Below are 72,089 nucleotides of genomic sequence, written 5' to 3'. Positions count from 1 at the left end.
CAAAGCTTATGTAAATTGTGTATCCTGTATTATTTCAAGGTGATTTGTTTCAACATCATAGATACAGGTAATAGACCGTTACCATTAACAAGAATTCTTATCGCAATTACGTCCTGAACAGTGCCATTTATATTCCAAGACATGGACAAATGTAGTTGAACTCTAGTTATTGTCTTTACTATATAATATTATCATTGAAAACTACAAAAAATACGTCATTAAACGAAAAGATATTTTTCCAAGGATTGTCACATGTTTCAAACATTTACTTTACTTTACGTAACATGAATGAGATGATTTTTTCCTTTCAGTTTCCAGTGAGTTCACTAGCATTTATCTTAGCAGAGTGCATTATCTTAAGTTTTTCATTTTTAAGTTGAGTTCTTATAATATAAAACGCAAAAAAAAAAAACACAATAAAAAACTTAAGCTTAGGAAAACTGTTCCAACTTCGAGATATGCATTCCATTCTAATGCATTTTGTTTGTGACAATTTTTTTCATTGGCTAAAAGTAACCGTCAATTCCACAGTTGACAAGGCGTAACTAAGGTGGTAGCCGCCAATTTGATTTGAGTGGATGAACAATAATTCGATTCTTACAATATTATCGAAAATAAAAGATCACCTATCTTGAATTCGCCGTTTTAATGTGATTTTATCCAAATTTGAATCGTAGAGGTAACGTACATGTAATAACCTCCAGTTAATTAATTAACATTTGTATGACGTCACGTTTAGCCATGACGTATATCATGAAGTTTCGCGGATTTTTTTTGTATGTCAAATTTATACATTTTATCAAGCTATAGCGTATTATTTCTTTTTGTACAGCATTAATAACAGTACTGCAGTTGAAGAGTTGCCACCGTCAGTTTTGATTTGACGGTCGCAAATTTCAGTTTTACTGTCTCCGCTACGCGCCGTCAGTAAAACTGCATTTGCGACTGTCAAATCGACAATTGATGGTGGCAACTCTTCAACTACAGTACTGTTATTCCTTAATTTACAGACGCAGCTTGAAAGTTGCTGTATAAACATGAAAAGTTTACAATTTTGAGGCTGACATTATCTCTTAGGCTTTGTTCTGAACAGATTTAAAAAACTTAAAAAAATAGTAAAATAGTATAACTCTTATTATTATTGTTGCATTTCGTCATAGATAGAGGGCATTTTATCGTCAGTTTTATAGCGTCACTGATGAATCTTATGTAGACGAAACGCGCGTCTGTCGTACTAAATTAGAATCCTGGTACCTTTATAAAACAGTCATTATAATACACTTGTACTTTATGAAGCCTTAGTTCGTTTTGAAACATCGCTATATGTATTTGTCTATTATGTCCTAAAGGCTGCTGATACATAGATTTAATGAAATGTGATATTATTGCCAATGAGACAAATATCTACTAACGTTCAAATGAAGTGGCTGCAAGCAATTTGTTTGCATTGGAGTGTTTTCGTCTTTTATTGAATTTGATGTTAATGTAGGATCTATCGTAATCACTGCTTAATCATTTCTTGAATTTTCATAAAGGATGTATAGCTTGGCATTAGTTAGAAAGCACATTAATATATTCAAAACGGTATACAAACCTAAAATTATATTGGTATTGAAATACAATTGTTGAGCTGTTCTGTATTAATTGGTTGTGTTGGTGTTATGGATATTACCTGTATTCCTATTTACGAACTTTATCATTTAAAAACTTGAACATGATAAAATGTGTTGACAAGCTCAAGCCATTACCAAACTTATATAAATTGTGTATCCTGTATTATTTCAAGTTGATTTGTTCCAACATCAAATGATACAGATATACATTGCTATAATTGGCTTGGTAAGGACCGTTATCATTAACAAGAATTCTTATCGGACAGTACCATTTATATTCCAAGACATGAAGAAATGTAGTTGAACTCTAGTTATTGCCTTTACTATATGATATCATCATTGAAAACGACAAAAGATACGTCATTAAACGAAAAGATATTTTGTCCAATGGTAGTCACATGTTTCAAACATTAACTTTACTTTTTCCTTTCAGTTTCCATTGAGTTAATTTGCATTTACCTTAAAGGAGTGCATTAACTCAAGTTTTTGCGTTATTGTACCATGTTATTCCTCTGTTGTCGCTTGTGATAGAAAACACAGAAGAGAGGAGCTTTGACCAGTGTAATAATCGTGGGGTTTGAGCTATTGTACCATCTTATCCCTCCGAGTCACTTGTGATAGGAAAAACAAAGATGAAAGGAACTTAGATCGTGCAGTTACCCCTATATTGTTGTTGAATTGTCTGACACTGCCTCCTATGAAAAGTGCACGATTTGTTTCCTTTATCTATTTTTATCACAATTCAAATAATTAAGCCTAACCCTCAATTACTTTACACTAACTAAAACTCGAAGCGAATCAATGTTCGGAGGAAGCTTAACAAAACGGGGTGTATAAAGGAAGAGGCAGTATTGATGAATTTCCTTCTCTCATAATTTATATAGATTAGACAGTTGGATTTTCCTTTTGAATGGTTTTACACTCTTCATTTTTAGAGTCCTTAATAACTGGCTGTTCGATATGAGCCAAGGCTCCGTGTTGAAGACCACACTTTGACTCATTGTCACTCAAACAACATCTTCTTATATCTATAACACGAGGTACTCAACTCGCATTATTGTGAAAAACAAATACCCTGTCGCAAACTGTCGTTACATTTCATCCCGCAGATGACCAATTAAATGAAATGAACCATTCATATTACTTATCCACAAAATGATGTACGGCCAGCTTATTTCTGTTGTCGCAAGAAATTATTCGAAATATGCCTTCTAATTTCTCAACGGTCAGTTGTATCGTCCTCGCACAGCGAAATGGCAACATTGAATTCGCCTGAATAAAATACCTTAGAAATTAATGTACAAGAGCCATAAGCATTCTTTCTGACAATTGTTTTGTTTTTGAACATACATTTTGTTTTTCTGGTATAGAATGCAAAGGCCATTGCTTACAAAATTGAAGCTTCAACGAAATTCTGTATTTGAAATTTCCAACTACAAAATGCGTTTTGCTACGGTTTAATGGCCAAGTCCTATGTTTTCAAGAACGAAAATAATCCCGCACAAAATGTCACTTTATTTTTCATTACCTCAAAAAATTAATACGTATGTCTGAATCATATTATAAATATTTTGTAATAAAACTAAAGTATCTTTTACAAAAATTTTATAAAAGAGGCTTTCTAGAATTGAATTTACCTTATGAAACAACCTCCCAACTGAATTTGGACTTTCTTTTTCTTCTATATGAAAGGTTAACTTAACAAAGATGGCCTATAAATCTCTATTTGAAACATTGATTCCATTATGTCAAACAATTAAACTGCTGCACAAAATTTGAAAGCATATCCCCATAAAGACAAAATAAAGGTCATGTATGTATGCAGTGCAAAGTTCTGTGCAAAACAAGACACACAGAGATATTTGTGGTCATATATTAGACCTTTTTAAAACAAAGACTAGATTTTCTACAAATTCTGGATACACCATAACTTAAATATAAGATTTGTAAATTGATTATTGGTATTTAGGTTGTGGACAACTAACAATCCGTGTTTATCGCAGAGAGATATTGGAAAAGAAATGTATTTACTTTGCAATCATGAGAACGATTAAATGCATAAACAACGACCCGGTCAGATCTTTAAACGTCGTTTATATCAATAATAATGTAAACCGACCGGAGCTGATTATTCCCAATAGTTTAGACTTGTTAAACCATTAAAGCCAGGAAAGTGCAATTAAACCGAATACTCTCTGTCTTGAAAAAACACGTTTATGTATGATTTCACATTTTAATAGATAAACCTTGCTCGTCTTGAGACTCGAAAATAAACCATCACTGTCAAAAGAAACAATTGACAGAAAGGCAAACAACAGTCCGAAATAACAATATGAAAATAAGAGATTGAGCAACTCGAACCTTATCGTAGTGATAAGTTGTGTTAGGGGATATAACATTCAAAATAAAAGGGGGTGACATGTATCTACGATAAATGCCTTATTTTACAATCACCTAATTCATGGTAAGCAACAATCGTCTTATTGGAAAATGATGTTATCAAACATAATCTGTAGCATTTATTATCAACTTGGAAATATAGTTTCCATATATCTCAATGCTTCTGGACTGCTGCTTAATAAATAAGGAAAGGTCAAGATCAAAAGATTTAAGTCGTGTCTTCTGTGATAAAGTTTGATTCTAAACCTTTTGGTTAACATGTCAAGGTATATTTATAAATCAGTTATTCATGATTGTGATCATCGATTTAATGTTTTAATAAATATATCAGCTCAACTCAACTGCTTTCCCATTGGCCCTTGACCATTCTTAGTGCAGTAGCATACCCAATGCCCTATCGTTTGGCGTTCACATACTTAAATTGAATCGATAATCGGGTGTATGTTTATATCATATGGACTTTGGTGACAAGGGGATGTATCTGTGACTTAACAATGTACAGATATAAAAAAAGGGACAAAATATACCAAAGGAACAGTCTAACTCACAGATTGAAAATAAATTGACAACATATGGCTTAAAAATAAAAAGACAAACAGTCAAATAATAGTACAGAACACACAACATAGAAAACTAAAGACTAAGCAACACGAACCCCATTAAAAACTAGGGGTGATCTCAGGTGCCCCGGAAGGGTAAGCAGATACTGCTGCACATATGGTACCCATCGTGTTGATTATGTTGTTACAAATCTGGTAAATAGTCTAATGCGGTAGGTCACATTCGTGAAAGTGGAAACGGTTATTCAATAACGGTCAACCAACTCGTGATGGCGTCCGTAAAAGTTACGAAAGGATGATTTCAACTGCACCATTTGGAACTCTGGGTTCAGTTGCTTCGTTGTGAGAAGCAATCCTCTATTAAGGAATCATGATACGAAATGCAAGCCCGGGAATATCGTATCAATTGGGAGATATATAATCCGTATGCAGGCGCTGCTTGAATGTTGCTATATAAAAATGAAAAGTTCGCAATTGGGAAGCTGAAATCATCTCTTTTGTCGTAAAGTTTTGTTTTCAACCGACCCTCATTGTCAATTTCTAGATGTAAGTCAAGATATGAGGCAGACTAAACTGTATCTGTAGTATCATTTATCTCTAGTTCGATGGGATAGATTCGTTCAACATGTTCACCAAATTTTGTATTATTTAGGGAGAGAACATCATCTATATAGCTGAACTTAAAGTTAAAGGATATTGCTAACTTCTTATCTTTCTTCCTAAGAAGTTCCTGTATAAAGTCAGCCTCGTAATAGTAAAGAAACAAGTCGGCAAGAAGAGAGGCACAATTAGTTCCCATTGGAATTCCGACAGTCTATTGAAAAAACACGTCCTCCAAACGTAATAATATATGTTGTCAATCAAAAAATCAAGCATCTTGATAATGTCACTTTGAGAAACGTCGTTTGAACTAAAAATTTACCAATTGTTTCATTTTCATTATTGTGACGTGTGACTGATCAAGCGCCGTTTTCAGTCCATGCGGTTCTTATTTTTCCCACCTTGATTTTATATCATAAATGAATTTACGAGTTTAGAAAATCGTCGTACTACTGTTTGCCTTTCTTTTTCTCTCTCTCCTTTTTGTGTCTCTTATTTGCAATAAAAGTCGAATCAACGGATCAATTTATTTACTGAGTATACATTGAGTGTACACGGTTTGATCATTAAAGCATTTCGACTTACGTATGTCAAAACTTCGATTTTAATTATTTTTGCATATCTGGATGAAATAAAATTAACTCATAACTTATTTTTTCTATGTTATTATAAAGGCTTGCATACTGACACTGAATGATCGAATTGTCTGAAATTTTAGGTTTTGGCAATATTTCTGAATTACCGGAACTAAAATCTATTCATACGGCATTCTGCCAAATATCAGTGTTGATAGTATCGTGTTTTCATTTAAGCTTGCAAGATTTAAACATCAAAACATAAGTGCAAACTCGAAAAACTGCCTCATTTTTAGATACAGCATTAATATTTCGATTTAAACTATAGCTTTATACAATTTCAAACACTTAATTTGTTGCAAAACTCATTTAATTAATAATTCAAAGTCTGTTAAAGAGCATTTCGGGTAAAGCCTTGACTCAATTCTATTTTGTTAAAAACATATGCACACAATTCCAAATTTTTTAACATTTTTTAAATTCAGCATGTATATATGTCATGATAACATCCAAGGTGACCTTTTTGCACTTTAGTTTCCAGATTATTATGTTACTATTATTGCATTTATTATTGGCCAATCAATGGCTCTTATTATACTCCAACCGTTTTAATTTTAACAGTCAGCTGACAATTATTTGTAGGGTATCGTTCATTGTAAATAACTTTTATGTTTTATGTCACTGCTACTGCAAAATAAAAATCGGTGGAAAATGGCGCAAAGGTACCCAGTTTCTCGGAAACGTAAGAAGTAAAATATTTTGCACTTGCGCTCTCTAAAGACCGATTATCACTCGAATGGATACAATATACAGGAAATGGTATGATTGTTCACATGATCAGATGTTAAGAACACATTAGTTTGTCATATTTAAGCACATTATTAATATCTTTGTTTTATGTGTTAATATGAGTAAGAGCCTTATCCTAATTAGTTAAGACTCACCAGTGACCAGTGTATGTAAAGTGCGGATCCTAAAATATCATTTTTACTGTATATGCCATAAATGTCTAATGTAGAATGATAAATAAACAGACGAACTTTTTTTTACTTTCGAAGAAAATGAAGAAAATTAGTTAAAATGTATATGTTCAGAAATACATAATACTAATAAAACAAAGTAAGAGATGCGAGGGGGGTTTTATCGCGCCTAAAGCCATCCAGCTTTGAAATATATACCAAAATAGGTGAATATTTATGACATTTCACGAACAGATCGTGCAGGTGCTTTATAACTAACAGGTAAGATGTTGTTGCAGTACAAAATATTCATTTTAATACAATTAATAAAGTTGTATAACGTAGAATATGTTTTGTGATTCAGTTTCTTCATATTTAACTAAATTCCACTATGATGATTTCGTAATGCTAGTCATGTTTACTGTCGAATAATAATACTATTCTTTCATTTTTACTGTGGAGCGAATCATTAGTACTGTATATGCGGTGCATTTTCACTGTATAATTTTTTATTTATTTTTTTATCTATTACAGCTCATTTCTTTAAGCATGTAGAGCAAGACTTTAGTTGACTTGCTTGTTTTTCTTTTATTGGATAATCGTTATGATAACACCCAATTTAATTCAAATATTAAAAATACAGGTTAAACTATCATATGCCTAATCATATTGTTTAAAAATGTCAATCTTATTTACAAAGTTTGTATAAACAATTAAACAAACAAAGCAAGCAAGCCAACCAAAGTTTTGCTTTGCATGCATTATGAAATTAGCTGTAAGGCCTTAATTTAGCCGACTTGCTCAAACAATAGATAAAGTAAGAGAAAGATTTGATAAAATTTAACTTACGGAGGAAAGTTTGGTTTTAAAACACTCTAATAAATTCAATAGAAATAACATTTATTTCAAATGTATTCCATTTAGTTTCTTATAAAGCGTATAGGGATCTTTATCCTTATTCTTTTTTATCCATTTCCATGACACTTCACCACTAATTACGTACATCTTGATATAGATTGAATCTTTGTTTTCCCGTTTAAAAGGTTTTACACTGGAGACATTTATAACTTGCTGTTCGGTGTGAGCCAAGACTCCATGTTGAAGACCGTATGTTTACGTATAATGGTCTACTTTTATAAATTGTGACTCGGATGGAGAGTTGTCTCATTGTCACATACGACATCTATATATGGCTCAAAAACGAAACGAGACGGGATAAAAAGGTATAAAAAAATCCACACTACTTTTTTAATATATGTATAATGGGCTTAATATGATTCAGAATAGAGTAAAATAGTGGGTCGCATTTGGGTATAAGCGTGACGTCGGATTGCCGATTTTTTGCAAGCGTGACAGGTGAAAGTCAAATGATTGTGTCGTGAAAAACGAGAAATGAAGTCTAGCGGGACACAGGAATCTGACAAAACAATAAGCGGAATACGGGAATCTGCCAAAACAGTAAGCGGGATCCGGGATCAGAACCCCCCCCCCCCCAATGAGACCCCCAGAATAAGATATTTGTGTATATCAATCCTATTGTTACAGTCATGCCTTCAATAACAAATGTATCCGATGCATGCATTTTTTTTTATATTTTTGGTCCCTTTTTCAATTTTGAGGGGTCCAAATTTAAAGACAAAAGTCCTTTAATATAGATATTTGGGATTCGTTGACATGCTGAATCTAACCGTGTATCTAGTTTGGGGATTTTTTGTCTAGTTGCTGAAACAGCCCACATAGAGTTCCAAAGGGTCTAAAATCAACAAAAATGAATTGTAGCAATCATTTCGTGTACAATAACCCAAATGTGTATGGTTTTACCTCTGCGGTAGTATCCATTCGCGGATCTAGAATTTTTCATTTTGAGAATCGCTTTTGTTACAAGTTTGAAAAGCTATATATTTGATGAAGAATGAATGAGGAGTTTGTATTTCAATTTGAAAATACATGTATCATAAATCCTAAAGTCATCAACTAAGTTTTTTCGTTTGTTGCAAGTGCATTTATCACATAATTCTACAATAAAAATTCCTCGCATCTTTGAAAATTCTACATTAATAATGACTGCACTAACAGTGATAATTCATCGCATCTATAGCTAAAATGGATCGCTTTCAATAATCGATATGCTATATTATGATGCTTTTATAACACTTATTTGAACTTTAATGATATGTTTGTATATTATAAAGACATATCACAATGAAAATATGTTAAAACTTATCTTCAAATCACTTAACTTGATATTTTCAAAACATAAACAAATACAGTTTTCCCATGATCCTTTATTCTACAATAGACATACCCGCATATAACAGTAAAAATGAACTAGCTGGATTCGCACTTTATATACACTGAGTGACGCCCAGATCAAAATAGTTATAAAGTCAAACAAGTACAAAGCTGAAGAGCATTGAAGACCCAAAATTCCAAAATGTTGTGCCAAATACGGCTTAGGTAATCTATTCCTGGGGTAAGAAAATCCTTAGTTTTTTCGAAAATTCAAGGTTTGGTAACAGGAAATTCATAAAAATTACCATATAATTGATATTCATGTCAACATTGTTTACCGTAAGATGTATTCAATTTCTGGAATGATCTAACACTGAAACAATGCATGTGTTAAATAAGTCACCGAAATGATACATGATTTTTAAGCAACACAGTTGATTTGTTTTAATTCAAAAATCAAAACTATCATTGATAAATTGTCATTTTAGTAGAATATGACATTTATCACATGTTTAGTACGTCAAAGATTTAACAAATTACATTTTTGCACCTTGAATACACTGAATAATGTTCACCTGTTGAGTTTTACTCTGCGGATCCATATAACTTCCTCCTGTAGGAACAGTTCACTGAGTATGATTATCATATAACTCAATGTTCTATTTTTTCAGTGCATCAAGGAAGAAATATACAAAACTTCTTTTGTACAAATGTTATACTTCATTTTGATAAATAATGTTACGCAAGACTTGGCATACGAAACATTTAGGCACATATCAATTAATATGAAATTATATTTCCAGTATGTAATTTCAGGAGAAAATAAATTAATAGTAGTCTTATGAGTGCATTAATATGTGCCGTACAACTGTCATGTGATTTTTAATAAATTAAGTGTTTTGTAAAGGTAATAAATTGAGTTCAAAAGAAGAAATACGCCTAAATTCATGTCATATTTCAATTTTTACTACTTTTGTTATCGATTTTAAGAAAATTGTTAACGCTACAGTTTATAAAACCAAAATCAACTAATTAATTTTTCAGTGAACACACAATCGTATAATTAACGGTGTACAACGTTTTTGTTATTGAGCACGATTGTTGGTATGTTAGCAATTATATATTTAGAATAAAAGCTACCACAAATATTTTTACACATTTACTCGAGGGTATAAAAACTTCAGAAAAAAATAAACATTTGTTTTTCATTTCAAATTTTTATTTGTTACCTTTTGTAGTTGCTACTTATCATATGGTACAAAAATCATTCAAAACAAACAATTCGTGTCTGCCCCAGATGACTTTTAAAATGTATACATCATTGAAAAAGTTCCAAATTATCTCCCTTTGGTGGAAAAATGCCATTTTTTGGCTTTAAAATTGAAATATCTTTTTTTAACTCATCGGTGACCTATATTTTTTAATATAATTTCCATATAAGATGTACTTAAACTAAATTATTGTAAAATTTGAGCGATTTCTGTAATAAATGTCTTTCTTTTTTTTCGATATTACCTTTATTTCTCCTATTACTTCAACAGAAAAAAAAACACCTTTACAAAAATGTATGCTTCTTTCGAAAGCAGATTGTGAGCGCAAATGAACGGTGACCCCACTTTTTATTTTATTTTTCTGTTAACTATAAGATAAAGTTCATTTATAGAAAAATATAGAGAAATCCTATATAAATGATTTAGACCCGCGAACCCCCTTAAGTGGAGAGGGCTTACATAGGCTATCCCTGTTGCTTAATCCAATTCAATTTATTTTAATAAAATATTGTTTAAACTAATTAAACTTAAGTATCCTAGCAGTGTTTCTCATTTCAGTTATTTCTGACAATTTTAAAGCATCAGATATGAGTGCAGTAAAACAGTTTTCTTAATACCTATTTAAATTACTAAATGGAAAATTATATTAAACGTTTGACCTTTTTAAATGGATAACGCTGAGTTTTACCGTCATTTTAAAATGAAGGTTTAGAATGATTCCATGGCAACACATAATCAACTAGACTGGTGCCACATGTGGAGCAGTATCTGCTTACCCTTCCGGGGCACCTGAGATCACCCGTAGATTTCGGTGGGGTTCGGGTTGTTTATTCTTTAGTTTTTATGTTGTGTCATGTACTTTTGTTTGTCTGTTTGTCTTTTTCATTTTTAGATATGGCGTTGTCAGTTTATTTTCGATTTATGAGTTTGACTGTCCCTCTGGTATCTTTCATCCCTTTTTTAGCAATGATTTTGAATAATTCATCTATACTTACTTAGAGAAAATGTTGAAAATAAATTTACAGTTACATAAACGAAAAAAATGCTACATTGATAAAAAGCCGATATTATCAAACGGTACCGCCTCTACTTTTGACATTCGTTTTTCTAAATCGTTGGTGAAGAGGAGCTGTTCACATTTAGATAAAACAATCCTTTGTTTCATATTTTGTATGCAAGAATGTACTCTCATCTAGAATCATAAATGCGTTAAGTCGTTATTAATGATTTTACATCTTAATTCGCTAAAGCGCTAAGATCGAGAAACTAGATACATAATTAGTGTCTATATTAGAAGCTGACAGGCCTGTCCTGAATAAAATTACCCTTATTATCATGGTCTTTAGCTTAATTTGCTTCCATATATAGATTAGATGATTAGACGATAATTGGACTGTCATGAGTGCAGAAACTTACAATAAAAAGCCGACATTATTTACAAGGTAATAACTTCCAAACGACATTTTTATCATAAAACTGATCCAATATCCGAGACAGTAAAAATATACGGTGTAATTATAACATGTATTTCACTTTCCAATTTACGCATGTCAATACATTAGCATCAATATTACAAGCTGTATCATGTCAATCAAACTCTTATTAATACATAATGACGACTTTATTACCGCGAAAAGAAGACAAAACATAGTTTAAATGTATAGTATTCGTTCTAAGAAATACACTGATATTCCCATAATTCGTTAACTCTCATTCTGATAATGTTTAATGCCGAACTCATTTCATAGTTATTGGAAGATTACCGATGAGAAAGTGTTCGAGTTTCAATTGTGAGTTATTCCGACACAGTTGTTTAAGTATCGCTTATATAACATTTTGAATTTAGTTAATCTAATTCGTTAAGTCACATTTTAGAGAAAGAGGACGGAATAATGTTTACGACAATTAGAACACATCTTTTGTCATCCGTGGAACAAATAATCCACAGCCTTCAAACAACTCAGTATAACGTTCGTATAATTTTCGAAGGAATTATTTCAACTTCAGCATACTTCCCTGTGTATATAGCTTAAAAACGTATAATAAACTACAAAGGGATATGTAACTTGTTCCTTACGGTTGAGACAATACGTAATGATCGATAAAGGTTTAAAAAAAGACCATGAAAATATGTAAACCTAATAACAGGCTTCATTATGTGTTAAAAAATGACATATATGTGTTGAATGTATGGTCAAGTAAAAATAATCAAAATCCACTTAGTCATAAGCAAAAGTACCCCGCAAGCCTTTTTTATTTAAGTATTGATAATTTTTCAACATAAAACTTAGCATTATCCTTAGAAAATGCATTACAAAAAATCTTCTTGAAAATGACAATTTTCCGCAAGGTCGTTCCTTTAAAAGAAATGATCATTGTAAAATTAATTCTGTTTACAATATAGAATAGTCGGCTCGGTTTACTTAAATATATTCTAAGAACACTCCTGATCCAATCTTTTCCTTGATTTAATGGTTAATGTAATAAACTAAAGAAGAAAAAAACAGAAATAAGCCGTCTTCAATTTACAGCTCTCATCTTCTTTTTTTTACGGAAAATCCAAGAGAGAGCCAACATAATCCTTCGTAAAACGCTTTATTTGTCAATTAATATTGCTCAGGATTCAGAGCTATCGATTTCTACATCAAAGTTATATCATATAAACATAACCTTTATGTTGTTGTTATGTGAAAGAAAATCCCCTATAGCATTGCAGGAAATTGAAAATCACAAAAAGACTACTTCAGTGTATAATTTGCGAACCTATTAGTGCTAAAAGCTTTGACGTGAAATTACAGATTTTCCAACAACATATAGCTTACATGATGAGATGTGATAGTAATCACAAATATAACATATGTTGCTAAACTTTATGTGGATTAAATCTTATTAACCTAAAAGTGTATTTTCTGTATGTCGGCACGCTTGGTTTGTAATTAACCTTTTTTTCACAAAAAAAGTCTAGAGGATTTACCTCAGGTCTTGTATCCTTATCTTCGATATGTAAAATCTACAAAAATCGAGAAAACAGACAAAAGTCGATTTTGATTTTTGTGACCGAGTGACAACTCTTTGTTACTGAAGAAATCTTAATTACGAACCATAAACTGTATGGAGCTATCAAACAATTTCAGTGCAATACATACACATATATATGAATACATCAGTGCATTACAAATAAACACATATATATGAATAGATATTGCACAGCTAAATTTTTTCTAGGGCCAACTACAATAGGGAATTATTGGGATGACCTTTCAAAATGCAAGAAACAGGAAAATTGTTTAAAAGGTTTTACACTATATTGTTTGTTCAATGTAAAGAACTTGAAAAATCCGAATTGAAAAACTCCCGAGATATATATAAAACCCCCAAAAATATATATAAAACCCCCAAGATATATATAAAACCCCCGAGATATATATATAAAACCCTCGAGATATATATAAAACCCCCGAGATATATATAAAACCCCCGAGATGTATATAACCCCTAGATCTATATAAACCCCCGAGATATATATGTTAGACTCAAATCGACGTCCAGCCTCTAATCGACGTCCGTTCCTCAAATCGACGTCCAAATCTGACGTTACATTTTCAAACCGACGTCCAATCTAACGTTACATTTTCAAATCGACGTCGAATATTTTGATTCTCTAATCGACGTCCGAAGTGACGTTGTGTATTGCCAAAAAGGTTCATTAATTGTAGTCGTCTTGAATTGATGTTCAAAATCAATAAATAATAAAGTACTGGACGTCTTATACCCGTACATGTTTAATAGGGTTCTAGTTGACAACTACATTTTCAAATATTCATACATACTTTCCATAAAGTCAACCAGAAAGCAACCCAACGACCGAAAAAACGACAACTATTACCATAATCCAATCTTCAACAATAGACAAAATAGTACAGTACAGCAAATGGTTTTCAGAGTATCATAATTCGGAATCTGTAAGATATTTTCAGCAAATTTCTGAGTTTTACACCTGGAGTAAAAACATATACACAAGAAATAGGCATTATGTGTTTATGTTATGCTGTAACACCTCTGTTCTAGGTTAAGTGCTAACACACATGTTTAACTCCGACAAATTCTTTATTTTGTGTATGTGCATGTAGTCCTGTGGCTGTCGTTGGTTTATATGTTTGTCATATTGGTCTTTCATAATTGTTTGTTTAAATATGATTCTAATTTGTATTTGTTTACACTATTCATGCTGTTGCCTTTAATATTATCGCCTTTGTGGTATGTTTTTTTTTTCATTATTGAAAGCTAAACAGTTGCCTACAATTATAATTGCTCATATTCACTTAATTTGAACTCTTGTGGGTAGTTGTCTGATTGGAAATCATACCACATCTCCTTATGTTATGTCTAAATCTCTAATATTTAAAAAATGATATCTGAACCTGTTTACACACTAGTATGTTATAAATTTTTGAAAATAGTGTTTCTTTAATTATTTCTAATTTGTCACGTGTAATATGATTAAAGTTTAAAGGTTTCAGCTGCATGCTATCTATTCAATTCAATTGTGTACTGTGTGTCCGAAACAAACCTTGAATAGAAAGCTAAAAATTGGACGTCGATTAGATAACGCATAAAATTGGCTGTCGATTTGGAATGTTATTTTATTTGTGACGTCAGATGTGGACGTCGATTTGAGGAACGGACGTCGATTAGAGACCAGACGTCGATCTGAGTCTTACATATAAACCCCGAGATATGTATAAAACCCCCGAGATATATATAAAAAACCCCGAGGTATATATAAAACCACCGAGATATATATTAAAACCCCAGCTATATATAAGCCCAGAGATATATATAAACCCCGAGATATATATAAATCCCCCAAGATATATATAAACCTCGAGATATATATATAAACCCCCGAGATATTTATAAAACCCCCAGAGATATATATAAAACCCCCGAAATATATATAAAACCCCCGAGATATATATTAAACCCCCGAGATAAATATAAACCCCCCGAGATATATATAAAAACACAAAGATATATATAAAACCCCCGAGATATATATAAAACCCCGAGATATATATAAAAACCCGAGGCATATATAAAAGTCGTTTCTTCGTCTTCGTCTTCATTTGAGTCTTCGATTTACAAACATCATAACGACTTTTATCGGAATATGTGTGTCAAAGCTTAATTGAATAATATGTACATATGCTCCACTTATCATGGCTACAATTTCGTTGTCCTATATCTTTATTTATGAAATCTCAACAATTATTTGTATGTGCCTAAAGTAAATCAACCCGACCTTTTGGTGAATATAAAAAAGTTGGTATGATTGCAAATCCACCAAATCTCCACCAGACACCAAATTACGTAATATATTTCTTGTGTACTTTAATTTCATTATAGTTTTTCTTTTCCATTTTATTCTAATTTTCTATAGTATTCATTTATAACATGAAAATAGAGAAATACTGACATAAGCTGAAAATTTATCACTAAGTTGTGCCAATATACATCAAGCTTAGTTTCAAACATAAGGAAGTATATACAAGGTTAAAGCATCTTAATCATTCAAATGTCATGATTTGTTTCAAGTACGCATATAATATAAAAGAAGCCTATACATCAGGTTAATTGTTTAATGTTTTGGTATCGATTTTACAATGAAAGTCATGAAACCCAGTAAAACATGTCGTTTAGAAAAGAAGAGAATATAAATTCAGTTCTAATAAACAAATAAATTCTAATTCCGACATGAAAAAAGGTATAACATGTTTACATTTACGATTTAAAGCTTAGTTATATAAGTCTTTTTCCAAACGACTCGAAACTTCATGAAGACGTCTACAAAGAGGACATAAAAATATAGCAGCACAGTCATCATCTGATAATACTAGATGGAAACCAACAATATATAGTGCAGTTGTAGCGATCAACAAAACCGACTACATTGAAGAAGGGAATCGTCAGCTTTCAAATACAAAATTTTACAAACATTTAGAAAGTGATTCTACAAAAAAAAATAAGTAAACAAATTAATGAGGTCCTTTCAGACATGAACAGCAAAAAACACATAGATGGCGACACGTACGACTATCTACGTCCTGATGAAACCTGCACAGCTGGTCGATTTTACTTGCTACCAAAACTTCATAAAGGAGGGATTCCGGGAAGACCGATAGTATCTGCAAATGGCCATCCAACCGAAAAAATATCTGAATTCGTGGATTACCATCTTAGACCACATGTTAGAACAATGCCATCTTACATTCAAGATACTACAAGTTATTTGAAGAAAATGGATTCATTAAATCCCTTACCAAACAACACTATTTTGGTATCGATGGATGTGTCTTCTTTATACACAAATATTCCCAAAAATGAAGGAATAGTCGCTTGTGAACAAGTATGAAATAATCGGAAGGATAAACATCCCCCAACAGACTGTCTGGTTCAGCTGCTGAGACTAGTGCTTGAAAACAACAATTTTGTATTCAACGACCAGCACTACTTGCAGATTGACGGTACCAGTATGGGAACCAAAATGGCACCTTCTTTTGCCAACATTTTCATGGGGAGTCTCGAAGAACGTATCCTTTCGAATGTACCATACAAACCCTTGTCTTGGCTCCGTTACATTGATGACATCGACATCAAATGGAACGAAACTGCAGAACGTCTGCAAGAATTTCTCGATTTCTGTAACAACTTTCATCAATCGATAAAGTTCACATCTGAAGTTTCAAATGAGAAAATTGCGTTTTTCGACACCACCATAACTTTAGAAAACGGAGTCATGACAACCGACCTTCACACCAAAAAAACTGATAAACACCAAGTTCTCTCTCCAAAGGGTTGTCACCCAAAACACTGCTCCCGGAGCATTCCGTACAGCCAAGCCATCAGGTTAAAACGGATTTGTTCATCAGAATCAAAATTAAACCATCGTTTGGGGCAACTCAGACAGCAACTCAAATCAAGAGGTTATAAGAACAAAAATATTTCAGAAGCTTTCGGTAAAGCAAAAGAAAAAGACCGAACAAACCTATTTGAATACAAAGAAAAGACGGCCCAGACAAATAAAATCCCGTTTGTTGTTAGTTTTCATCCTCACCTGACAAATCTTTCATCAATTGTCCACAAACACTGGCGTCTTATTGAAAATGATCCTTCCTTAAAAGAGATTTTTCCATCACCTCCCGTTATGGCTTACCGCAGACCTAAAAACCTCAAAGATATTCTAGTAACATCCAAAGTATCTAAACAGGAGATATCAACAATCTGAGGTTATAAACCATGCGGAAGGGGCAATTGTAAGTGCTGCAAAGTCGCCAACATCGAAACCCAATTCGTCAGCACAGTCACAAAGAAAAAATACAACATATTTATAACATCAAATTGCAAAACGCAAAATTGCATTTATATTCTAACGTGTGGAACTTGCAAATTACAATATGTTGGTGAAACTGAAACACCATTTAACATCCGACTAAATAACCATCGGTCATTTTATACAAAAGAAAGGAACTGCCCAATTACAAGACACCTTTTAAGAGCAGGACATGATTTTGAAAACGTCACATTTCAAATCATTGAGAAAAATCAAAATTGGGATACACAAGGAAGACAAAAAAGAGAGAGATTTTGGATGCACCAGTTACGAACTTTTGAACCTGATGGACTCAATAAAAGAGACGAAAAAAGATTTAAAAGCAAATAAAAACAATAATTATCTTGAAATCATACAAATTAATTTATAGAAATTCATACAATTAATCGAACATCTATAAATGTGTTAAACTTTTATTCCTACTTCATGTAGTTGTAGCTACAAACTTATTTTCTGCAACATCAATCAATATGTTACACTTTTCCTCAAATCTGGTATAGATTAAGCTACAAAAATATTTTTTTGTCATGCATCCGATTTAACCTTGAGAGATGCACACGCCTGATGAAGCTAATTTGTTTAGCGAAATATTGCGTATTTCTATTTAAAATCTAATAGACCTTTTAATGTATTAATTAGCGTGTTTAAGTAATATTCTTAGACATTTATATAATTTTAATTCAGTAACTGTATCAGTTTATTTCCCCAAACTGATCCACGCTTAAATAGATTGAATGTTGATTGTGGCTATTTTTAGACATTATATATATATATATATATATATATATATATATATACATATATACGAGTCTAAATTGAAAACTACGTTCAAACCTATGATTGCGTTGGATAAAAACCGCAATTTTTATACGTGTGCATGTAAAACAAATTTCGTTGTAGAAGGGTCTAAACACAGCACAAACAACATTTTTCAAAAGACCAAAAAAGTGAAAAAGTATATTTAAACAAAACGCATTTGACTAACAGGTCGAACAATATATATATAAAGGTGTAGTATGAGTGCCAATGAGACAACTCTTCAAAAGAGACCAACCGACACAAAGGAATTAACAAATATAGTTCACCGTACGGCTTTCAACACTAAGCAAAGTCTATTTACGATTAACGAGTATACCATGAGCTTAATTGTACATTTTTTGAATAGTCATAGGACCCGATCACTGAAAAAAGTGAAAAAAAAAAAAATTTAAACCACGTGTAAAATGACTACCCATTGTAACGGCTTTTAAAATAGTCAACCCTTTTTGAGTGGATGTAAAATAAAAATAATTTGGAAGACTAATATCTTTAGGCATTGTTATGGCATAAATTAAAGGTATACATCACAAATCCGACATTAATTTTGTATTTAGGGTAAATTGACGTTTCCCAACATCTCCTTCCACTCGCAATTCTACTTTATACGAGTTCTGTGAATGATCGTTTCAAAAAACGTGTTTTTATTTTGTTTTATTTGCTACACAATATCTTTGATATAAGGCTGCCGCTCATATATGTAACCATATTCTTTTATAAATATAAAGCAAGAAATCAATGTTTGTTTGATTATCTGAAAGTAATATAAAGTAGTACTGATTTAACACGCAATTGATGACTATCGAGATCATTTTTTTAAAGATTTGATAAGGGTTACAATTACATCAGGTCATTTTAATTTCGATTAGAGATAAATAATTTTCAGGATTTCCTTTATCTCAGTGTGTGTTACAATTGTCATTCAAATCATTAAACGAATTGTTAATACTGTAATGGATATCATTGATAGGGAAAAAAAACCTTTCATCTGATCAATTGAAAAAAATGAAGAGGAAATTACATATACACATGTTACTTAATAACAGAATGTTTATAAACCGAATGAACAATGTAAAGTTGGTTATACGTAAAGGCTTTGTAATAAATGTAAAACAAAAATATGCACAAAGGACCTGGTATATGTTTTATTGGAATAGAATACCTTAGTCGTATTCGGCATAATGTTTTTTGAATTTTTGGTCCCCAATGCTCTTCAACTTTGTACTTGTTTGGCTTTACAATTATTTTGATCTGAGCATCACTGATAAGTCTTATGTCTTATTATAATCCTGGCACCTTTGATAACTTTTTACAAAGAAAACCATATGAAAACCTTAATATTTCCAGAGATCGGCGAATGCTTACTTCGTGCTTTTCATGATTGAAATATCAGAACCAAATGAAAAGTTACATACTGAAATGAACTTATAATAGTTATCAAAGGTACCAGGATTATAATTTATTACGCCAGACGCGCGTTTCGTCTACATAAGACTCATCAGTGACGCTCAAATCAAAAATATTTATAAACCCAAACTAGTACAAAGTTGAAGAGCATTGAGGATCCAAAATTCCAAAAAGTTGTGCCAAATACGGCACAAAAAATTATAAGCCTTTTACACGGAGGAGCTGAAACTGCTTACTTCCAATTGTTTGGATTAGTTTTAATATTGCTGTTTTTTCTCAAATATTTTGTAGAGTCATGAAAAAAAAAACGTTTTTGGATGATGATGATAGGCCTTTTGGTGATTTTAAAAGATGTGGTATGATTGCCAATCCTACACCTCTCCAAATCTATATCAACCTTAGTTTCAAACATAAAAAGGCATATATAAAATATAAAAATCTTAATCATTTGAATGTCATGATGTTTTCAAGTACGTACGTCCTTAACTGTTTGATTATTTTTATAAATAATTATTATTATAAATAATCAGACAGTGTATCAGGTGATTCATTTTTGTTTTTTTATCTATTTCTCAATGAAAGTAATTAACACCCTAGTAATGTCAATCTTGAAAAACACAGATAATACATATTTAGTTTCATTTCCGACGTTTAAAGGGACAATAGCTGTCAAATTTAAGTCCAACGATTTAACTCAAATTCTCATATTTGATTTATAACCATGTAAAACATTTATCCAAATCGTAAAAAGTATAAAATAAATAATTTACAGGTCATGGACTCAATAATATGTAATTACGTTTTGTGTGTATTTTAGTTTTGACGAGATCTCATTATTATCAAGTTTACCTCCGAATACCTCCAATGGCCATATCATCGATATAGATATAAACATAGATATAAATACAAAGCAACCAACTGGATTTTGTAAGGACTGCTTAATCATATATGATAGATTAAGATTATGTGTTAATCATCGTGTTTACCTGTTTAACTACGATTTTTTTGTGGATGGAATCAGTCAATCAAATGATTTACCTTTGTTTCACTTTTAATGTTAATTCATCATCAATGTTTTTTTTTAGCTTAATTTGACAAACTATACTGGCCGCTAAAATTAAAGTATTCCGTTGTGTCGTTTGTTTTCTCCTATATTTGAGTGTACTATAAGACGTGTCACGGTACTTTTCTATCCCAAATTCATGTATTTGGTTTTGATGTAATATTGGTTATTCTCATCGGATTTTGTGTAATGCTTAGTCCGTTGCTGTGTGTGTTACATTTTAATGTTGTGTCGTTGTTCCCCTCTAATATTTAATGCGTTTCCCTCAGTTTTAGTTTGTTACCCCGATTTATAAGTTTTGAACAGCGGTATACTACTGTTGCCTTTATTTTGCATTAATGATTGAACAAAAAAAAAATACTTTAGATTTTTTTATATATCTTTTAGCTAGTGCCTCTTTAAAGAATAAAGATTTTATCTTCAAATCCTTGAATGTGTGATAAATACTTGTATATAGCTTGTTTCATAAGTCTTTTTTAGTTGACCAAACATTGCTTGGAGTTGACTACGAGGAGGTTACAGACACAAACAATTTATGACTGATCATTCGTAACGGTAGTAAGGGAGCAGGGACATATGTGTAAATTTATAAGGGGAGGCCCAGTTATGAACCACGTACAAATAATCTTAAAACAATGCTTCATTCGTCTAGTAATATACACAGTTACACAAATATGGTTGAACATCAAATTGACAAGAAGGAAACCACAAAGAACAAGATTTGGTATTATTGCCTATGAAATAACTATTCAAAAGAGCACAAATGAAAAAGAAATTAACAACTATAAGTCACAATACAACCATCAACAATGGGCAAAGCACATACCGCATAGTCATCTATAATAGGCACAGAAATGACAAATGTAAAACAATTCAAACGAGAAAACAAATGATATACATGTATTGCATATCTGGCAATTGTAATGCCCGCGTCACACTGTCCCGATTTTTACGCCGATGGCAACACGATAATGGAAATTTTCAAAATCGGGACTGATCGTATCCAGATCGGGCTATTCGTAGTGCCATCTTTAACCATCGTAGAACCATCGGCCACTTTTTCTAGCCTTCGGGGACAACTTCGGGAAGGGTTCAAAATTTTTTAACATGTTAAAAAATCCCCGAAGGTGCGTCCGATGTTGAGGGTTCGTATTGAGTTCGTATCACCATCCTCACTATCGTAATGTCACCGGGAATGCATCTTTGCACATCGTATTGCATTCGTGTTTCCATCGTTTCCATCGGGCAGTTTTGACATTACGATGTCTACACGAATGAATCACGAAGATACCCGTAGGTCTTACGATGGCAACACGACTTCGTGAAGACCTCGTAATCCCGTCGTGTTGCCATCGAATAAAAGTACGAAGGCGACAAGATGGAATTACGACGGCAATAAATCCAGCTAAATGTAAGTTAATTTTCGCGTTAAAATACATTTAAAGTGCCATGCGCGATATGCACTGGTCAGTCTAATATGACAGTTAAGAAAGACGTTCACAAAACATGGAGCTCATATCATATGATTCTATGAGAAAGGCGACAGCGTTGTTTCTATTAATTCAAATGGAACAAGAAGAGCAGCTATTACAGGCTCAGGATTTACTTTTACAAATAAAATATTATTTTTTGTCAATTTTCCATATCAAGTAACATAATGAAAATCATAAACGCGCCTCGTACACCAACTCTGCAGGTACACGTATATAGGGAAACCAACTTTTTCTTCATTATTCTGATTTTTTTATGTATCGTCTGAGTTGTTGTCACACGAATGTTTACTCCATAACCATTTTGTTTTCGATATGTCATATTTTGCCGCATTTGTTGCTTTCACCACATCCTTCCTTTTGTCTATATTATTATGATATTCTCCTGGAAAGAGCTCTTTTTGAATAAAAGGGATCAACGAACCCATTACCTTACCTTTAAGATAGATCAGTAAACATGGGCATAATTATGGGTGATTATTCAGACTAGTGCACACATTTTACAGTTCAAACAAGGCAATGCCGAGCGTGGCATCCCCTCGTATGTAACATATTGGGGACAAATATGGACACTATATTTGTATATACACATGCAGAAAATGGTAAATTGAATATGCATATTTGATACATAAACTATTTTTCTATAAATCAACCAAAACATTCAGTAACTGGAAATACCTTTAATATTGTCTTTAGAACCAGCAGGTAAAAAAATGAGCAACCAATTCCTGTGTATTATGCTATTTCAAGGAGAAAAAACAAGTCCATCTGCATGACCTTGACCTTTGGCCTTGAACGTAAAAAATGTCAGATCGTTACAAGGAGGAACAATATACCAAATGTGGTTAAAATCTTTAGAAGCATATTGGTTTTAGAGTGTCCACAAGGGTGATATTGCCTTGTATTACAACTGCCACTGTGACCTCGACCTTTGAACCTTTAAGTAAATAGCGCTTAAGATATTCTTAACGAGTAACACCATACCAAGTTTTGAGCATTTTGGGTATAGAGTGTCAATAACAATTTTATATACACGCAACTTACATGTAGTAGGCGAGGGGATAATAAACTAAGTTTTATAAGAATTAGACAAAAAGATCGATTTCCCGCCATGCATGGCAGACTTGTACAAAAACGATTTGTTGTCGAAATTCTGTTCGTATCTTTTAGACATCGTATGACCATCGCGCCATCATCGTAATCCATCGTGTAGCCTTCGTAATCCATCGTGTAGCCTTCGTAATCCATCGTGTAGCCTTCGTGATCCATCGTGTAGGCTTCAGCTGAGATATGAAGTTTAAATACCCTTCTTCGGTTAACCTTCGTATGTCCATCTTTTGCTATCGTATATAATTTCGGCACCATCGTATAGACTTCGTTATTCATCGTACTTTCTTCGGTCACTTTTTGGTATTTTAACGAGATCGGGACCAACTTCGTACGAACTTACAATTTTCGCATTCGGGTGTCCATCGTATATAAAAATCGGGACAGTGTGACACGGGCATTATGGAAAACACAGAAAAAATAGATTTTTTTTTATTCAGATTGCATTAATCTAAACAACGCGAATTCTTAAAATTCATACATTATATAAGAACTAATCTTTAAAACACGCATTGTATACCGATGTAAATTTAGATATAATCAAACTCCCAATTTTTTTTTTTTGAGTTTAAATACACATTTTATTGTAGATCAGAGAAGAAATAATTTCCAGGATTTTTTATCCAAGTGTCTTTTGTAATTGTCGTTCGAATCATCAAATGAATCGCTTATCCTGTAATTGTTTCGAAACTAATACCTTTTTATTTGATTTATTGCAAAACATAATAATGGAGAGGACATCTAAAAAGTAAAATATCATAGCCTTTTTATTCTTGCTTTAATTTCTTACTAATGGACACATTACGATCTTGAATTTTCCCTAGTGTAATAGTTCAGACAACATTGTCTCATTATAACTGCAAAGTCAATATTTGATCTGTTATATTTTCACAAAAATGATACCAAACAGCTCTAGATGTAAATTTATCAATATGTAATTTGTTTAACTATAAACGCACAATACAACTTTAATTTTAGTTGTTTGAATAATTGGGTCAAAAACCCAATAAACTACATGTTTATGGTGTATAATTGTATTTGCTCGAAAAGTATTCCTGACAAGTAACCCAATAACCGTAAATTCCCAGCAGAAATAATATTTCATAAGGACAACAACAACAATCACACATTTTATAGTCTATCTTTAAGTATTTGTAGTGCATTTATAATGTATTGAAATTACATGGTAGTAAACTCGTATAGAAGAATAGTAGTTTGCAACACACGCAATCCCTGCTGTTCGTAGTCACTAAAGTTTTATTAATCCCTTTCACCGAACACAAAGGTAAGATCCAATTTTCTTTCTTTAAATGATGAGTTAATAACAGCATGATATCAATTTTATGCTGTTATATGGGTTATGTAACATGCAATAGATGATAGGATTTACTGATTTACTTGATTAAATATGAAATTATAATTTCACACTTTAAAGTCAATGATGTAATCAGTCTTTGGAAACATGTTAGAATTGCCACAGATGAGTTTTCAGACACCTCTTAATCAATAGTACAGATTGCATTGGAGAGTATCTTTATTGCAATTGAAGTCGTAGCAAGGCTTTATTTCTAATAGGTATGCTTTCAAAAACAGCATAGATATGTTTACCTTGTTTTGAAGAAAATAAACACATACGCCAATTAATGACAATATAATCGATCAAATACCACTTATCGTATTAATATAAAAAAAGGTAAAGTAACAAACAGTGATACATTGAACAGTGTCATGTCTCCAGATTCAATGGTGCATGACTAGGAAGTAGTACCTGTGGCTTTTTCTTAAAAAATTAAATCAAGCAAATGCTGAACACAGAATCACTCCACACAATAAAGGTTCGGATGTGTTATCCCATCTGCGTTACGCAATCAGATCCATTCCTCTCCTCCTTTGGCAGAAAAATCCAACATTTGTGATATCAATACTGCATCATCATTCGGTAGATAAAAGTTATAATGGTAGCAACTGAACTCTCTACAGTGTGGAGGAGTAAAACGGTTATTAACAAGCTTCAAGAAGCTTGAGTCGAAACTTTACGTATAATTATTTGTGACAGAAACGCAACCAAGAACTTTCATTTGCGGATTAAGAACTTTAAAATAGTCTTTAAATATCGTCGTATGCTTTTTTTATTTAAGAAATAATTGATGTAAGCTATACTTTATTGTAGTTTTAACATGAGTAGGCGTTATATTCGAAATTCATTTTGCTCGAGCGATAGTGAGGGCTAAAATAATACGAATATGATATAATTCCTACTCATGTTAAAACTACTATAAAGTATAGCTTGCATCAATTATTTCGATTCTGATTAAGACCATTAAGGTAATTTCTATTACCGATGTGTATAAGTATAGAGGGCTTGTGTAGGCTCTTCCAAGAACCTCCCTTTTTTGTTTGCAAACAAGCAAACGATTGGTAATGTGATCCAAATCGAGAGGGAGGAGTTTTGAACAGCCAACATGAACGGTTGTCGTACACATAACAGCCATAATAAATAAATTAGTAACAACATGTGCATCATTTAAGAGTTTGGAAGTATTTTAAGTTCATGAAATATATTAGATGCATGCCAATTTGATAAAATTTATTACAATATACGGATATGCAAACAAATTTTATTGGATGTAGAGCATGGGTTTATTCACAAAGCGAAAGAAGCACGTCATATTAGAATTATATGTTCTATGTAACACAGAATCATCTTAAACGCGCTTATTGATAAGATGCAGCCAGTTACAACTGCTACCAATGCAAATTATTACCTCTTGGATCCTAAATTCTATCTTAATCCTCAAAGTGTGGAGAGAATGAGACTGTATAGTACCTATTGGCTAGTGAAGATGGTTTAATCCGTCAATCTGCATGTTATATGAAAACAGAAATAGAAAAAAAATGTATCTCATAATTTTAGGAGGGTGCTACTTTCAGTTATATATAGATTTACATGGATGGTTATGCAACGTCCTACATATACAAATAAAAATATAGCCTTTATTTCAAAAATGTGACGTTTTAATGATGACAAAATTATATTATCGTAAATCTATCATTTAAACAATGCAACTACAGCATTTTCAAAATTAAGAAGTATTAAAAACTTTAGAATATAATAAAATTGTTCTGAATCAGACCAATTTTTTCTGTTATGATTTACTTTTCTTATGAACCCTTTTATTGTCCCGTTTTGAAAAAAAGAAAATATTTTTAAGGAATTTCAGCGTTGTGAACTTTAGTGATGGCACAATTAAGAACCACGTATATAAAATCAAATACGTTTGCCTTTTTCATCTAGTAAATGTGAAACAACAAATTTCAAATGAGGGAACTAGTTTACCTAGCAAACCTTTATAGAAACAGTAGATAGTTTAACACACATCTAAGTTATGAAAGAAATGAGGTTTTTTATGATTGTTTGTTATTTCAATATTCAAACACGTGAGAATTCACATGATTTGCTAAAAATACAATAAATAGCACTGATTGAAAATGGAATTTATACTGATCTAGATTTTTATAGATAAGATAAGCTTACAATTACAAAAAGCTATTTTATATTTGATTAAAGATGAAATGAATGTTTAGATTTCTGTTATCCCAGTGTGTGTCGTATTTGTCGATCGAATCATCAAAGGAATCGGTAATCCTGTAATAGTTGTAATTGAATGAGATTATATCTTTTATTTTATTAATTGAAAAAGTAAGGGAAAGGACACCACGTGACAATATGTCCCTTGACTACCGAATATCTATTTACAAAATGTGACGACCAGCTGTTTAATGTTCAGTGGAAAAAATATCATTGTCCATACGGGCATATGTTAATGTTAAATGAATATGAACCCTGCTATGTACTAGATACAACTGATTTTTGTCGTGCTCGTTCACAAATCATCCTACCCGGACACAATGGTTTGAATTTGAATTTTTGAAAAACTAAGGCTTTTACTACATCAGGAATAGATTACCTTAGCTGTATTTTGCAAAACTTTTAGGAATTTTTGGTCCTCAATGCTCTTCAACCTCGTACCCTATTTGGCCTTTTAAACATTTTTCTATTCGAGCGTCACTGATGAGTCTTTTATAGACAAAACGCGCGTCTGGCGTTAATATAAATTTTTAAATCATGGTATCTATGATGAGTTTATTTGACTCCAAGTAGACTGATATTTACTCTTACTTCGAAATGCAGAGTGTTTAATGGAGAAGGAACACGTATCTATTTTAAAGTCTATAACTCGAACCTACGAACTATCGCATACGAGACATTCGCATACTAAGATATCGCCAATGCAGTTGCTAAAACAAATGAGAAAAGGGTAGATGTGTTCATGGATTGCGTTGTTTTTTGTATCTTTGGAAAAAAATATTTCAAATTGTTTATAAAATAAGAGAAAAATAGTTAATACAGGTTTAATGAGTTACTGATGGGTTCACACAAGATAAAAAATTCACACTGAAATTTGTACAATGGTAACTGTAAAATAGGAATTCTAATAGAACAACACGTTTAAAATAAAAATTCACGTAATAAAACAAATATCAAAGCACTTGTCATTCTTGTCTTAATTTGTCACTAATGCACACAATATTTTCTTTTATCATCCCTTGTGTAATAGTTTAGGCTACATTGGCTTATAATAATACTCAATAATTGACCTGGTATTTGTTCATGTAAATGAAAGTAAAAAATCCCTGATGTAAATTTATCAATATGCAATTGTGTAACTATAAAACGCATTATAACTTTAAAGTTATTTGTTTGATACATTGGGTCAGTTCTCAATGAACTATGTAGGTATAATTGTTTTAATCTAGTTGTCCATATTTGGCAAATAATCAGCCTCAATTCCCAGCAGACATCTATATTGTAGATTCCGATTAAACAAACCGATAAAGTCACTTCAAAAATTACACGACACCTTTAGTTACCAATTTGACATCACAAGTGCAAACAGAAACCGTGACGAATAAGGCAAACGTAGAAGAAGATGCTTAAAGTGCTCAGAGTATTTAGTTAGTATACATTGCATGCTTTTGTTAAATAATTATGACTTAAATTAGAGTTGTACAATTTTTCTAGATTATCGAATAATGTTAATACTAACTGGTCAAATGAAATATACATTGCGAGTCGTCCAACAACTAAATGGTTTTGCTGAGGGACAGCTTTTCAGGGCCATTAATTACGAGACATGAATACAAAATTAAATATCATTTGTTTTTTCACTCATTAATGAAATTGAAAAATAGAAACATAATTCGCTTTTAGCACTCAGTATGATTCAATTTTGTCACCAAAAAAAACAAGAAATATCGATGATGAATTATTCATTTGCAAGTGAATAATTGGACCTTATTGAATCCGTATTCATATGACCTTCAATTTTATTCTTTAGCAAGAGATTGATTACGCATTAATTATGCGTGTTAAGTTATTAAAAGGAAGAGAATTTAAACATTGAAAGTGAATCAAAGGTAGAAATCATTTGATTGACTGATTCGATCCACAACAACTCATTCTTATACAAGAAAAAAAATCATGATTAATATATATTTTAACCTATAATTGGAAATCAAACAGACCTAGAAAAATCAAATTCCATAAGTTCGGTATCTATTTATTATATCTATATTTATATTAATATCTCGTTATATTACTGTCTGCAGTCTTCGAATGTCATGTCGATAGGTAATTAGATTGCATCTTGACTAAAATACCGACGTAACGAAGATACATATTATCGAGTCCATTGGTAGGGGGCTGTATATACCAAATCACAATAGGAAAACCTTTTCGGTTTTCTGAGTTAAAAATACTCTTTAAGTAGATATATGAATTTTAAATTGTCCATTACATTTCTATAGTACCCTCAGTAAGTGAATAGGAAGTAAGTAGCAGGTCGTCCCATTCTACAAGAACACAACACCGTTATTAGAAGCTGATCAACAGTTGTACATACACAGAATATCCTTTTTCACAACTTGAAATCCAATAACAACTACCGCTCATAGTCACTTATATCTATTCATGCATTTTATCCAACGCTTACATGACATAGATAAGATTCCATTTTCTTTCTTTAAATGCTGACTTAATGACAGCATGCTATCAGCTTTATGCTGTTACTTGAATTATATAACATAGGATAGATAATGGGCTTTACTGGTTTACTTAATCAAATATGAAATTATAATCTCTCACTTTTAGAGTCAGTAATGGAATCACTCCTTGGAAAATGTTTATCATTGTCACACATCTGTTTTTTAGACACTTGGAAATCAACATTTCGATTTGAAATGGAAAGTATTTTTGATGTTGTAGCCAATCCCTCTTTCTAACTGATTATTTAAGAAAACAAAGCTATTTCCTTCTGTTTTGAAGGAAACATGAATATCAATCAATGACAATACATTCGATCTAGTACATATGACACGTAACTATTCAATATTAAAAAGTGAAACCATCTATAAGTAATAGAAAAGAGATTACATTGAACATTATCGTATCTCCAGATTCAGTGGTGCATAATTAGCTAGTACTTGAGGCTTTTCTTAAAAATTAGTAATTTAAATACTTAATGCAATATCCCACAATGAACGAATCGTGCACATTGTGATATCAGTCGCTCTGCTTTGTTTACAAGCACACACATATAAAGCTTATCTAAGAATGTAGATGTTGACAATAATTGACAGTTAAATACTTACGTGTATAGATGGTGTTGTCGCATCATACCACTTACACAAAATAAAAACAAAAATGTTGAATTTAAGTAGTGATATTTTTTGTACGTGCTATTGTTATTTGCCTACAATGATTTGACATCACAAAGGTTCCCATAACAGTTTGACGTCAGAATAAAATTGTTGAAACCATAAAAGGAACAGTGATTAAGGTATGAAGTTAATAGCACAAGTGCTAAGAATTATCAGGTAAATTTTCGCAGCATTCAAAATAGCGATAAGGTACATTAATGTATAGACATGTTATCGTTCATGTATTATTTGAATATGAAGAAATAATAAAACAACCCACAACCCCATGTAAGCTATGGAAAAATGTGCACGAGTATGAAAACAAAACAAATTGCCTGAAACAGTTTAAGGTATTCACATACACAGTTTAATGTGTTCAAAATGCTTTCTCTCTCCAATTCAATTCTTCAATCCAACAGAGAAAGGGTTTCTTTTGTACATTTCAATAGAAATATCAATTTTCTTCAAAATAAGCAAAGATTGATGAGTGGTTAATAAGTATGTGCATAAGGGGCAGCAAAATCATGTTTACTCGGTTGGAACACTTAATTGATGAATCGACTAAGAATGTATGGCCAAAAAAAGTTGACTTTTTGGTTAACTTCTTCTAGAGATTATGTTTTTTTTTATCATTTCATAAAAATGGATAACGTAAATATACCAAGCCCAAATTAAACTTTGATACATACCAATCATGCTTTGAGGTTAATATCACTGATTTGAATGTCAAAGAATATTGACGATAGACAAACTGACTGTATTTGTAATTTTGTTAAGATTAATTAAAGTTTCTTTCTGGGGAAATAATTCAGTTTTACAGCATTCACAAGTACCTTTAATCTAACATGGTAGGCGTTGAAAACTTATTTTTAAAACGAGGCATGTAATCCAATACTCATTACATGAGCTTGCTTCTTTCAAATATGTCTCAGTAGGCAGTAAACAAATGACTGTGTCAGAAATTTATAACCCGAATAAAGATTAATTGTAAGGCTTATTAGGTCAAACAGTCAGACATAACTGAATCGAGGAGAAAGATTGATTATAATGACACTATTTTTTCTGGTGTTGAGTCATTAGGCATTTAGTTATAATGTTTTAAAGTTTGTGTTTGAGTTGCTTTCGTATTGACAAATTCAAAATAACTCCTTTCATTCATTTTTCGAAGCAATGTATGTCAAGTATTTAAACTGATATTTTGGGGCTGAATTGACTTTTTAAAATTTAAATATAAAATCCATAATCGTAATTAAATAGTATTTGTTATTTTTTTCATAATCATCAGACATTGTTCCGATAAAATTGAGAATGAAAATGGGGAATGTGTCAAAGAGACAACAACCCGACCATAGAGCAGACAACAGCAGAAGGTCACCAACAGGTCTTCAATGCAACGAGAAATTCTCGCACCAGGAGGCGTCCTTTAGCTTGCCCCTAAACAAATATATATGCCTTAATGACTTAATAACTTAATGCATAATATTAGTATTACGACAGGTACTAGTTAATAAATAAAAGAACTCGAAACAAATTTAAAATTATTTTTGTTTAATGTATGATATTTACATATTTGAAAACTGAATTTAAAAAAAAAAGAAATATATCAAAATCAACAAATATTTTTATGAGTACTGTAAATGACATGCATACTATAGTTACAAAAAATAGAAAGCCACCACCGTCAGTTTATAACTTTATTTAAATGCAAAGGCAAATTTTTTTATTAAGTTTATGTTGAAATTAATTGCAAAATGAAATATAGCTGTTGGTTTGCCAACAGGGTAATCCAATGTTATTCCAAGAGATCTGTCCAAATTTGTCACATTATAACATTTATATTATTCAAATAAAATTGAGAATGGAAATGGGGAACGTGTCAAAGGTCAGACCTACTGACTTGAGGCAGGCGCAAAAAGGTGGCGAGGTAAATAAGAATAAAAATTATATTGAGAATGGAAATGTGGAATATTACAAAGAGGCAACAACCTGATCATAGAGCAGACAACAGCCAAAGGTCACCAATAGGTCAACACTTGTTTAGTTAGAGCTTAACACTTCCCTGTACCTCAATCCGATGTAGAAAAAAACCAACAACACTGTAACACCCACAGTAAAACTCAATATTGCCAATATGTTTGTGTCCTTTGTATTGGTTCAGCGTGCAACCCATCGGTAATATTCCCTAAATCAACATGATGGTGTGGATCATTGTTTGAATTGTTTACAACTGGTGCAAGACAAATAATTATAAAAAGTAAGATCACAAAAATACTGGCTAGAGGTATAGGGGGAGGGTTGAGATCTCACAAACATGTTTAACCCCGCCGCATTTTTGCGCCTGTCCCAAGTCAGGAGCCTCTGGCCTTTGGTTAGTCTTGTATTATTTTAATTTTAGTTTCTTGTGTACAATTTGGAAATTAGTATGGCTTTCATTATCACTGAACTAGTATATATTTGTTTAGGGGCCAGCTGAAGGACGCCTCCGGGTGCGGGAATTTCTCGCTACATTGAAGACCTGTTGGTGACCTTCTGCTGTTGTTTTTTTCTATGGTCGGGTTGTTGTCTCTTTGGCACATTCCCAATTTCCATTCTCAATTTTATGAACTAGAGGAAAATAAATTCGGAAAGTCCATAATCACATGGCAAAATGAAATAACAAAACGCATCAAAAACGATTGGACAAGAACTGTCATATTCCTGACTTGGTACAGGCATTTTCAAATGTAGAAAATGGTGGATTAAACCTGGTTTTATAGCGCTAACCCTTTCACTTTGATGACAGTCTCGTCAAATTCCGTTATATTTACATTGATACGTAAACTAAACAGACACAATAAATAAAATGGTCAAAATATGGGTACATCGATCATAATCGTATAGCAATTTTAAAAGGGACAATTTAACAGAACAAAAAAATATCTATCTACAAACACATTCATTGATTTGTGTGTCTGACGTCAGAATTTGTTTTTAAAACAATATTTATAATAAACCTCTTTTAATGGTAAAAAAACTGTATAAAGTATAGTTCTGGTCATACTTCCTTCCTGAAAAAACCCACTGCATCATGCAGTACTGTTTCGGAGTTTAATGTTTAACATATAGATTTCAGCTTGAATTATTAATTTCAAAATGATCTAAACATTATATTCACCTATATGTTTACTTTTGTCAGCACTGATATATCGAATAGCTTTTAGAAAACCAATTGATTTTGATGACAATATTTTGTATGTTTTGATACATATTGTATTGTGTATTTTAAATTTTTGACCTAATTCAAGGAAGAAAAACGAAGAAAGTATTGATTTCCTGTAAATATAATCTTTATACCTGATAAATCTTAATTCTGAAAGTTGTTCTTATATGGCAGTATTCCCAGGATAATAAGAGTTGATGACTCGACCTATGACAATATTGTACGTAAACCAATAGTAGACTTAACATTATCGTGTATATTATCGCTAAAACAGTAAGCATATTGAACGGTCAGATGAGGATAAAGTTTGAATTATTTTGGATTTGTTTAAAAGAAAATGTTATGCAAATGGTAATGAGGAATTCATTGTTGTATAATAGAAAACTGTTTGTGGTGAGTAAATTCATTGTAGTAAAAAAAACATCAACCCATTTTAATACTATGTATATATATTTTTATAATCGCTGTGTTTGATTTTATCAAAACATGGTACATGGAAGAAGACCTGATGTGGGATATACGTCAATAAGACAGAACAAAAACGGCACATATACTAGTAGCTAAATTATATAAACAGGTTAAAAAGTATTGGCAAATATCAACAATACACAGAAAAAAATTAAGATTTAACATCATGGACATAATGTATTTGAATATCTGAGATGAGACTTATATTTAAATCAAAAACTGCTCGATTGCAGTCTCGAAACGATCTTAATAAATAACGGCAACAGTAGTATACCACTATTCAAAAGTCATAAATCGATGGAGAAAGAACATCCGGGTTAAAAACTTAAACCGAGGGAAACACACAAACTGTAGGATGGAAACAACGAAACAACAGAACACTGAAGAGCAACAAAACCAAACGACAATGTAACCATATAGAAAACATGGTCAAATTTCCAAACATAAAGTTCCTCAAAATCTAATTTGTAAATAACTTATGACCGACACGACATTTGAGTGAAGTTTGAAAAGTTGTTTTGTGTTGTTTTTAAAGAGAATAGTGATATTAACATGAATGTACTTTTTTTTTTAAATATGTAAAAAAAAATTAAGGAGATGTAATATATATCGCCATTAAGACAATTGTACACTAGAGACCGCAAAACGATGAAGTAAACAACTTTGTATGTGTAAGGATAATAAAATATTTTTAAACTTCCTTTGTCAGGAGACGGTTTATCATGTCAATAATTGCATATTGGATAAATATTGAATTTGCTTATATCCTTTTACATCTTAAAATCAAAGAGTAAACAATAGACTAGAGTCAGTATTGCGTGATAGGAAGTTATTTCTTTTTCTTTTTTTTTATTTAAATATAAACAACAGATTTAAATGACAATGGATGTCAAAGTACGTTGTTGTTGAAGAACTCACAATGGAGCGATAAATACAGTGTACTAACCCGAAAAAGGTATGCATTAGAAAATTGAAAAAATGGTATGCATTAGAAAATTAAAAAAAAAAATTGATGCGGGTGAGTGAAATTGTTTTGTTTAATATTATTGTGTCCCGAGATCATTATTTTTAGAGATACCTTAAGTGTTGTCAAGGAATGAGAGCGAATCCGATTGACTGTGTATTCATCAGACTGAAATTTAGTATCCCGTGTTATTTGAAATTAACAATACACTTATTTTAGACATAAAGAAATAAAGAAACTGCAAAAAATCTGATAAATCAGTATAAATAATTAAATTCGATCAAATACGATATACTTATTGAAAAGATATAAAAACTCAGATAATGGATCCATTACACATTGTCTGTATTCAGTGACTGTTCTCATATATAATTCAATATTTTATCAAGGAATATCGTGGGAATATGTAACAAATATATAGAACTATTGATGAGAACGTGGAAAAAGCAAGATTCAATTATTCTGTCTAAATTAATACATCTGAAAATAGTTCACTAACAAAGAAATAGTTTTTATGGTTTGAAATTAATTCAAATTCGATGGTTAAAACATGAAGTGTATAAGAATTTTAGATTTTCAAACAGTGTGTCAAATTCCTTTTAATATGCTTAAATTCTATATAAGGCATTCTGTCAAAATGAGAAACAACATGAACACTTGTCATTCTTAAATTCCATAGAAAGTTGTAGGCCATTATAGAATTTAAAATTTTCTCTTCTCTGAAATCATATGAAAATTGGAAATACATTTTTAAGATTACTTCTTGTTTATGATATATTTCTTTTCTAAGCACATAAAAACATTTATCTTGCATATTATATATTATCAACTTACATAGCAAGATATAAATGCAAAAGGTATATGATAGCAATATGCAGATTTAAGTTAACACTTAGTTAAATTGCAATAATAGAAACCAGTCATATACGTAAAGTATAATTCAAATAATGCTATAACACAGATCAAACAAGATTTCAAAAGCTGTCTTTTTTAAGCTTACTTGTATACAACTTTATATCATGTTATAGATGTTCAGTTATGATATGTTAGGTGTCCAGCTGTTTACATCGGAATAGATAAAACCTATTTTTCTACTATCAATTGTATTACAGAGACTTGTTCTTGTTGACATCCATGCAATTTGGTTTCTGGTGGATAGCTGTTTTATTGAAAATCAAATGCGTCTCTTTTTTTAATTAAGTTTTTTTTTCTGGGCTGTTATATGGATTTGTTTTTGTGATATTTTGCTTCTCTTACCTTGGAGTTCGGTATTATTATTATTTTTTCTCTTGATGAAAAAATTGCTTTAGAAGAATAAATTGGTGTCTCAAATATTTGGATCAGTTTTCAAATAATCTAAACAAGGTAAATAATAGTTATATCATGTTCAAATCTAATGAATCAAATGAGAAAGATAAATCAAGGTTAAAACAAAAATAAAAGAAACATATGAACTCAAGATAGAACTAGACCGTCTGTGTCGACAGGAAAAGCATTGCCTGTTATGCATGCATCATACTTCTCAGTCAAAATTTCACAATTGGTAGTAGGACACAATCAGTAAAATTAATGAATTGAGGACTTTTCTGGTATTTAAAGATAAAAGAATAAAAAGACATACTAGTGAGATGAAACAAAGACATATCGTATAGGTTAGCCCATTTGTGGTGGTGACCATAAAAACAAGTATCGTTTTCAGTCGTTCTTCCTCGTAACTCTGATGGAGCAGTTTGATTATAAAGAACACATCCCTACTATAAAATTGATTATGATTAGTGTGAACATTCACGTATCTTTTGAGGAAAAGTAAACGCTATATTATTTGCAAATGGTATGCTACTACTGAGAAATAGGAGGGTCGAAATGATGTCAGTGATTATAGCTTGAAGTTGTCCATCTGTGAAAAGATTGAGGCGTTACATGAGATATATGACAACATCCGATCTTGTTCAATGTCTCTTTCGAAGTTATATCTCATCAACATATTTAATGGGTGTTACACGACACGTGTCATTATTGATACAAATTTTGCATAACCATCGGGGAGACTTGTATGCCAACATTTCCCATGTGAAATTATAAAATGGTTTTGTGTAAACATTGAACGACAAATTTTTTTCCTATATGACGTACACATTTTCTGACAGACACACGAAGCAATGAATGTGTTTTTAATTTGATAGATGCTGTGTGCTTCTTTTGTATATATGTTTGTTTTAAGATTGTAACACAGTGATGACTGCTGTACCCATATTTTGACTATTTTATTTATTATGTCTGTGTTGACCACGCATCGTTGTAAATATAACGGAATTTGATGAGACTGTTGTAAAAGTGAGACGTTTAGCGCTAAAAAATAAAACCAGGTTCAATCCACCATCTTCTACATTTGGAAATGCCTGTACCAAGTCAGGAATATGACAGTTGTTGTCCTTTCGTTTGATGTGTTTTGTCATTTATTTGATTTTGCCATGTGATTTGGGACTTTCCGATTGATTTTTCCTCGGAGTTCAGTATATTTGTGATTTTACTTTTTTTCATGATTTCAACGGCTGATGTCGATAGGGTTGTGTCTTTTCTTCTTTTCGATTTAGCAGTTAAAATTTAAATTTCTAAGATTTGCAGTCTAATAAATTCAAGTTTTGTTTTCAGTATAAGAGTATTTTTAAAGAAAAAGAACCCAGCTTTTATGAACCAAAAGAAAAAAAAAATAAATATATAAAACAGTAACAATTTAAAACAAGACAGAAAACTAGAAAACAGCTTCTTAAGTATCAACAACATGCAGAAAATTGCAAGTTTGTACTGTATTATACAATCAGTTAAATATTTCACACCCACTGAGGGATATAAATTTTATATGAGAATACTGCATCTTTATGACGATGGCTGAGTAATATGACTTAATATAAAATTCTTTACACTTAATGAACCAAGTATTAACGACATTAGCTTTGAAATAGAATACAATTAATGCAGTTCCAAGAAACAGTAAAGTAGTATCGATGCATTCGTTGAATATAAATTATATATTGATATTCGCATGTTCCCTTTGATAGGTCTGTATGATTTAGTGCAAGTATCCCATATACTATAGTCTTCTTATTTAATATAGGTATTCACAGTACATAACATCATATCAGTTAAGGGAAAACATGAATATGCAGTTTTATGTCAAGGTTTCTGTGAACATAAAACCAATACAATAGTAAACAAAGCACTTTCTAAATGCTAATTTCCTAATTTATTCAAATGTACAAAGTGTGAGAGATCTAGATGTCATTACTGTTAACTTACAATTTTTAAGGTTCATAAATTAATAAATTTGCGCCGGTATGGGTTAGAATGCACAAACTCTCCCAATAGAGGCGGGTATACCATGATACCATTGAGGTAGAATACGTGTTTAGCCTGTAACTCAGTGGTTGTCGTTGGTTTATGTGTTAATTATTTGTTTCTCGTTAATTTTTTTTTATATATAAATAAGGCCGTTAGTTTTCTCGTTTGAATTGTTTTACATTGTAATATCGGGGCCTTTTATAGCCGTATGGGCTTTGCTCATTGTTGAAGGCTGTACGGTGACCTATAGTTGTTATTGTCTGTGTCATTTTGGTCTCTTATGAACAGTTCTCTCATTGGCCATACCACATCTCCTTTTTAATATTCGTTAGCGTTTTAAAAGTTTTTTTTTTGTTTTTCTTTTCATTTGCTGTCATCGAAGTCGCTTACAAAAATTCAAAAGTTTTGTCTAAATTTTTATCAATTTTTGTCAGGATTTCTCTATTTGAATCCAGACACAATATCATCAAAAGTTTAAATCTTTTGAATATTGCCACAAAACAAATTAAAATCAATTGAAGAAATAACATTAACATTATACCTGTCATTTTTCTATTTCGTAAATATGGTTATCACTCGTTTCTAAAAAATGTCATAATTGATCTTTTATCATTTCAATTTGGGATAAGGGTCAAAGGAATGATTAAATCACAACAACATTAATTAATAAAACATCACAGTTCATTACCACTTCCCTATCTTATTGAGAAATTGAAAAGACACTCTAATCTATTCTCTAATTAATTTGTTGACAATAAAATGTCAGCACACCCACGGAGCAAATTTAGTAAACAAATTCTGATCTCTGTAGGTCATTCAAATTTATTTTCAAACACTAAAACCGGGAAAATGTGTATTTAAGTTCTATTGTCAATTATAGAAACAATTGCGAAATGCAGTCGCTGACTGCTAAGTGTTGGGTTTCTGAGAATGATTTTTATCATACTCTCTTCAATGGATCTTTGCGATATCATTTATATGTTCATTAAACGCCATGGATGAGTCTTGTGTATATAAAGCATTCGGCGTACTGAATGTCAAGAGTAACACATGTTACGATTTTAGGTCAACTTTCAATTTTCCAGCAGTATCATACTCTTAGTTTCATCGTATTGTGTTCACATATATCTTAATGATACATTTGTTTGGTACATGTACACATCATAAACCTTTCTATAATAAGGCTAGTCTGTATAGGTATTGGCATACAGACACCAAATACCAGCTTAATAAAATAAAATGTATGTGATGAGTTAGATTAATAAGATAAAATTTCTTAGAATATGCATTCTTTTTCAAAATTACTACCTTATTAGAAATCCTATAACTATTTATTACACTGATAGAAAACTTAATAAGTGAGTGTGAGATACATAAAGGTATCATTTACGGTTCCCAGTTATTTGAAAAGTAAAATCACAAAATTACTATACTCCAAGGAAAATTCGAAACGGAAAGTCCCTTATCAAATGGAAAAATTAAAAGCTCAAACACATTAAACGAATTGGTAACAGCTGTCATACTCCTGACATGGTACAAGAGAATTTTGCAAATTGACCAACAAAATTATTCACAACACCATTTAATTTGTCTGTGCTTTATAAAAGATATTGATATACTGTATTATATTTAATAAGGAGTGAATTGTATTTTACAGTCCATTATTTTCATTTTAGTTGAAATTGTTTCTATCACCATATAGCTCAGGAATTAAACTTAAGGTGTTGAGCCGCTTTAGGAAAAGATACATGTATCCAATTTCATGTGTCCTTTGGATTAATTTGTTCCGCAATTCTAAATGTCTACTATCATGACTATAGTTGATCAAAATTTATAATTGATAAAACACAAATATCAAATTTATATTTTATTCAAGTAGAAGGGCAATTTCAATATTGAATGTACTTTTACTGTTAATTTGACTGTGATAAATTATATTTATGTTTTTATAATTGTTTCGATTGTTCTTTTGTTTTTGTTATCTATAATAGTTATATTAATATTAAAGTGTTTTGTTCTATACTGACTTTTTCCCACGTCATTCATATACCTTTTATGATTTTAGAAGGATATGGACGGCTGAGTTTATAAAAGAAATAATTTAACCCGGCCTTCAGCATCTGTTTAAGTCATAAAACTATGTATTGTGTTTATAACAACATCTAGAAGCTTTTGTCACTTTTTGTAATTTCATATTGATGGTTATATTCCAATAGCTTCTATTTAATTTGTTCATAATTTTTTCTTATCATTTGGTTCGAAGTTTTTATTTTAATAGAATCCTACATATTGTTTTGTTTACTGATGATTAATTATTATCAGTGAGATACAAACTTCGTAGATTTCATTGGAAACGGGTAAAGCGTTCATTTTTTTAAAATAAATTTTCTATAAGATGGCATGCTTACTTTAGCAAAACCGATAAAATAAAAGTACAAGATTTCCTAAATCCCCAAACATGGGTACCAACAAAAGAAATATATCCACATTATAAATAAAGGCAACAGTAGTATACCGCTGTTCAAAAATCGTAAATCTATGGACAAAAAACAAAATCGGGGAAACAAACCAAAATTGAGGGAAACGCACTAAATACAAGAGAAGAACAACGACACAACACTCAAATGTAACACACACAGCAACGGACAAAGCACCAGACAAAATCCGATGAGAACAACCAATATAACATCAAAACCAAACACATGAATTTGGGATAGAAAAGTACCGTGACACGTCTTATAGTAATGTGAATTCATTCAAATATAGGAGAAAACAAACGACACAACGGAAACACAACGTAAAAATGTTACACACACAAAACGAACTATGATATAACAATGGCCATTTTCCTGACTTGGTACAGGACATTTTTAATGAAAAAAATGGTGGGTTGAACCTGGTTTTGTGGCATGCCAAACCTCGCACATTAATGGCATTGTTAAATATAACATTAAAATGGCAACATAATAATACAAATAAATAGGAGAACGTATTAGGCAAAGAAAACATTATTTCACTTCAATATTGATTCGGTTCCTGTACTTAAAATCTTTCAATCCTTTACGGGTGGATTTAACATCGATAAATAAAATCCTAGAAAAAATATGCAATCAATGAAGTTGTTTAATTTGTTATATGACTTTTTGTGCTTCTTTGTTACATATTTGTTTGTTTTTATAATGATTAAGAATATAATACATTTTTGAATACTGTACCTCTATTTTTTGCATTTTGACCTAGTATCTTTTTTTTTGTTCACGCATCGTTGCCAATACAATGGAATTTGATGCCACTCTCATACAAGTGAGAGATTTAACTAGCTAAAAAACAGGTTTAATCGACCATTTTCTACATACGAATATGCCTGCACCAAGTCAGGAATATGACAGTTGTTATCCATTCATTTGATGTGTTTGAGCTTTTGATTTTGAAATTTGAATAGGGACTTTCCGTTTTGAATTTTCCTCGGTGTCCAGAAATTTTGTGATATTTAGCTTTTTTCAATGTGTTGACTTATAAAATGTCTAAATATTCTTTCGATTAAAACAATATCCTTGAGTAAAGACTAATAGTAATTTGAAGAAAAAGCTGAAAAGGAATACAAGTTCCATTAACTGTATCTGTATTGTCTTCAAAAGGGAAACTAAATTATTGTGTTGCTACTTACTTCGGACTTCTAATATTTGTTATTACTTTTATAGGTTGTACACAATTTACATTTTCCCTTTTCAATTCCTAAATGACCACAACAACCCGGAAAATCTTTTATAAAATTAAAGATCTCAATAACAATAAATAATGAAATTTGTTATAGATATTTCTATTTCAAAGGAAAATTGTATTATGAATAGCATACATAGTCATACGGAATTTGCTTTTTTATTGATTCAATCAAGTATTGTCAGCTTCCGAAGCTTCTTAGTCATGCTTTTTGGTTCCATTAATCATAATACATGTAACCTAGAATTGTTTTACTAATCAATTCTGTAATTCAGTTGTTGATAGAAACATAGAAAGGGTGCTTTAAAAGTTTATTTCCTTTTTTTATTATTTTTTATTAAATTTTAAAGTTGATCTCTTATGTTCAAATATGGACAATTCCTCTTAGAAACTAGCATACAAAAAACCACTGAGGGAATCGAAAGAAATCAAAATATATAAATATTGGGTTTGTAAACAGAGTAGCTCTTTTTATTGTCTATGTTTCACCCGCACAACAAATAGAGGCTCGGTCAAAATGCCAAGATATTGAATTAGGCGCATTTAGTAAAACTGAAAGATTCAGAGACTATACTACAATATATTTTTCGTATCTTTGTTGTCTTTTTATACTATACTATAATATATTTTTCATATCTTTATTGTCTTTTTATATAGTTGTCTCATTAGGAATAATTCCACATCTCTTTAATTTTAATCTGATATCATAAAATCAAAGACCATCTTAACTGTCAATCAATCTGGAAAAGTTACAAAAGAAAACTTGTAAAGGGTGGATTTCAGATGTTCATAACACCTCTATTAAGAATTTTTTTATTATGTGAACATATTTGTAACACACCTAATGAGAAGTATTATTACTAAGTAAAGGCGACAGAATACCGCTGGTCGAAAGCCACATATTGATTGAGAGAAATCATATCCGGGTTACAAACAAAAACTGAGGGAAACACATCAAATATAAGTGATAAACAACGAAACAACAGAAACACTAAATTGCAACAAAAAACAAAACGACAATGCAACACACACAGAACGGACTATAAGATACCAACTGCCATTTTCCTGACTTGGTACAGGACATTTTAAGAAAAATTGGCAGGTACTTTTTTTGATTGAGTTAAGCCTTCCAATTGATATTTTATCGTTTAGTTTTTCTATGTTGTGATGTTATACTATTGTTTCAGAAAAAAAGGAGAAGGTTTGGTACCATTAAAACGTTTAATCCCGCTGCAAATATTTGCACCTGTCCTAAGTCAGGAATCTGATGTTTATGTAATTGATACGTGTTTCTCGTTTCTCGTTTTTTATATAGATTAAACCATTAGTTTTTCCATTTGAAGAGTTTTACAACAGTAATTTTGGGGCCCTTTATAGCTTGTTATTCGGTGTGAGTCAAGGCTCCGTGTTGAAGGCCGTACATTGACCTATAATGGTTTAATTTTATAAATTGTTATTTTGATTGAGTTAAGCCTTCCAATTGATATTTTATCGTTTAGTTTTTCTATGTTGTGATGTTATACTATTGTTTCAGAAAAAAAAGGAGAAGGTTTGGTACCATTAAAACGTTTAATCCCGCTGCAAATGTTTGCACCTGTCTTTAGTCAGGAATCTGATGTACAGTAGTTGTCGTTTGTTTATGTAATTTATACGTGTTTCTCGTTTCTTGTTTTTTTTATATAGATAAGACCGTTGATTTTCAGTTTGAATGTTTTACGTCTATAAATTATTACTTGGATTAAGAGTTGTCTCATTGGCACTCATACCACATCTTCGTATATCTATTGACACATCTGTGTCATCTCTGCTATCGTTCACTGAAATATCGTCATTTCAGCTTTATGAATCAGCAAATAAAAGGTTGTAATTTAAGTTGGATTTGTCAGTCCGAAATATCTGCTTGATCAGGATCCGTTACTATCAGAGCTCTCTCTGCCTCTACATAAACCCATACCACCACGCCCGTGTGTTCTAGAAGATTTTGGTGGCATGACGGTATTGTTTCCAAGAAATCTATGTATTAATCAGAAATATAAAGAATGGAATTGTATTGACATGGAACACGATGTTGACGTTATTACTGATAACGTAGTAAGGTTGCGGTATGAACGTAGTATAATCGTGGTAAGAACGTACTATAATCGCAGTAAAAGCGTGATAAGATCGTATTGCATTCGGATAACTCGTGGTAGATCGTAGTGAGAACGTGATGAGCGTAGAGAGATCTTGATAATCGTAGAGAGGTCGCAGAATAAGCGTGATGAGAACGTAGTATAATCGTAGTGGGATCGTTGTAATAGCGTAATGAGGTTTTAGTAGCATCGTGAAAGCAACGAAAATTTACATTTTCATACCACTCATACCGCGACCTCACCACGATGTGAATTTATGTTAGATCGCAGTGAGCGTAGTGCGATCGTGGACTAGTGGGAATGGGGCTTAAATGAATTTAATTTTATGTTGAATTACTGTAGATTGAATCCTTTTTTATGTAAGGCTCGCCGAAATTGCACCACTCTGTGACCTAAGTATAAGATATGTCAGTAGCATTCCGTTGTTCTATGTACCAAGCTTTTAAATATTTTAACAATCATCACATTTATAGATTTTTAGAACAACACCATTTGAAACTTGTTTTTTAAATCCGTAATAAGCAAAGCATCATTTTGATTTGAAGCAAAAAAAATCCTTTTATTATTTGTAATCACCGAATTCTTAAAATAGTGTTACTAATTATAAAATAGTAGATCAGTAATAATATACTATATTTAAAAAAAAAGTGATGAAAACCATGTCTCATCCTTTGACGAATGGATTTTACTGTCATTTTTCGATAACCTTTAATTGAATTTATCTATTTCCAGATCACGAAAGCTAGCAGTATGACATATTATGCATAATAATAGCGTTAAAGGGGCACACAATTAAAATCAATACACCACTTTAGATAACTACATTTACAGCGACGATAATTCAATTATATCCACAAACACGTTAAGATACAAACTCTTAGATATTTGATATCTTTAAAACTCGTAGAATATATATATATAAAAGACTTACGGTTGTATCACTCTTGGAACTAAATACATCATTAGGAGTGTATGGGATGTGTTAAAGAACATTTGAGAGTTCAACCTAAATGGTGGTGACAAGTTTTACATTTAGTAGCAATTGATCCTATACAATGCTTCAAACGGTATCCCAGCAAACGAGTATTAGAGAAAGGAGAAAATGATAAGACGAAATATGAAAATAACTTAAATTATACAGATAGTATTCATAAATCATCTCTGTCATTGCTTTTGTAATCAGTGAAGTTGCATACTTACATTTTCCACGTTGATTCTATCCATTGATATGCAAAACAGTTTGGTATTTTCTACTTACAAGACTTGTCCTCAAGCAATATACAATAAAAGTACATATCCAAAGTGTAAATGTACTTTTATATGATTTGGCAATGGTGTTTCAAACTTAAGACAACCATTGAAGTTAATATAGGCATATGTCATTCAAAATTGATCTAATTAATGAACGCTCTGTTACAAAAAGGAAACATATGTTAATGTTTTGATGTATAAAAATCATTTTGAAAATAAAGTATAATTGCTTTGAAACATCATTATATATTATTTCGTCTGGTATAAAGCCAGACATTGTATAGTTTGACGTCATAGCCAGATTAAACTTACGGTTATCAATTTATCAAAGATGTTGTGTCTCTGTTAATTATAATTAACCTTGATAACGATGATGTCGTTGTAGAACTATCAAGCAACATATATTACCGTTTTTTTATGTAAAGGAATTTTACGTTGGATTTTACTTGCCAGAAGATTATTTCCTGAACTCCTTCTACAGTGGTTTGCACGTATATTAATTTTATACAGTAGTTTTTTATACAAATTGAACAGCCAGAAATAGAATCATTTGTAATAAAATGATATTTCAAACACTGATTTCGATGTGGAGAATTTTAATTAAATTCTAAATGAACAACGTCCTTTGTTCCTTTTCAAATATAATTGGGAAGTGTTATATTGTGAATGCCTTAGAAGAATGGAATAACAACATGAATGTTCAAATGAAAGAACTGTAATGACATTTTGTACTTTAATTATCTTTGTTTCTTTGTTAAGCCTGTGACGAAATTGGGATAATGGCGAGCTAATAAACTGGTTGACACTTCCACATTTGTTTCGTTGTTCAAAGGTAGGGTTCTAGTATTCACACAGTTACCTTCTTTCGTTTGTAAGTTAAATAACAATATGATATTGTTTTATGTAAGGAATATATTACAAAAGTATTTATGGATGCATTTATATCTACTATCCGTCTAGTAGAAAATAAGATTTAAAAATTGTAACAAATGTTAATATACTTTGAAAGAATGGCCTATTGCATTTAAAGTAAAAAGTACACAGATTTTCGCATTAAGCCTTTCAGATTAAAATCTATAATGTTTGTTATACAATCGTTAACTGTCAATGGTCAATAGAATTGGCTATAAATTATATAATAGTCAAATCACTTTGGCAGCAAAATGTATGCTTTTTAAAACAATCTTATATTGTAAATACACTTTCAAAGCTAAATGTAAATCATATCTGGGAGTTGTAGAGCTATGTATACGGTATGAGTGTGAACTTATTATCGTACGGTGACCCATGATTGCCTAATTTCGATTCATAAGAACTCAGTTTGGGTAGTTAGTTGGCTTATTGGAAACTATACCACATATCTTTTCAATATAGAGTAAAAACTACAAAATCATTTTTCAGGCAAATGTTATGCAAATTTAACAATAAAATGCATTTGACTGGTAAATTTCAATCCTTTACAAATAGCAATTTTCCATACATTGTACCAGCAATTCTGAATAGCTGCGTGAACAAACACTTTCTGACAGCTTTCTAACTGATGTTCAGTTTTGTTTTTGGAAATAACTCGCCTTCTTAATGTACAATTCCATTTATTGATTCACATATTATAGAAGATAAAACATTTGTTGTAAAGTTTATGTTAACGATTGTTTTTTTAGAAGTGGGTGAAAACATTTTGATTTTCCTTGTGAATATGTTGTATATACTGACAATTATTGTCGCAATGATTTAGGGAATATTCAATTTAGGTTTACTGAGAAGCTTCGTTTTTATAAATAATTTGATTTGTTTTGTTGTATTGTGTTTTGTTGTGTTTTGTTTTGTTTTGTTTTGTCTTGTTTTTTTTTGTGTTTTTTTTTATATAAATATTTTATTATATAACATATATGCCTCAATGTTGACTCAATGAACGAATCAATAAGCCACGTCCACCTTCCGTTTGTTCGACCGTTCGTCAGTCCCGTATCGTGTAAAAGTGTTGGTTTAAGCAAGCTTATATCGTGAGGACATTGGCAGGTCAATTTGAAATTAGGTATGCATTCTTATGATGATGTGATCATTTAATCTATCTTTATGTCTACAAACAATGTTTCTTGATCACTGACCATTGAAATGTAATTATATGATGTGATACTGTTAAACTCATCTTGAAGATTTGTATTTTGTCTTATTCTATGTTTTTTTTCTTCATTTCTTGCCCTTTTCCCTTTAATATCAAGTCATTTATTCCGCTAAGCAGACTTATCGTCTTTTCCAAACCTTGTAGATTTATTGATTTATAATGGATACCTGCATGTCTCAAGGTACTTGCATCAACGATGAATAATTGCCTATATACATTATACTTTTATAAATATATTTTATTTACATTTAATAATTAGCACTGTAAAGGTATGGCGCTCAACATTTGTAGCTCTTTTAATGAAATAGCATACATATCAAATTGTTTACTAATATATTTAGTTATATTGGAAAATACTTATAAATATGTTTATGTTTAAACGGCCATATTTACCCTCATATCAACTGCCATGAATGAGTAGAAAAAGTTATAGTCTAGTTAATTGTTATTAAAAAATAGGTTCACGAAGCTAAAATAAGTATTAACCAAACATTCATTTTCCATTGTATATATTCAGCATTTGTTCTTTTGCACTTTTAAATGTAAAAGACACGACCTGAGTATTCCGTAAATAGACTAAGCAAATTTAATTGGCTACTAGCAAAGTGTCTCAATATTACTTACATATCCTCAGCTATTCATATGGCTTATAATTCACCGTGGATGTTTCTATCTTATTCGTATGTTGAGTTCAAAGTTTCTATTTCAGTTCAAAATGTATTTCCAAACATTTCCTAAGGTGGTTTTAGATATTCTGATCAGGTCCCATTTGGTCATATATCTTTTAAAAATGTATATTTCCTTGGATTAATAAAAGGTTGGTTTGAGCCTTCCTGGTGACAATTAATCATAGAAATATAAAATTACAGAAAAGCCCTTTGAACGTTAAAAAAATTATTAAGAACAAAAAGAACTAATGTGGTATGGTTTTCATGGAGAAAATTATCAATAAATATTAAAGGACAAAGATGTGAAATAAATTTCTGATCAACATTTGTCATATCACTGTTATATTTATTTACATCGGAAGTGTTTGTCCATAACTTTCAAGTATGATTTTATTCTTTTTCTAAACAATTTATGAGTCTGTTTTAAGTGCAAAACAAAACACACACACGCATGTTTTCTTCTGCAATGTTCCTATTATATGATGTCGATCAATCCATCACGCGAGGTAATTCTAAAATTCGTTTATGAATCGATATTATCTAGATACAAGATTTTGTGTTGTTAAAATATAAGCGTAATTAAAAATATAAAACAACATAATTACGTCATTCAAAGTGTTTAGCGCCAGTGCGCTTGTCTTCATATTGATTAAACGCTATGTTTTTATACAGTATCCTTTCACCAAGCGTTTAAATAAACATTAATTAAATAGTTTAATTACTTTGATATAAAGATGGTTCGTCGTTGAAGACAATGACATTATTTATCACTTGATTATAAAATGGACGTCGTATATTATTATAACAATTATTTGTCGCTAAGTATAAATTTAATAAATACATTGTCTAAGTAAAAACATTATCAAGTAGTTAATTGTCATTTATGAATTATCAAATTATAAGTGTTTACCTAGATATCGAAGTTCTATGTTTATAGACTGAATACATAATGTTTTTTGCAGAATAATCGATCGAACACAGTATTCAAGAAATGCCTAACGTCCAATCGAGAAGGACAAGAAACTACCCTGATAACAATATTGAAATTCGTTTATTTGAGTGAAATAACTGGCTATACAGTAGATCTGTATCATTAGTTCAAAACCCGAAGGGTTTGATAAAGAAAGTCAAAAGTGTTCAAAAGTTCAAAAGTGATAAATCGATTAAGAAAAATAAGAGGATAACAACGGAACAACAAACAAACTGAACAGCAACAAAAACAAAAACAAACGCCAACGTACATACAAGCGGACTATTTGATAACAATCAACGTTTTTCATATTTGGTTTAAATATATGTTTAATGTTTCAATTGAATATGTTTCTTGTTTTTAATCTTATCAATTGCATGATTTTTTGTTTTAAAATCACTAAAACAGTTCTTCGGGGATGCACAAGGTTTAAATATTCTGATATTTAAAACCGAATACAAACTTTGAAAATCTGAATAAATCGATTTTCTTAAGTACCAAAATCTTGACAATAAATCACAGTTTTTCATGATGGACAAATCTATTCCTAGTTAGTTTAAACGTAATTCAAACTTGTATAACAGGAAATGTCATATAAACAATATTCCTATGTTTTTGGCAATAACAAAGTACTGGCCACTCGGTTGGTAATATACTGGTGGACAAACAATCAATCAGCATAAATCTCTATTCGGGGAAGCTTGATAACACTAAAATTCAAAATTTGATAGTAAGTCCTTTTCATGTTTTGTTCAATTTACAATTGACATGGATAAATGTCATTCTGAAGTTTTCATAAATTTTATTCTCCTATCATTAACGGTTCAATTTTTTAGTCCTGCAAATAACATATTCTATACTATATATAGATTTTGAAATTAATTAATTGCCATATGAATATCTCATTAAGGAATAGAAAAAAAACTATAAACGATATGAAAATGAAACATGGAAATCTGCTTTATCATTAATCATGTTTAATAATTTAGATACTACTGTATTGATAAATCTTTTTTTCAAATTACCAAAAAAAATAAAGGTTACATAATTTTCCAGAATGGAAGCATCGGTGTTTTATCCTAGGCGTTTGGGGTCGTAATAAAAAAATGTCCAGGGGCCGTAGGATCTTAATTAAAGATATGTGATCATGGTACGATGAAAATATTTTAAAACTTGATTTCAAACAAAATTTTAAAATGGATAAAAAGCCTCAATCTTGTTAAAATTGCATGTATTAACAATGTAGAGAATCTCTCATTTTGTCTATAGTATGTGTTAAAAGTTTGGTTTAATATCATTGAAATTTTGTGTGTTTTAAAAGATCACAGAAATGCTAAGTGCTCTCTTGCATTTTTATCCTTACCATGGTTAGGGATAATTTCATTTTTTTTTCAAAGGAATGAAATATTTAGAAACATACATAAATGTTTAAGTGCTCTGTTGCATTTTTATCATTAAAACAAAAGCCATTATAAAACTCTATGAAACATCCGTATAGCAATGCACAGAATAATATATTGTACAAGCATCGATTTTCGTCCAATAGAACTGCCTAGATCTGAGGATGGAATGGTCTATATTATTTTGTAATGTATCAATTTCAGGTTATTTGCTTACAGCAGTAAAAGCGTAATTAGCGACCTAATTGTATAAATATCGCTTCTTTGTCAGAACTAATATTGTTTGACAGTTCTAATAGTTGAAAAGATATATCATGGTGTTCAATTTACCGTAAGTAGATATATTTGTTATTTTCATAATATTCAATCAAATATACTGTATAAATCTTCAAACAAATCAATTTAGGGAATTTAACCAGAATAACAATATCTTCATTCTTTTACTGCACCATAATAATTATTTAGATGTTTTGGTTTTTTTGGTTTTTTTTTTCTGTGGCCGGTTAATTAAGGATAAGTGTTTATATCTTTACATATTTTGATGTGCTATTATTTTTAAATATTTATTCATAAGCGATAGGTTATGTTAACGGTACCGTCGAAACAAAGCAGCTGTTCTTTATATCCATTTTTACATATAAATACAAACTTGTGTGCATTACCTTTTAACTGATAAAAAGATACATAAAATTCCATAGGGAGGACGACATTATTATTTCGTACCTATAACAACTTATAAATGTTTCACTTAAAACCTTGTAGCAAGATATTCTCACTCCTCTTTAGATATTAACCTTGTTCTTATAATGTGTTTTTTTTTCAAAATACATTATCAAATTGGATAGTAACAACAGTCTTGCACTTTCAGATTCTCAAGATGCATTTTTCAATTTAATGATAACTTTCATCACTAAAATATAACAACATTATTGAACATTCATATTCTCCAGATGCATTTTTCAATTTAATGATTAATTTCATCTCTAAAATAACGACATTCTTGAACATTATCAAGATAAACAGAGATATTTATACAGATTTCTTAAGATCTTGGAATCGATTGTTATGCATGCTAGTAGCTTGCTTGTACATGTTGTATTGTCATTAAGATTAATTAACAAGTGCATGAAGTAACGTTATCGGAATAAGAAGTGAAACATTAGATTAAAGGAAAAACGTATTCTCGTAAAGTGTAGTGATGAATACTGCTGAAGATAAAAGAGGCCAATTTTAAGTGTGAATTGTAAGTTTCATGATACAAAGATTGAGTTTGATTTTTTTTATCAAATAGACGTAAAGTTATTCCTAAGTAGGTTTTTTAGTTTTTGTTTTGTTTTGTTATCATCTTCTGTTTGTATTGCTACATATTAGGATTAGCAAATCTTTTGATTAAGAAATGTTACAACATACATACCAGAAGCATTATATATGCTTCATATAGTGGAGTTAAATCATAAATTAACGATTTCATTGATCATAACTCACATCCTTAAAAAAATAAAATACAATGGATTGGCTGTGTGATTTTTTATATTTTCTTTGTCTTATTTAGTCTTTCGAATTCTTTGATATTTTTAACAAGTTTTTATAATGTTTAAATTTACATTGGCAGACAACTATAAAAAATGTACTATAAAGAATTACGAAGTGGGCATTCCTCTTGACCATTTTAAAACAATGTCAATCATATAAATCCAACATAAGCTTTGTAGCGTTTTGCATTTTCCTTTATTCTAGATGACACGTTGTTATTTATATAGACACTAGTATTGTTACTTTTCGACAATTAGCATGATTGGAAACTTAAGTGCTATTACATAATTCATTAAAATATCATGAATAAATGATGATCAGGCTTACGTCATATGATGATAATGTTTCATGCAAAATGAAGACTTTTAAATTTTACAAAATTGCATTATTTAGGTTTGTAAAGGAATATATCAATATTAAATAGTGTATGAAAAAAACTTGAGTACAGTCTCGCAACGTTTACAAAATATGCATATTGTACAAACATGTATGCAAGAAACGACGTTGAAGGGATTTTGACGATCGAATTCAGTGTCAGTAAAATGCTTATACTGTCATATTAATTCAGAAACAGTTTAAATGGTTATCGTTGTTATTTACATCAGAGAAAGAAATTTATTATAGCACTAAGATAAAGTCTTGCAATATCTCCCTCTTCCTCTCTTTCTCTCTCATTCGAAGTAAATTGATTTAATCTATCTTTACAGTTTTACAGTGGTGCTCACATTAAGATACATGTGTAAATTATGTTATTTGTTATTCATTTTTCTGCAGAGGAAGATAATGTTAATGATGCGTTAAGTTAATAATGATTGTAATTGGAACACCATCACGAAAGCGACTGATAATTTTCTAGAATTAACAGTTGACTTCAATCATCGACGGTTTTACGTAGATTGCTTTTTTTTCTCTAATTAGCGGATCGTTTTCTTTCAGTAGTCGAAAGAAAGAAATCAAAAACCATGAAAAATTTCGTTAACCTTGTACATTCGCTTCATTATTCTCCGTATCTGGTGTATACCTTATAATCTCGGTTTTCCATGCAAATCAGATATTTAACATTACTTCATATTTTTGTGTCTGTGTCTATTACACTATACATATATTCCGTTTCATTAATACTTTCCCTGTTAGTTACATGGAACATTGTTAGTTGAGTGGAACATTGTTAAGTACACGAATCATTGTTAGTTACATGGAACATTGTAATATACAGAGATCATTGTAATACACATATAAGATTGTTAGTTGCGTTAGACATTATTTTGTTTAAGTTAGTTATATGGAACATTGTTATTTACATTGAAGATAAAGGTAAGATGCTGTATACAAATCTGATTAATATAAATATCCAGGAATGTGGAATACTAAAATGCTTATGCATCCAGACTTACTGATTTGTCCTTTGTCTTTTTATTATGGCTATCTTAGTATGCCCTGTTTTTATAAACTGTAAGTTGAAGTTTCTTCACTTGTGTTTTTGATATCTTTTTTTCTTGATATAGTGTGTTGCAACCCAGACTTCAAGTTGCCCTGGCCGTGTTTTCACCGGTAGCTACCCTTTTGTAATGCCACTTAAAATCCAAAGGAGATCTTCTTGATTTGTTTGCATTTACTGCTAAATTTAAGGCTTATTTTATTCTTACTACAGATAGATATACGTCGAACACTGAACTCAAAACTGATTGAAAATAGAAATCGTTACAGCCTCGTCATCTGTCATGAGGACTTGTGGTTATACAACTTTTACGTACAATAATCTTACTCAGACTAAAATCAACCAAAATACTTGTACAGATGAAAGTTTTATGACCTAGGATTCAGGTCATCGTCTTCTCTTGTCAATTCTACTTGGTATAATATCCTTTACCAATTTCTACTGCTTTGATATTCTCGTCTCTTCTCCCTATAATTTATCTTTTGCAACATGTCATGAACTACTGTCCTCTTATTGTCTTCCTCTCTTTTCTTCTTGTGCTTCAGAATCCTTGGAATGATGAGGAAGTATCTCCAATAATGGAACGGATTTCTAGTACGTCTTCTGTTCACTTTACTGGTGGTCTGACTGACCATTAGCATCCACTTATAAACAATTTGTCTGATTTTCATCTTTTGAATATTGCAGTGTTGTCATTAGTTGTTTTGATACCTTGTATCCTTTTATTTATATAAGGTAACTTGTATTTTAAAATCTAACTAGCATATCAATCCCTTCCCTTGTCCCGAATGTGACTTACCGAATTAGACTATTTACCGGCTTTGTAACAACATGAGCAACACGACGAGTGCCACACGTGGAACAGGATATGCTTCCTCTTCCGTTTTTGGTAGGGTCCGTGTTGTTTTTGTACCACTATTTGTGACATTTTCTTCACGCATCATTGTCAATATAATGGAAATTTAGAGGTTTGGCGCTATAAAACCAGGTTCAATCCACCATTTTTCTACATTTGAAAATGCCTGTACCAAGTCAGGAATATAACAGTTGTTGTCCATTCGTTTGATGTGTTTTATCATTTGATTTTGCCATTTGATGAGGGATTTTCCGTTTTGAATTTTCCTCGGAGTTCAGTAAATTTGTGATTTTACTTTTTATATGATCATTTTAATAAATTTTCTGTTGACAAAACTTTAAGAATTTCGAAAAACTAAGGATTTTCTTATCCCAAAAATAGATTACCTTAGTCGTATTTGAAACACAACTTTTTGGAATTTCGGGTCCTCAGTGCTCTTCAATTTTGAACTTGTTTGGCTTTATATAGCACATATAACTATTTTGATCTCAGCGTCACTGATGATTCTGATGTGGACGAAACACGCGTATGGTGTATTAAATTGTAATCCAGGTACCTTTGATAACTTATTAGACGTCAAACAAGCAGAAATTAAGATATATAAACATGATCGAAAATAAAACATTAAAATATTCTGTAAAGATATAATATATCTATTTTTATGAAAATGATTTATACCAAAGATGATACTCAGGCAAAGTAGTTCCTGGCCTCCAGAGCGTCAGACCTAGAGTTACAAGTTTATGTTTCGTATATACTTATGTCTGTCTGTATTGTTTTGTTAAGAAATTTGTTATTTATTGTGTCGGTATAGTAAACACATCAATGTAAATATGACGGAATTTGACGAGACTGTCATCAAAGTGAGAGGGTTAGCGCTATAAAACCAGGTTTAATCCACCAATGTGTTTTATCATTTGATTTTGCCATTTGATGAGGGATTTTCCGTTTTGAATTTTCCTCGGAGTTCAGTAAATTTGTGATTTTACTTTTTATATGATCATTTTAATAAATTTTCTGTTGACAAAACTTTAAGAATTTCGAAAAACTAAGGATTTTCTTATCCCAAAAATAGATTACCTTAGTCGTATTTGAAACACAACTTTTAGGAATTTCGGGTCCTCAGTGCTCTTCAATTTTGAACTTGTTTGGCTTTATATAGCACATATAACTATTTTGATCTCAGCGTCACTGATGATTCTGATGTGGACGAAACACGCGTCTGGTGTATTAAATTGTAATCCAGGTACCTTTGATAACTTATTAGACGTCAAACAAGCAGAAATTAAGATATATAAACATGATCGAAAATAAAACATTAAAATATTCTGTAAAGATATAATATATCTATTTTTATGAAAATGATTTATATCAAAGATGATACTCAGGCAAAGTAGTTCCTTGCCTCCAGAGCGTCAGACCTAGAGTTACAAGTTTATGTTTCGTATATACTTATGTCTGTCTGTATTGTTTTGTTAAGAAATTTGTTATTTATTGTGTCGGTATAGTGAACACATCAATGTAAATATGACGGAATTTGACGAGACTGTCATCAAAGTGAGAGGGTTAGCGCTATAAAACCAGGTTTAATCCACCATTTTTTACATTTGAAAATGCCTTTACCAAGACAGGAATATGACAGTTCTTGTCCATTCGTTTTTGATGCGTTTTGTTATTTGATTTTGCCATGTGGTTATGGACTTTCCGAATTGATTTTCCTCTAAGTTCAGTATTTTTGTGATTTTACTTTTTATTCCCATCATATGATGATCGAAACAAATCTATACAAACGCTTTCAAGTTTTGAAATCTAGTTTTCTTAATTATCAGACCAAAGTACTTTGTTTGATATTATGATATATACAGCGTGGTACAAAATATATCAGTTGACGACTTCGTAATTATTACAGCTTCTTGTACATTACATTCATAAGTCACGATTATAAAAAAAAGCATATTAGTATTGCGTTTATACAAACTATTATTCCATTGTCAATAACGACAAATATGTTTAAAGAGAAAATAACAAACAAGTCCTTTGGTCTCTGGTGAATACATTTTAGTTCAGTACATCTCTTTTCATTTTCTATATATATGTTAAAGGCAAATACAATTTATAGTACCAAAGTTATCTGATTTTGTTTACTTCAAAATATAATAGAATGAATATGAATTCGCGTGTCATGTCACATAACATTAAGCCATAGTGAACCTCGGCATGACTTCAGTCAAATTAATTTGAAACTCGTCTGTTTCTGACAAACAGTATATAATGAATTTTGCAATATGTTTTCATAGTAATTGTTTGAAATTTTATTCATTATATGTGAATAATAGAGGAAAACTAATCTTGGTTCCAGACAAAATTGAGGATTTTGTTTTTAAATAGAACACTATTTATGTATCTAGACAGACCTAACTAAAGCACGAATAATGCTGTCATCAATACATTTATATATATAAAGAAGAATAAGAGATGTCAAAACAATTTTACAACCATGTCTTAATAATATATGGTGTATATCATGTCATAAAGCTTAACGTTAAGATGATATGGAACTTAACATTCATCTAGTGTAAAATAGTTTATGATGAAATTCATTTCCGTGAACTACTGTTAATATTTACAAAACACAACCCAACAATTCTATCGTTCAATAGAAGCAAATATATTGAGATGTGATTAATCCGGTTGCAACCAAACATCATTTGTTTATCCTAGGTTACTGAGGTAGATTACTAATTTAAACATGTCTTTGCATGAGGTGGAACCAGTATGCATTTGTGTAGACCGGTTTCTCGTTTATTTAGGGTTCGGTAATGTTTACTTATAACACATCGTTATACTAGTACAACAGTTTTTAGAATGAGGGTTACTCCACAAAAAAGTTTTTTATTTGAAATTGATATAGACATTTTGCATGTAACAATATTCATTTAAATGCCTGTCATAAAAATATGTGTGCGAGGAATACTGTCAATAGAATTTTATACTTATTTCAATGTACTTATAACAAGGAAGAACTTAATAACTCCACATAATATAGAAAAAAAATCACGATCGATTATTTCTACATTAGATTTTGTCTTATTACATTCTCTTTAATAATGTGACTTTTGATGAGAAATAATTAATCTTAATGAAGAAACAGGATGCTACAGAGTAAAGGTTAAACAAACAGTTTTTACTTCAGTCGCTAACATTGATAAACAATCTTTCTTTGCTTGTGCATGTTCCAGATGATGTGAGTATGTGTTTGTAGATCATGGCTGGACCTTCGAAGTTGGTGGGATTTTAATTTAAAGAAAATGCTAAACAATATAATTAGGTGTGAACACACTCAGTTGATCATTTATTGATTCAAAATTATATTTGATTTCAGGTACTGAAAGATAATTATTAGGATAAAAATGAGCTTTGAAAGTGATTTGGTATCAGAGGACCTACAATTAAGTCCAGTAACAACATCAGAAAAATATACTGACGAAGAACATTCCGTGATTTCGACAATTCCCGAGGGAGAAGCTTGTCATTGTTTTCAAGACAATTGTCAAGAATATGCAAAACTTTCAGAAACTGAAAGTAACGGTGCACAGAACTGGATAGAACAAGAACATTCCGATGACTGTCACCACCATGATCACGAATGTCACCACCATGATCATGAACATCCGCACCATCAACATTCATATCGATTTCACCACATTCCTCATTGGTCGACGATTACTATGTCCGATGACGATATTGAAATAATAACTGATCCTGAATACTACAAACAATTTGACGATGTTTTTTATATTGACCCTATCGTAGCTCGAAGTCTGCTCAGTGAATTTTTAATACAAGAGCCAACTCCATCTAATGTACATATTCACGTGGACACTCGAACCAAACGACAAAGATTTATCGCACGTGCTGTTATGATCATTTCGATGGTGATGTTTACTGTTAGTGTGTTACTTGTTATCATATCGCTTATTATGTCAGACCATATCGACAATTTAGGTAAGTTATTTAACAATTAAATTACATTATGGTAAGAATTATATAGTTTTTAGCATCAACCTTGCAAATGAATTGATTGACACACCAATGAACGACAATTCATAATCATTTTTTAATGTTTGTGTAAAAAAATATAGTTAAAACGGGAAGTAATTTGCATGGATGTGGGTAAATGCTTTTACTATTGTTGCTTACTTAAAGTCAGATAGTAACTGTCAAACATCATATACTCTAATTTAATTCGCCATATATTAAACATATGAATAAGCTTAAAAAAAATTTTGGAAATATTTTTAAAGCCACACTTTGAAAACTAATCCACAGGAATTTATCACCAACATTTTTTTTGCAAGTCCTATGGGGACTTTTGTTGCGGGGTCGGTGACGCATCGATGTGTACCAAAAAGTCCCATGTCTCCTGTTACAATGTATTTATAATATAGATGAAAAGATATTTCCATATAAAATCATAAAGTTGAGGAATCTTAACTGTTTTTTTTGTGTTCATATCGAAAAACATAAACAGTTACTTTTAACGCTTGAGTACATGGCATACTGTATGCATGAAGTGGCGACCCAATATATAATAAACATATAATGCATGTGTCTGATGAAACTGAAAGATCTGACAATGAAATATTACATGCACTAAACATTGTATACGTCAAGAACACTTAACAATTGTTTCACAATTGTATTCTAAATGCATCATATTATATGAAATATTGTATTTTTTGTTGCGTAAAAATTTGAACTCATGTGTTTGTTTATTTCTTGCACAGTGCGAAATGCAAATAACCTGCTGACCAAAGGATCAACGTCTCAAATGACAAACCAGAACACAACGATAACCTTAGTGTTAGCCAATCACACTACGAGTACCAGGAACAGTTCAGATTTCGGGTGATGCAATGACCTTTGATCTGGTAACCAATAAATGACATCATCCAGTATTGTCAGGCTGATACTCGAGGATGCAACTGTCGATTATCGGAATACAGTCCAAAGAATGGATATTGCCAACATCGAATGATAAAAGCAAATACATGCATTTAAACATATTGATAATATATTTTTTTTTCTACTTTTGATACATCAGTAAATGTTTGGGGATTTTTATTGTCTTTGTAAATGTTAGATATAAGATAAAACATACATTCGATTATGCAAGGAATGTAATTGCTGTAGTGCGATGTTATTAAATTGTTTACTAATGTTAACATATTATTTATTACATTTTTACAGTAGCTACATTATGTTTTGCACTATAAATGCACTTAGTATTTGAAACATTCTTTCTCCATAGATTTAACATCTTATCTAGATAATTGTGTCAAATTAACGTAAAATGTGAATCATTATAATCACAGCAATTTTTATCTTGAAGCCTATAAGTAATCGAGAGATAAAAATAATCTCATATCTCATCTTCGCAATATTAGACAGGATATATACACAAGATTCTAATTAAAGCGATTCTACCGACTTTTCTTTTTAGATCAAAGACAACAAATGTGATATTCTTACGTCACATCTAAAGTACTAATGTATGTCGAATCTAATATGTAATAATAGATCGTAATGTTGATTGTGTGTTTTCTCTAATGTTACATTCCATACTTGTTTTTTATAAACTACAGATGCATTATCATGTAATTCTGTACGCGTCTAATGTTCCAATGTGCAAAACATTATCGTTAAGAGTTGGAATTACATAAGAACAACAAAACAGGGTTCAATGATTTATCTCATTTATCCAACTTGTAATTGAATTTATTAGTAAATGCATTTTAAATAAATTTATACAAGATATTCATTTGATCAAATTGATTTAGTAATATTGTTAAATGATAAATAGCAGCCTTATACCTTTTTGAAGATCTTATATAAAAAAAAATGTGTTGTATTTTTATCAAGCAGACATCTCTCCACCAAACGATATACCTTGCGTTAAACAGAGAGTGTTTTTGCAATTCATAATTTAAATGACACGTTCTGTAACTGCAAGACTGTAAGACAAACTATTATATATATTGTCCATCCGCTGAGTCTCAACCAATTTATTACCTTTGAACAGCGGTATACTACTGTTACCTTTATATGTGATACGAAGTCTGCAAGTTTAATTTATGTTTGAATAAGAACCTTGGGTTCTATTCTGAGTAAGCCTTATCTGACGGAGCTGTTGCTAGAAGGCTGTATTATGTTAGATAGACAATTCAATCAATATTCAGAATGAGAATAAAGTAATGTGATATGAACATGAATTTGTTTTTGAATAAGAAAAACACGTATAGCAGGACTTTAAATTCACTGATTCAAGTTAACAGTCTGCACTCACACATGCCACTTTAATTTCAAACACATTATTCTGAATCCGAACCTTAATCACACATTTCGTTTGCTTAGCTCCAAATCAGTAAAATACTAATTGTCAAGTCTTTTGTTTGACATGTCAGGGTATCAACAAAACGACTCTTTCTCACGAACCGAGCACGGTACTACGAGACCACAGTGACAATTACAGTCTAATGAGTCAGTCCTTATATCATTTGTATATCTCACTGATTCATACACTTGTAGTTATATACTCCTCCGTTATTATCAATTATTAGATTTAACAGCTTTAATTAAGAATAAAGCAAAGTTGTATCACAACCATTTCTAATAGTAATCCACCTTTTCCGTATGATTCTGTGATTATGGTGCCATCACTTTGAATGTGGCGTCTGTTGTTAAAATGTCCACAAAATTATACGTGCATCAAATTACTTTGTTTGTCGCTTCCAGTATATAAACGGATTTTCTATAAACGTTGAAATAAAGAACGGTTAAACACGTTGAAACTGGCCAACATGTAACTATATTCAAGCTTTCATATACATGGTAAATCAAGTTACTAAGTACAAAGATGTATTGCTGCTTCACGGAGAACTGATTATAATGTACAGGTTGAAAATAACAGATAAAAATATAAGCATCATCTCACTACTATAGGAACCTCGAGATAGGAACTTATCAGGTCAGGTGCATCTTTAAGAAGAAGAAAATGATCATAGACGGCTTTCAACCTTCAGCTGTTGTCTGCTCTATGGTCGGGTTGTTGTCTCTTTGGCACATTCCCCATTTCCATTCTCAATTTTATTCATGTTCATTAGAAATATTCACAATCATTAGAAGGATCTTTACACGTTTGACAATAGTATCTATTTTTACTTTCCAACTTTGAAGCATATGCATAAAAAATATCAGATGTCCACAGCTGTATACAACTGCACGTGGCATAATTTGACATGTGATACACACAGGAACTTTCACGGGTGTAGATGGACCAGCTTTAAATAATGGGACCTGGGCACCATGACAATTTGTTGTTATTCTCACAAAACCAACTACAAAGTAAATTAAAAGAATATTATATTTACGACGACATAAGAGGGATAACCCAAAAATATTTTTCCGACATAGAATAAATAGATATATTCTAACTGTGATTCAAAACTCCGAAATCCGAAACAGCGTAGATGTTGCTTTGCTTAACTATCACCTTGGAATAATCATTGAAGCGAAGCATAGACGACTTTACAACTGTTTAGGTTTCGGAGTTTAACTTTGATAAATTACTTGTAGTGCGGAAGGACACGTACTGATTTTAAGTATTGATTTTGGTTCAGACATGATTATAATTGATAGCCTCATTTGTAATTGCACGCACGCATGCTTCTGATATTATTATTTTTTTTATTTTTAGCAGAATTATCTCATACGGCAATATAATCTTCCAGTTCTCTTTGTAAATATTGAAATGAAAATGGATAAATGACTATTGACAACTTAGTGCGTGTGTATGAGAGAGAATTTTCCCAAGGTTCTTATTCGATCATAAATTAAAATCTCAGATTTCTTATCACATATAAAGGTAACAGTAGTATACCCTGTTCAAAAGTAATAAATTGGTTGAGAGAAAACAAATCAGGGTATTGAACCAAAACCGAGGGAAACACATCAATTATATGAGAGAAACAACGAAACAACAGAAACATTGAAGTGCAACAAAAAAACAAACGACAATGCAACACAAATAGATCATAACAACTGCCATATTCCTGACTTGGTACTAGACATTTGAAGAAGAAAACTGGTGGGTTGAACCTTCGCGCTTTATTGCACTGTTAAATATACCGGTAATATGACAACATTACATGACAGGAATACAGTACAAATTAATGCAAGAACACCCAGGACAGAGAAATACACTAAAAAATAATATAATAGTACATTTCGACATGTTAACCACAGAATAACAACGAATACCTTAAATAAGTTAGGACAGTACACAAAAAACAGCATTAAAGAACTACGAACTATTAGGTTTGTAATTATGTTTTATGGTGTTTGTTTTTAACCCAATTACACAGTCAGACTAAAAATCATAGACATACTGTACCAGACTCAAGCTCGTTACTAATTCAAGCGACCAATAAAGCTACCGACCAATCATGTCGACCACTAAATTTAAAAAAAAATCAACATGTTAGAGAACCTTTCAGAGATATGTCTGAAAATCCAAAATTGACATTATGCTAAAACGTTCTACTAATAACAATTACGTGATATGACGCTTTTATATGTTTGATTGACCACAGATGTCTCATTCGCAAATAATAAGGGACGGACCAATAAATGCATTACCCTTTTCAGAAAGGAAACAATTAAATTTTGTTCACGTTTTATTTTAGATTTCAATCTTTCTTACAATTAACGTGAGTTGCGTGCTTGCTCAAAGTTTATGCTCTAAATCATTCAAAAAGTATATGAAGATTTTATATTTCACAGTAGTATATTTTTTTATTTAATCGAGATATTTCTATCGTTACCGAAAATGAAAGAAAAAACAATCAAAAAACAAAATAGTCTTTTTTTGCGGTTTTCAAAAAACTAAGATTGTTTACGTGAAGGTTACAATACACCATTAGATTGTATGGGCGCAGCCATTTTCTGAGCATAACATGGTATTCAGCATTAAAAGTATAGCTTATCCTAATTGGTTGATATGTGCGCCCGTTATTTTTTTTTATTATTAGAGACTTCGTGCATTCTGCATTATATCATAGGCCAAACAAATTATTTTCCTTAGTCTTAACGGAAATGAGATGTCTTTTCAACGCTAGGACGAGACACGTATTTTTAAATTCAAAATTGATAGGCATGGGAGATACATGTAAGTACAAAATACGTTAAGAATAGCAACACGAACCTATATTTTTTTAGACCAAAAAATACTGTCCGAATAACTTTTCTGTAATTCTAGCAAAGTTTCGTTGAAAAAATCAACTTTCTAAATTCTGCATCTCAAAAAAGGCTATCATTGTTGCCTAAGGGGAAATTAATTGTTTATTTCAATCTGAACGATATCATCATACAGAATATTTGGTCCTCAATGCTCTACAACTATGTTCGCAATTTTGGCCTTTTTTCTTCTTTTTTTATTAACTTTTATTGATTCGAGCGTCCTATTTTTCAGCACATGGGTGATGTCAGGAATTTCTTAATTATAGAGGGTAAGATTGAAAGCTATCATTCTTATCTTTCTCACATGTTCTCGAAAAATTCAGCACTACTTTATTTCGGACTAGTTCCAGGAAATTACTCCTAAAAAATAAAGGAACAGTTCCTTCTGATCTGATCAAAATATGACCTCCTGTATAAACAAAGGTCCTATAGTGACCCCAAATTTTTAAGCTTTAGTTTTTTTAGTTTTTAGTCTTTTTGATTTTTTTCCTTTTCGGCAAGAAACGAATATTTCATTTTGATGAAAATTTATTTTGCCATGTTATATTAAATCTTCAAATACTGCATTACTGATCATTAGAATTGAGCAATTACGCTTCTCAAAGAAATGGTTGGAAAAGATTAAAATTTAAAATAAAACTTAATTAAAATTATTTTACTTTTCCTTTCCTTTCAAAAAACTATATCTTTATAATATTTCGTCTCTTATTTTTCGCAAACATCTGTGGTCAATGAAACATTAAAAGTTGATATATTATAAACTGGTAACTATAAATTTCTTATTAAATGAACGTTGTAACATTGTGTCAATTTGTGATTCTCAAGTATATCTCTGAATGGTTATCTAACTTGATGATTAGCATTGTTAAGGTTTCTGTGGACCCTTTGGCTAAAATGGCTGAATATTCAATTTTAACGTGACATGTCACGGTACTTTTCTATCCCAAATTCATGTATTTGGTTTTGATGTTATATTGATTATTCTCATCGGATTTTGTTTAATGCTTAGTCCGTTGCTGTGTGTCTTACATTTTAATGGTGTGTCGTTGTTCTCCTCTAATATTTAATGCGTTTCTCTCAGTTTTAGTTTGTTACCCCGATTTTGTTTTTTTTTGTCCATAGATTTATGAGTTTTGAACAGCGGTATACTACTGTTGCCTTTATTTATTTATCTTGGGTATGTTATGCTTAAAAACTTTTCTAGATGCACAGGTTTGTCGATATTCAGAGTAAAATTTGTGGTGAAATCGCAGCCATTTTAGCCATGTATGCTTTACTCGTTTAACTTCAATGTAAATATTATTATTGAAACATGTCGGGAAAAGTGTTTGAAAACGAGTTCATGGACCCATCATTTTTTTTAAATGACCCATGACTTGACACTGTATGAAGAATAGAAATGTCAAAGAAACCAAAACTTTAAGTAATTAATGTTTAAAATTGTGATCCCAATTATCTTTGAAAGTGCATCAAGGTATATTTTATTGCATATTTGAAAAAGCTAGGTGAAAATTAGATTGTATGCAAAATATTCGTGAAAAAATCATGTGGGATAAAAACTGTACAGTATGCCTTAATAAACAATCAAAAATGGTTAGATATATTGCAAATTGGGTATTCAAATTCTATGTGCCAAAAGGACACTATGTTTACCCTTTCATTGGCAATATCTTGTGGCACGATAAACTATCGAATGATATTTACAAAAAAAAAGAAATATAAATCCATTACTTATATAAAGCAAAATGTAAAAAGAAATCGTACATGTACAAAACAAATTATTCATTTTGAATCAATAGTTAGATATACACACGTCTTTGTGATGTTATTGGTCTTCTACAACTTGGGCAGATATAACATCCCGAGTTTTGTAATGTTGTTGCACATATATTGCAGCATACCAAATGTCCACAGTTAAATATCACGTCACGTTGATTTTCAACACAGATAGCACATGTTGGTATTTGTCCTATTGTAGAAGTATTACTTGTGGTCCTATCTCTTTGCGAAGCAGAAGAAAGCAAAGGCGTTTGTGCAGTTGGGCAAGATGGCGGAGCTTCCTCAAAGTATCCTATCAAAATAAATGTAACACTAATATATAATGGGAAATGTATTTTTTGTATTTTCTTGTTTGAATTTTGTATAAAATAAACAATATCGAATGTAAGAAAGACAACTAAGAATTTAATTGAAACCACTCACCAACTGTAACATTTCATTTTTTGATACAAATATAGCGGATGATGGAAATGTGAAATTTCTATACGTGATATAATTTTCCAAGGCGATAGTACAGATTAAAGTACGAATATGAAATGTAGGATGGCGCCAAGAAACAGCTATGCAATAACAAACTAAACTCTGGAGAGAAACATGGTCTTCAGCAATATACATAGGTCTTTATCTATATAGTTCCAAATTGCAATAGTACAATTTGGAAATTAGTATGGCGTTCATTATCACTGAACTAGTATATATTTGTTTAGGGGCCAGCTGAAGGACGCCTCCGGCTGCGGGAATTTCTCGCTGCATTGAAGACCTGTTGGTGACCTTCTGCTGTTGTTTTTTTTCTATGGTCGGGTTGTTGTCTCTTTGGCACATTCCCCATTTCCATTCTCAATTTTAGTTCCAAATCTAGTAACAGTTGTGATTAAATTAAACAGAATCTTATTTCAACAACATACTCCTAAACATAAAAAACATTAGGCAATATAAAAGACAACCACCAATAAAATGCCTTACTTTGGACCATGCCATAAATAAATAGCGGTTTGAAACTAGGTTTTTGGGATATGAATAGTTTATCAAATTATAGGTACAAGGATTATAATTTAATACGTTTCGTCAACATAAGACTCATTATTGACGCTCAGATCAAAATATTTATAAAGCCAAAAAGTACAAAATTGAAGAGCATTGAGGACCAAAAATTTCAAACAATTGTGCCAAATACGGCTAAGGTAAGCTATGCATGGGATAAGAAAACAATATGAACCTACTATTCTTATCTCGAAAAGTAGTTAATCAAACGTTACTCGATAGAACATATTAAAACTCGTCTGGATATTTACGTTCCTTGTTCACACGATACGAGTCTGCATGGTGTCATGTCGTCTTTCACAGAAACAGTCCATTTTGGCTCCAAGTTTACAAGTACTCTTACTCATAAAAGTTGCAACTTAGCAGATGTTTAAAAATATATGGTTGGCCCAGTTGGCAAGAACACAGCTGGTACAACACTCTAACAGCGATCATTCATATTGAAAATATAAAGGAAAAAGGAACATCGTATCTATTGAACATTATCCTTGTTTGAACGGCTGATCAGACAATCAGCTGATAGATTTGCTCCATTTACATATTTGTAATGTACCAAGGAAATTTGTCGGCTATCTAGTAGAACATATGCCGTGTATCATATTTGTTAGTTACCTGTGCATCCATTCACACTTATTATTAACCACACGGTTAAGAAAGAGAGACAAGCAAGAACAACAATTGTAAATGAAGTGCCAAGATGGTGGTCTTGAAGAATGTGGTTCTTCCAGTAATAACCAGCGTAGATTGCAGCACTTGAACCTATAATTGTACCTATAACAAAGTGAAATACTAATTTTTCAGCACTGTAATAATTCTTGATTAAATATAGTTATACTATTATGAAACTGCGAACTCTCTGACCAGTTTAGTAAATATGGATAGTTCTATATTTCAGTGTCTGTCGTTGGTTTATGTCTGTCATATTTGTATGGCGTTTATTGTTTTGTTATACATAAGTACGTTAGTTTTTCAATATTGAAAAGTTTTAAATTGTGCATGTCAGGAATTGTAAGGCATGTTTTTTCCACCGTTGAAGGCCTTACGATTGCTTATAACTGCTTTCATCAACTGCATTTGGACTTGGTGGATTTTCAATGCCAATAGCATCACATCTTTATATCTTATATGGTATTTGCTGTCATATTATCATTTCTATGATCCTTTTGTTTTTTCTTTATTTGATTTCCTAACTTGAAGTTTATTTTGTACTTGGTCTTGGGTGTCCGCAATTAACATCACAACGAAAGCATGATCTTGTGCTTTTAAAACATAGTTGTTATTTGTTTACATTATAAATTAGTCTTGTAAGTTGTAACAATTACCTGTGAATAAAGCTAAATTCTGAAATATTCTTCTTGTATATTTTTGTCCTCTTGTCCTTGATGAACATGTGAACAGCAGAACGGATATGAATGTAGCTGTTGAACTGACGATTCCCACAACTTGACAAACATATGCTGCAGTCAACCAACCTGTTTGTACAAAATGTAATTCAAAACAATGCATTGAGAGACTAAACACGTATTTTCAAATAGCAGAATGTTTAGAGACATTAGTTGTTATGAATTATGATTATGAATGAACTTATTATTTGATGCAACAGTAGTTGTCAACCGAGTAGCAGATATCCCGTTCATAATACATGTGTATAACTAAACGACGGTTTAGCAAAAAGTAAAGCAGAAAGTGCTTCCTCTTTTGGAGCAGATGTAGAAGTTCAATAACAAATAATGCACAAAATTTTATCAGTTATTTGTGCCGGTTTGTTTTTTACTTCTATTAAGTCCTTTCTTCTTTGATTTAATTATGGTCACAAGTCAAGGTGATGTTATCTTTGTATTATTTCATTCCCTTTTGTATCTACATACCTTTTGATACGATAGTTACTACCCAAAATGATATTTGTGCTTTGTACTTGCCGTATTCCAAATGATAATCAACCAAGCGAGACGCATACTGCAACACTGAAACATAGTGCAGCGCTAGCACACAAACACAATGTAAAATCAAAACGATAATATTCGCAAAGTGTCTTGTATCTTAAAATTTAATCTTTACAGTAAATTCGAAGTATGTGCTGTTTAACACAACTATACATGGTTAAGGGGCTCTCGGGTCTAAATCATTTTTTTATAACATAGGATTTTGCTATATTTTTCTATAAAAGAACATTTACCTTATACTCAATAGAAAAAACAGTAAAAACAGGGGGTCACCGTTTATTTACGCTCACAATCTGGTTTCGAAAGAAGCATACATTTCCGTAGAGGAACTTTTTTCTGTTGAACTAATAGGAAAAAGAGGTAATATCGAAATGAAAAAGAACTTAATTACAGAAATCGCTCAAATTTTACAAAAGTTTAGTTTAGGTACAGCTTATTTGTTGAAAATTATAATAAAAAATATAGGTCACCGTTGAGCTAAAAAAGATATTTCAATTTTGGCAGAAAATTTGGAGCGTTCTCAATGATAAAAAACATTTCAAAAGTCATCTGGGGACAACACGAATTGCTTTTTTGAATGATTTTTGTACCATATGATAAAGTAACAACTACTAAGGGTAATAAATAAAATGTGTAATGAAAAAATAATTTATTTTTTTTCTGAAATTTTTGTTCCCTCGAGTCTCCTTAGTGGAAGATAAGACACTAGCAAACATTTAAATACTACCCCTTTATGTTGTTTTGAGGTAACACTTGCACTTAGTTACAGATGATTCACATGTATTATTGAGAGGAAGCCCCAAATTTGTCTAGCTATGATACATCGAATTTTAACTGTGTCATAATAAATATAAACACGAACGGCATAGGTTATAATATTTAAGATTTCAACGTGACCAAACGTCAAACTTAAACAAATTTTACGGTTTTATTTAGCCTGTTTAATATTCTTCGCCACCACATTCGTTAGGTACCTGTCACAAGCGAGAAGCCTCTGATTCAAGGATTGTCGCTCGTTGCTCGGGCATTTTTAAAGATAACTATATAGTATGGGTTTTATAGAAGAAATAATGTTATATATAATATTTTATTACATCCTCGTCCAATGTTCTGATAGGTGTTTCATTACCGGCATACAACATTTCCCTATCTCTATCTCTTTCCCTGTCTCTAAATTTGTAACGTGGGTAATATTATTCATACAAGATGTGGATTTAGGAGGGAGCCAAGGGTGACCAGCTTCCCCTTTTTGGGAAAAAATGTGGTTGATTATATGAATCACTGAAGTTTGATTAGAGCCCAAGCTTATGCAGTCAGTAGGCCCCCTTTTAAAAAATCTTGATCCGCCACTGCTTGGCATTGCATTTTGTTTCGATATTTAGTTGCCTGACCAGATGGAAGTTCCACTCGAACATGGTTAAACCAACTAAACAACATGTGATAGTGTGATACAAGTAATCACAGTAGCATACTAAGAGAGCACAGAGGCATAACGATATATACATGAGGAAATAAAATTATTATATTTATGTAATATAATTACAATTATTAATTTCTTACTCAATTTACATTGTATTTTAGAATTCGATATCGAATATGTTTAATTTTACACACACCTGTATCAAATAAGTCACAACACAGTACTGATACATCCATATCTGTAGGACGATGACATAGACAATGAAGTCCATGTTGGGATGTGGATGAAACTGACCACGTGTTTCCTGTAAAACCAACTATTTGAAGTATGATTCCAATAAAAAGGATCCAAAATGTACACTTTATACACCCAGTGCATGCCACAAAATTATCAATTCCCAACACTAACGTGTCTGCCACCGACATTATTTACGTTGTTCTAGTTTCATTTTCAGCTACTATAAAAAGAACTAACGTTATATTTTCAGAAAATTTTCCGCGGGAAGTTTGAAAAAAGCAGACATTTGCTTTGATATGCAAAGTTGATGATAGTATTGGTATATAATGGATAAGCAAAATTTATAATTTAATATCCAAAAGGGAAGTGAAAAAATATATAGTTTGTTCTGACAGAAACATCCAGAAATCATTCAGTTAATAATAATCCCTGTTCGGCTATATCCATGTTATAATGATGTTTTTTATTTATTCTTGAAGTCGAAATGAATTGCTCGTCCCGAGAAAATAATTTCAAAAGTAAACAAAGAAGTTTGGCCAAAAAGTTTTTCTGTTACAATGAAAAATCTTTATCAACATTAAAGTTTGATCAAGGTTGTACATATGTACACTGTGCTTAAACGGCTGTGGGTAACTTAAGTTACCCACAGCCCAAGATGGCGGACTCTAAACTCGTTGATATTTAATTCATACAAAATGTACCTTTTGCGACGTTTTTCATGCAGAATGTAAATATTTATAGGATTATTGAATAAAGAAATAACTAACAATTACCATAAATTTGTTAATATAGAGTTCACTAAAGCGCAAGGCCAACTTTAAAAAATGCATAAGACGTCCGTAACTTTTTGATCGAAACTAAGCAGACTGTCCGTAACTTATTTTTCAGATGTGGGTAACTTTTGATTTAAAATTTTAAGAATTATTTTTACAACAATTAGAAGACAATTAACATCATATTTGTAAAAGAAGAGAGGGACGAAAGATACCAAAGGGACAGTCAAACTCATAAATCTAAAACAAACTGACAACGCCATGGCTAAAAATGAAAAAAAGACAAACAAACAACAGCACACACGACACAACATAGAAAACTAAAGAATAAACAACACGAACCCCATCAAAAAACTAGGGGTGATCTCAGGTGCTCCGGAAGGGTAAGCAGATCCTGCTCCACATGTAACCTTCACGGTCGTTTATACTATCATTGATTTATTCACCACCAAATGTGATTTTATTAAGGCATAATACTTACACCACAGAGGTTTTATGTGGGGTTTGTGGTACTCGATCCTGGTTATGGTTTGAACTTTTATTAACTTACTGATGTGCGTCTTATCGACGTTTTCGATTCGCACCATGGCTTTGTCATACTCTTTAAATTTTTTTAGTTTAATTATCTGTTTGCGGTTTATTTTTACCTCTGTTTCTTTTTATGTGTATTTTGATGAATACCCTTTGACGCGGCTCGGTAATTATACATCCCACCAGTAAGTTATAGTGTTATGTTTTTTTTAATACGTTTCCTATTATGTTTTTTTTTTTATTTCTCTTTGTATGTTATCAGGGATTGTTAAACTATTAAATTACCCTGTTGTCTTAGTTATTTATATTTTCATATACTATTTCTAATTGTTACACTATGTTGATTGCTCTATTCCTTTTATGTCACTGAATTTTAACTATAATTGTGTCTTTTAGTTTAGTTCAATTTAATGAAATTTAATGCAACTTGCATACAAGTGAAATATGCAGCTAGCTGTAAAACTAGGTTTTATACTTTTTTACAAAATATCCTTTCTTCAAGTGTTCTCATTTACTGCAAATCTATAAAGTTCGAGAATCGAATGCAACAGGCCACTATAAATTCTAATCGAATCGTAATGTCATTGGACTTCGAATTAAGTGATTTTTCTTTTAAATCAATGGAAATTATTGTCTTTTGAATATAATTGTTTTTGGCTGAACCTTTGATAATTGTCATGTGATTGGGCCATTTTGGTCCCCCTCCCCCCCCCAAAAAAAACCAAAAAACAAAAAAAAAAACAAAAAACTAATGCCGGATTTA

At 31.3% G+C, this 72,089-nt stretch overlaps 2 protein-coding genes across 4 annotated transcripts; one reads left to right on the top strand and one right to left on the bottom strand.

Moving 5' to 3' along the window:
* The first annotated feature begins 33,759 nt into the window (after positions 1–33,759).
* LOC139512509 (uncharacterized) lies at positions 33,760–60,126 on the top strand. 3 transcript variants are annotated; one of them, XM_071300156.1, is made up of 3 exons: positions 33,760–33,834; positions 57,688–58,310; positions 59,093–60,126. In XM_071300156.1, the coding sequence occupies exons 2-3, from the start codon at positions 57,716–57,718 to the stop codon at positions 59,215–59,217; spliced, it is 720 nt and encodes a 239-aa protein (XP_071156257.1). In that variant the 5' UTR covers positions 33,760–33,834; positions 57,688–57,715; the 3' UTR covers positions 59,218–60,126. The 3 variants fall into 3 exon arrangements, with proteins under 3 accessions (XP_071156257.1, XP_071156255.1, XP_071156254.1); XM_071300154.1 differs by lacking the exon at positions 33,760–33,834 and adding an exon at positions 45,623–46,147; XM_071300153.1 differs by lacking the exon at positions 33,760–33,834 and adding an exon at positions 50,656–50,809.
* A 4,945-nt stretch (positions 60,127–65,071) lies between these two features.
* Positions 65,072–70,256, bottom strand: LOC139512508 (uncharacterized). Its single transcript, XM_071300152.1, has 4 exons — positions 69,982–70,256; positions 67,745–67,894; positions 67,035–67,193; positions 65,072–65,673 (listed from the first exon to the last, which is right to left on the bottom strand). Exons 1-4 carry the CDS (start codon positions 70,208–70,210, stop codon positions 65,402–65,404), a joined length of 810 nt encoding a protein of 269 aa, XP_071156253.1. The 5' UTR covers positions 70,211–70,256; the 3' UTR covers positions 65,072–65,401.
* Positions 70,257–72,089: the final 1,833 nt, after the last annotated feature.

The sequence above is a fragment of the Mytilus edulis genome, chromosome 2 (genome assembly GCF_963676685.1).
Source record: "Mytilus edulis chromosome 2, xbMytEdul2.2, whole genome shotgun sequence".
Classification (NCBI taxonomy): Eukaryota; Metazoa; Mollusca; class Bivalvia; order Mytilida; family Mytilidae; genus Mytilus; species Mytilus edulis.
This window is presented reverse-complemented; position numbering and strand designations above follow the sequence as displayed.

Bases quoted from the DNA above. Each gene is read 5' to 3' on its own strand.
- LOC139512509 (XM_071300156.1), top strand. From the start codon at position 57,716: ATGAGCTTTGAAAGTGATTTGGTATCAGAGGACCTACAATTAAGTCCA. The intron at 58,311-59,092 runs GTAAGTTATTTA...TTTCTTGCACAG, and splicing joins AGACCATATCGACAATTTAG to TGCGAAATGCAAATAACCTG.
- LOC139512508 (XM_071300152.1), bottom strand. From the start codon at position 70,210: ATGTCGGTGGCAGACACGTTAGTGTTGGGAATTGATAATTTTGTGGCA. The intron at 67,895-69,981 runs GTGTGTGTAAAA...TTGTACAAACAG, and splicing joins TTGTGACTTATTTGATACAG to GTTGGTTGACTGCAGCATAT. The intron at 67,194-67,744 runs GTAATTGTTACA...ACTTTGTTATAG, and splicing joins GAATTTAGCTTTATTCACAG to GTACAATTATAGGTTCAAGT.